Genomic DNA, 72,089 nt, shown 5'->3' with positions numbered 1-72,089 from the left:
AACAAGGTCTGTAATAAAAAGCGCATGTTTCCGATGCTGTTTCATACATTGGTGTCTAGAGGCTGGAAGTGGTCCTGTCTAATACTGCTCCATCCAGGATTCATCTTAATGCTTAATTAGTTTTCTGGTGAGGTTGCACGGGTATGCCAGGTCATGTAGGGAAACTGGGAAAGATAAGACACGTGTAAAGCAGAGCCTGAAGAGGGATAATTTGACCGTGCCGCTTTCCCGTGCGTACAGGAACTGACATGCAGTTAGTGCTTCACCAAGGGATTAATCTCCTGCCCATCATATCAGCTGACCTGTATTTTAATGTAAATATTAAAAACAGTTAGAACGAGGTGTTGCATAAAAGGCCACGTCTTATGTTCTCACTGTTGTATCTCTTTGTCCTCCAGCGTAGCTCCGTTGTCTACCTCTGGCACTCGCGTGTCGGCAGTAGCTTCGGCTGGAATCGCTTCAGTTTGGGCAAAAGTCAGTCATTTATCAAACTCTCCTCACACTCGAAGTGCGACTCAAACTGACAAACACCAGTGGGCAGAGCGGATGAGGGCGGCCTCAGGGCGGTTTGCATGGGCTGGTTGGAGGAAGCTGTTAGAGAAAGTAAAGCACGGGCAGAACTATGGGAGGCTTGTTCAAGAACATAGAGGTTACCATTTCATATCAATAATGGGTATCGCGTCAAGAAGATGCCATATGCCTCACTGAATATCTGATAGACATAGGAGACTTTGAACAGAAAGAGTTTTTGAGCCAATGACTTATCAAAGGCTGTCAGAATAATCATTTTTTCCCTGATTTCAGTCAATTGCTGTCTGACAATTGAAAAGCAAGCCTATTCAGAGAGCGTTCACCCACGCTGGTGCCTGATCCTCAGTGCTCTGCAGCCATATACTTGGAAGCAAAAAGGAAAAGTACACATACGAAGCACCAAATGGAGGTTGTTAAACACGAACCATATGTGTTATTTAGCTTTGGAACATAGTGAGGTTATGAAAACCATTCTTGGAAAAGAAGACAAATACATTTCCTGTACATCAAAATCATTTGTAACAAATAGATGCATGAAAAGCTTGCTGAAAGATGGGGCACAGTGAAGATGAGAGAGCCCTGAAATTCAGCTTACAACTGGAGCCTATTCGTGCTGCGATAATGAAGTTCAGGCAGTTGTCTAGGAATGTGATTAAACATGGGGCATGATAATGATTGGTAAAGGATTTTAATTTATTTTTGATGGACTTGGTAGTCTCCCGAGTATGAATTGGAAACATACTTCCAGTTCTCACCAGTGTTATTGAATCTGAACTCAGTATTACTCAGTAATAATACTGAACTCTGTATTCATCGGTGTCAAATCTGAACTTAGAATTAAATTGAAGTATCATGGTTTAGGCTTACCTGTCCATGTAATTCTCAAAACTTACGTTGGAACTCTGTATGCAACATTAATTCATTTTTTTATTTTATGCGAGTGGGGAAAAGAGGATGCCAAAGGCTACCCACAAACCAAATATTGTACAGTGCATAGTCAAATGAAATTTGAACATCAGTGATTACATTTTTAGTAGGATGAGTGTTCTGACTGAAATGCAGCAATCTGTCACTTGGCCTTTCTGTGACATTCAGTGTATTGAAATTACCAGGGAGATTAGTTTTTGACATGCTAAATTAACTAAGTTAGAAATTTGAGTTTTATCATCTCTGCTGATTGTTACAGGGAGAGGGAAGAGTTGTTTGTCTTTTATTTTCGAAGCAGGCTATTCAGGCAGCAATTAATAAAAAAAAATTAAAATAAAAATATTCTCTAAAAAGGTCATCTTTGGAAGTAATAGAATTGGTTGATTAAGAGAAACAACTTTTCATGTGAGCTGCAGCAGTGCAGTGTTTGTACTGAACGCTTTCCCTTAAAGTCCAACATAACCATAATTAGTGTTTATCCGCATGACACTTGTCGTTGTGCAAGTCACCACATTGCATCGGGGCATTGAGTCTCTCCTGGTCAGACTGGGGTTGCTCATGTCCACCCTGCAGTGGCTTCTGGTGCAAACCAATATTTACTTTCTTTTCAGGGTAAAGGCATTAATTTTGGATCAGGAAACATTTTTGTTACCACTAGTTTGTTTTCTTTTTGCAGTGGTTGAAGACAAGGTCAAATTAATTGCTGATGTAGAAGGCAATCTTTCATTGAGAGAGAAGGAAGATGTGGCACCTACATTAGTAGGTGAAGAATACACTATTTAGAAGAACCTTTTAGGTATCTAGCAATTTATGTTCTTGCCCATGAATGACCATGTCTCACTCCTGTTTTTTTTTTTTCTTGCTGTGATGTCTTCAGAGATGTAAAAAACCACATGACCTAAAGACAAATGATGCTTCTTCTAAGACTGTGCAAAATCTGCTGCAATCACAACCCTTACATTTTATTAAAAATTGAACAATGAAATGCTGTTTGTAATTTTATTTCCTTTAGGATGGGCAACATTTTTGTTTTCTTTCTACTTATTTTTCAAAATGTAATTTTTGTTTCTGATAGGTAAATTATAAATCCATGTAAATTGTGCCAGGCGATGGTACTGGGACCCTCTCTGTAAAATCGAATGTTTCAGATCTGAAATTCTGTTTACTCAAGCAGTCGTTATCTCTGAATGTCAACAAATCCATTTATTTTTAGCTCTCAGGCAAATGTGAGTCCTGGACAAATGTGTAAATGACATTTCTGGAAACTTGTAATTGGTAATTAAGTATCTACATCACTGGCCTTGTCATGAAAGATAGATTTCACTGGTGTTTATCAATTATCTGAGAGTTCTCCAACCTTGGCTTCCTATTCCTAGGTGTTAGGTATGAATCTGTAGGCCTTATGCTAAGCAAATATTTAGAGAAATACTTGGCTAATCTGTGTGGGAGAGTAGAGGGACTTCAGGAGTAATAGAATGAAATTAAGGAAGGATTCCTGTCCGTGAGGTCTCTTAGACCAACTTTCATTTCTCCTGAAGCACAAAGAGCTCCAAAGTATGTGAGATAGAAGGGCAGATTAGATGATCCTAAACATTTATTTTTAGTAGAGATTTCAGGATAAAGTAATGAAATTTAAAGCTGTTCTTGAAAATGGATGTTTATGTATATACACACAGAGTTATTTTGGCACTATCCAGCACTAGGTGAACAGCGTGGGCAAAGCCGTAATTGCAGCCGTGCATGTGTAATTGTTAATAGAAAATTCTGTGGGCAGCTTGACTTATTGCCAGGCAAATTTAGATGAATGGAAGCATCATCTACATCATTTTTGACAGTATAGAAGTGCGTGAATTAGAGAAGGCTTCTTTGCTCATTCATTCCACTCTTGGGTTTTGGAAGGCAGTTTCAGGTAGCAATGGCAGTTTGTCATCAGTTTATGAAATTTCGATTTATGATGTGTTGCCTACACTGGGAGTGTGGTGAGGCCAGTTGCATTGCCAGGACTTCAGCACGCTCATGCTCCCTCCGGTAGTCCCATCCTGAGAGCACATGCTGAATTAATGGAAACAGATGAAGATTAAAGGAAGGTAAAATATAGCATGTGATTTGTGTGCATATGTATATACCTACAGGCATACATAAATCTGCTTGGTTCCCTGTTTGCATCCAGGAAGAGTTTGCAAATAACTCTTACTCAGGATGAAACCACAGGAATTCAATGTGATGGTGTGAGCAGCATCCTCTCCCAAACGATGTGGTCAAGGATGGGCAGCGTTACGAAAGCTTCCTGCAAAGCTCACATTGCATCCTGAGACCGGAGTCTAACATGAGAGGTAGAGATTGATGAGATGAGGACAACGTATTTAATGGCTAATTTAGACAGATGAAAAAATATATCTTGTAGGAAACCAAGAGGATGTTTCTTTGTCAAGTCTACTTTTTCCATGTCATGGATGGGGAGAAAAAGAGCACAAAGCACTGACAGCTCGATCCAACCGCTATAATTAAATGTGTGTGTGGGGAGGAAAGGAACCTAGCTGATCTCAGGAAAGCTTTGCTTTCCATTACTTCATGTTTATGCAGTGCTGACTTCACAAGGTGTTTAATTCACATAAACACCTAAATGTCTGGAGACTCGCAGCACTGCTCCTGTGAAGGCATCCTTGGCTTGCCTGAGCTCTGCCCAGAGGTACAAAAGTCCCATTGCCAAGTCCGCTCGCTTTGTGCGTACCAGGGGAAGGCCACAGCGCAAGATTTGTAGATAAGGCAGAGGAGAAGTGCAGGATTTCTTGCTGCTGAACCCAGCTGAAATGCTCTTTCGTTCTTTATTAATTAGAAAATGTAACAGTATGATCAGGCACGGTACAATGCATGCAGCGCATCAGCAAAAAAGTGAAGAGTAAAGCAGTCGTGTCGCTTTATCACAAGGATTCAAGCTGTTCTTTTAATTATAGACCAAGTTAGTTAATAAAAGTAAAGAAAGAAAATGAGACCTCTTCTGAGTAGTATACAGTGTACTGTCAGATCTTTTCCCATTTAATGATAATTAGTAGGTAGAAGAGTGTGGTGCTTCACCATTCTGCCACCCTCCTGTTACACGATACGCGTTTATATACACAGTTTTAAAAATAAGGGAGCAGCGGAATTTGGTGTAGGTGGAAGTTGAGTCTCAGAAGTTTTGTCTTTAAGCTTTTGGATTGTATGGCCTTATGAGCAGTGAGAGGCTGAGGACAGATGTATAATAATGTTCCCTAATATTTTGTCTTACTGTGCGCAGATACCTTCCTAAAGCTAATTGTTAAAGTTTGCAAAACACGTAAAGTTAGGTGAAGCTGCTGTAAAGTAATACGAGGTAGGAGAAACGTTCTTGCGTTTTAATGTTTTAGGAAGACTTCTGACAAGTCGTACATTTACTTCATAATTATTTTCTTTTTCAAAATGCTTCCCCTGTATAACCACCTTCCATTACGGGGGGGCCACTCTGGTTTCTGGGTCTTGCCTTTTCTGGGCTCAGGGCTTTGACATTTGGGAGGGGGATGCCCTCAGACTGGTTCCACAGCTCTGCACCGTGTTGTGTCCATCAGGATTTTGGGATTTTGGTTGAGTGCTGATGATAACCCTGTCCTTCCGTGACTTTTGCCGAACCTTAGCCCTCTGTGTGGTGGCAGATTGCAGGGTCTTCTGCAGTGGAAATGGAACAGGACTGCAGGAAAGCACCGTTATTTAGGTTTTGAATTAAGCATTCGACATCAGGAAGGACCGGATTTAAGGCTGTGCGAACTTCATCCAGCTCCCTTCTCTGCATGCGGTGTGATAGAGTCTGTAATTACACCTTCTCCGCGGGAACCCAGTCATATTCAGTGCACATGACAGCAGCAACGAGGAGAGGATTAAGATACCAAAGCAAGCTCAGTTTGAAGCATTTAAATTTGTGATTTAAATATTTTAAATATTTCTCTATTCATACAAGCTTTGTGCAATTTGGAGTGAAAAATCACCTTGGTCGCTTTAGCACCTATTTGGTAATGAATTACGTCAGTAATGGGGAGGTGGGAGAGATTAAGGCTGTGCGGTTCAAACACTTCTATATGAATACTTAAAAAATAAAGTTATAAATGCAGAGATAGCAGCGCTGAAGCTGCCAGAGATGCTGGAGGCCGAGCAGCGGTGGGAGGCGAAGGGAAGGGAAAGGTGCCGGCCGGCTGCCTGGCGGGGGGGGACAGCAACCTTGGCGGCACAATTTGTGGGGCAAAACATAAAAGTTTTACGCCTCTCATCTCAGATTTCTTGTCTTACTCTTTGCCATACATCGCGTGTGAATGTGATCACTGTTATTATCGCCTTGAACTTGCTTTTTGGACAGAAGTAACGCACCTCACCATTACGATTATTACTATAAACTTTCTCTGCGTTCACTTGTAAATAAGAATAGCATGAAAAATGGGGTTTCTCTCCCCGGCTGGGGATTTCGTCTCTCCATGGCTTTCCTGAAGGCTTGACTGGGCTGATTTGGGGTTTGTGGTGCTGGCCCTGGCCCAGGGGCTGAGCCCCTTGGAGTCACCCAGGCCCTGCAGGCTTGGGCTCGCTTGGCTTTCCCCAACCCTCAACTGGGGAATTTTTGAGGAGATGGCTCCCTCGTGTGGTGGCACCACACCCAAACCTCCTCTGCTGCTTCCCCTCGGAAGAAAACTAAAAATCGTTCTTTTTTTGCCATAGTAGCAGTCTTAACACGACTGCTCGAGAGGCTGAGAAAGAGAAAAAAAATTGCTGAACTCTTGTATTACTCTGTTGGGCTCAAGGCCATCGTGTCATCTACCACTTGCATTTGAGAAAGAGGTGCAAACTTGCTCATGACATTCTTATTAAAGCACAATGAACAAGCTCACTGTATTAAGCTGCTGGGAAGCCTTGCTATTGGGGACTCAATATTCAGAGTGGTTATTACTGTAGTGCTTTACCGATGGGCAGGGGAGTAATTTAGCTGAGCAGGAAAATCATAAATAAAATAGTGGTGGTATTATACAGAAGTCTAGGGAACTTTGAGGGTAAGCAATAGTAAGCATTTCAGCAAAATCTTTTTTGCTGAATGTAAACTCTTCCCGAGGCTCCATGAACGTTTTTGACTTGAGGTTAAGTTGTAGAAAATAGACAGCATGTTATGAGTATGGTGTTATAGGAAAATCAGTATTCCTAGTGAAAATCAGTATGCTCAGAATAGTACAAAATTTTACAATCAACTACGGTTGCTCAGTGAATATTAATTAAATGAAATCAGTATATAGCTTTGGTCTATTTACTATTTAATCTATTAAAAGTTCAGAAGGAAAACTCTGGCTGTTGTTATGCATGTACAACTTCATGGCATGAAAGTTGGATCTAGTCGGTGTGCAGTGCTGCTCCTGCATTGCCTCTGTGAGACTTCCAGGTTCTGCAGTGAAAATTTTTTTCCTTAAAATTCAGGTAGTGATCTTCTCTCTCTTTTGCATTCAGTGGGTATTAGGCCTGTCTTTAAAAACTGAACTTGCTTGCAGGTTAGCCTACACAAGAAACAAAGAGACAAGTGAATTATCATCATCATCTCACTGTTTCAGTGTCATGGGTATGTATGTGTGTGTGTGTGTTTCTTTTTCATATTTCATAGCCAAACTTGTATCATCTATTTTTTTATTGTTGGTCTTTTCTGCTTTTGGGAAAATACTGTTTTCTTTCTCCTAGTTTCACAAAAATTTTAAATTATGTTTACCTTAAAAAAGACTAGACTGGGAGTGTTTAATTAAGATTTTTTTTTTTTAATGCAATATCAGAGGTATTTCACTTACAGATTCAAAGCATCTTTCTTTCTCTCTGTCACCATACCATTAAATATGCAGCTGTAGATACTTAACTCACTTCCTTCTGATCTGATCTTTTTGGGGCATGGTGTTCCAAGCATCGTCTTTCTCGCGTTTTCCAGTAGCATGTTGTAAAATACTCAAAATAAAGGGGCATCTGTCACAAATGCCACCACATTCTGAAAATATTGGCTGGATGAAGCCATGTCTGCTCTTTGGGAGCATGGCTGTGCAAAATGAGACCTTCTATAAGTGGGGAACCACGAGCAGAACTGGTTTTTATCGGCTGCCTTATGGTTTGCAGGTAAATACACTGTATTATAATTATTTTTTCCATCTTGTTTTCCATGTAGTGTTGAAAATTATTCGAGAAGGAAGCTGAGCTTGATATGCTGAGATCAGGACTCTTTTTGTCCTCTCCCCACCTCGACAGGAGAGCGGAGGGAGGTTGGGGAAGCGATACCGGTACGGCTGTGAGATGGGACCCAGCATCCCTTAGTGGAGAAGGGTCCACACGGACCCGTCTGTGCCGTGCCGCCTGGGGCCAGGGATCACTCCCGAGGCAGATGCCTTTCACAGGATAGACGTATGTGTTTCTGGTTCATTAAAAAAAAAAAAAAAAAAAAAGAAGAAAAAAAAGCCACCAAAACTCTTGCAATTTAGACAGCTGGTCTGGCAGTTGGTAATGTGAAGACCTATTAAAATATTTATGCTATTTGTTATTTAACTTCATTTGTTTTTTTTAAAGAATTTGGAAATGGGCTGATTAAATAAAATAGCGTGAGGTCGCTCCGGTTGGGAGTGACATGTATTGGCAGAAATCTGGGGGCACTGGCAGCACAGGGGACTAATATTCTGTCTTTCACTCTCCTATAATCTAGTCATTTTGTTTTCGTTCTGAGCGAGAGGAGGTGCTGATAAATATGCTGAAAATATTTTCACACTTCTGTTGGGTGGAATTTTGATTCAGCAACTGGTACACGAAGGCCTGGCTTCATGAAAGCTTCTGAGTCAGTGACAAGACTCCTTTTGACTCAGCCGTAGCAGTGGAAATCGATGTTAAAAATGACACCCCCACCTTAAGGTTTCAGTGGCTTGTTATTTTAGGTCTTCAGAAAACTCACTGTGCAGATTTTAATGAGGGACCCAACTCTTAAAACTTCTCAACTGTTTAAACCATGATGCCCCAAACACAGTTTGGACAAGTTTCAAGTATCATTTAATTGTTTTCCAAGAGAGAACAGCTCTCTTGGAAAAGCAGAGTGGCTATTTTAATTAGAGAAAAGTAAAAACAATATAATTAAGTCTAGCATCCTCAGGGAGTGACGATACCAAAAACTGACATCACCACTTGTAAATTTACAAAGGGAGATTTTAAAAGCAAGAGGAAGGGAATCCACTCAAGGCAAAAGCTGAACAAATGGGGTCGTTCCCCGTGTGCAGGGGAGCCCGCGTTGGATGTACATGTCTTTGTGCCATACAGGGGAGGGGGCACTGCACACACGGTGGGGGGAAAGCGAAAAATTAACGGTGGCAGGGCAGTCAAAAAGGCATTTTCACAATAATAAAACCCCCAAAGAAATGGTCACCAATGATGGCCAACTTTGCAAACAAAGAAAGAGTAATGGAAAGGACAGAAGAGAGAGAGGGAGGGAAAAAGGCAGGAGAAAGAAGTCTTCAAACTCCTCCTTTTCCAGTGCCCCACTGGAAGGACAAACTTCCTTGAAAATCTATGCAAATTTGTATTAAACAAAAATACAACTAGCTAATCAATCTGCAGTTCAGCTAGATATTTAGCTAAGTCCCGATACTGGCTTCACTGGGTTATGTTCAACTCTTTTGACTTTTGATAGCTCTGAGTGTTGCGAAAGCTTTAGAACAGAGACCAAGAGGTCAATTGTAATCTATGTTCAGAGATGGTGATACAGCATGAATAAATGGTGCTAGACATATGGAGATCAAATTAGTAAAGCTTGGTTTCATGTTAACCATAGATAATACGGTGTGAAATTATTTAATTAGTAAAAATCCCTAGATATTCTGGGAAACAAAAAGGAGCAGATTGGAAGAGAAGCAATGTCGAAGTGGTCAAGGAGATGAGTGAGGAAGTCTCCATGGCTTCATATTGTTACTAAAGGAGTGAGAAAAAGGGCAAATGTTGTTCTCCGGTGAGCTGGAGTCTTGTTAGCTCTGTTGTACGTGCATGGTGGGGAATTGGCACGCAGGTGCAGCGGCATGTCTGTACAGATGGGTGTCCGTGCGCACGGCAGCCGCATCTCCAGTGCTGGACCAGGACCTCAGCCCTTCCCAACGTCTCCCTTTCCTTAGCATCTTGCGTTATTTCTGTGTTATTCCTGTGCTTTAAGGTTGTTATTTGCAATTTTATAATTTTTGAAGTGTTACTCATTTTGGAGAGCTGCTGTTTAGAGGCTGATCTTTATTAGGGCTTTTACAGATAATGGTATGGTAAGTTGTTGATGAACACTCAATTTTTATTTTTTTTTTAAGCTTGAGAGTTTCTAACTTGTCCTCACAGCAACCTGTCGCTCAGGCTTATATGTATTTCCCCTCAGAATACATGTAGAAGCTGTTTTGGGTGCTCAGCTGATTAGTGTTTTGCTCTACCAGCCACCTGGATGGGTTGGTTAGACCATATTTGACATTAATATTTGGGTCAAGTTCTAGCAGCAGGGAAAGCTCTTCCTTCTTGCTCTTTTCTTCCTCTATTATTTTTAAACTTTAATATACAACTCTGCACTGTTATTTCAGTCTTTTCATGACCTGGACTGTGAGGAAGGAAAGGTGATTAGATAGCTCGAGTTGGTCACCTTATTTAAATTCTCTCTGGCTGATTTGCCAGGTAACTGCTTTTATTTTCCATATTCTTGTGGTTGCAATAGCAAATGAAAGAGGAGATAGAGTCACAATACATACAAATCTTATTTCAATGCTTATGGTTTTGCTTTTAATTGAGCTACATCAAGTTACTTAAAGTTAAAATATGCATCTTATTTTTTTTGTACCTATATTAAATGCAGTGGTTGATACATTTGATTGTGTTTCTTCTAATATGCTATAGGATTTGCTCATCGTGTAAAGATACTTTACAGAATTGTTACACTTTACAGTCAAAATCTGGACGTGACTGGGTTACGTTTCATTGCTTTTTCCTAAACTATGATTGCTGCAGGACAGTTTATCTAAAACTTAAGCTTGTGGTTATTGTTAAAAGGATTTTTCAAAACAATCATCTTTCCCCCTGTTTCTTTTTGTTTTATCTTCAGTACAGCATCACAGGGGAAATTTGGGTTCATAACCTTGCAACTACTTAGAATTAAAGATCTGAAAATAATTTGGAGAGAAGGCACTCAGATAGGAAGTGGCAATCTTTACTTTTAAGGGATTATAGAGGAGCTGTATCTCCTACCTCTTCCCCACTTTCATTCCTGCTATGTATGTGAAGTTCAGAAAAGCAATTTACAGCCTGAAGACCTCTGAGCATTTTTAGTGGTTCTGTTGAATCTTATATTCTTTCTTTCTTAACTAATTGGTATAACTAACAGGGGGCAGAGTAGAAGCAAATCCATTACTTGGCTTGTAATTTTTTGTATCCTAATAGATAGTATTTGGTTTCTTGCTTATGTTCCTAATTGCCTTTAGGAATATTTTGCTTTAAAATATTAAGACTATTTTTATATTTTCTTTTTATATATACAGAAAGGAAGAATTGGGAAGGCTGATGGCTAAGATAGCTGGTTAGAGAAAGAGTTGCACTTTTTCTTGTGACTTGAAAGAAAACCCTCTGAGCAGCTCAGCGAGCTCTGTATCTTTTCAATTATGGCGGTTAAACTGATGTTTGCATTTTGCCAAATGACTGAAGAGAACAGTGGCACGAAATGGTGTTGATTTTGTTAAAAAAGTGAACAGAAAATATGCCTGTGCGTGGCCCTGACAATGCTTGTCTGTGTAAAGCAGCATTATATGTGTCAGCAATTCCTCTTCAAATTAGCCAATATAAAAGCTTAAAAATTCTCTTCTGATACCATGTGCTGCATAATTCAGTTTAGGATCTAAAAATAAAGCGCGGTTCTTTACAATACTGTGCACACGCAGAAGTGAAGTAAACACGTGTTAAATCTGTTCAGAGTTGTCTGATTAAAATAATCTTAGTGTGAAGGAAGAAGGCAGGAGGGCCGCAGACAGGCATTTCTGGGAGCAGAGAGGTGTTGCAATGCTCTTCAGAATTAAAGCTGTGAGAGACTGTGTACATATACAGCATCTTAAAATTATTAGGGTTCATATGGGTGCAAAGATGTTGGCAACTTGAACTTGAAATTTCTTTATGCATGGCATTAGATAAATTCATATTAAATCAGCAACAGGAGGTGAAACTCTGATGAAATTGTCTGACCAATTGCTTTTAAGTCTGGAATTTTGTTTTCCAAACATAATACTGTGGATAGGGAAACAACAAGTGAAAATGAACTGCAAGTTATTTTACTGTTCAGGGAGACAACAGGCTCTTTATAGTTCTGCTCTATAGCTTAATTTTTAGGGCCTGTATAAATAGAATTCAATCCACCAACTGATTCGGAGAGGATAATCCATCAATATTTAATTTGGTAAGAAAGAAAAGGCTTTAAAATAATGTAATGTAGTTCATGAATCAGATGCACTGTTGGATTCCATTATTAAATGTAGATGTATAATATCGGTGGCCTTGTGTTTGTTATTTTAATAATTCTAATTAACTTTTGGTAATTGTAGTGGATCTGCTGCCAACTACCCCGGCTATGATCATTATTCAGGGTTATTATTTTCAGTAGACAGTCAGCCAGTGAATATAGGAAGTTTTATGGCAAACTAAGCTTAAATAGCACAAGAAGGTTTTCTTGTTGAAGAAAAATGCCTCTTGGTGAACTTCATCATGATCTGTCTGTGTTTAAGAGCTTCTGAGAGATTCAGGCAATCTTTATGATAATGTAGTAATTTACAAAAAACCCTATAAACAGTATTTCACTCTTTCCCTCTGATTATTGATTAGTGAGATTTGCGTGAAGAAGTACAAGCTTTCTCCCTTACAATTACCCTGGTCCTCTCTTGGCTGTCTTTTTATGGTCCCACACTCCATTTTTTATACCATGGTGGTGGTTGTAATAGTGATAAACCGAGACACTCCAGCCTGAGCAGCTGCAAACATCCTAGCAATAGAGAACGAAGCCATTTACGCATGCAAGGACGAATTCTTCACTTACGCTGAATGACACTTCATTGCCCAAGAAATCCACTGAAGTAAGGAGCTGCCGGTGAAGATGGCTCTGAGAAATGAGCTTGTGGTCTTTGTCTTTCCCCTTGGTAGGCCGTGAGACTTCTCTCACATTGGAGATGGCACTCTGGAGCTCGTCAGCAGTTTTGCCTGTCTGGAGTAGGTCTTTGTACAGCTGCAAAAATGCTATCCCATTTCAGCTGGTAAAGAGTGATGGGCTGCAGTTTCTCATCAAAGATGTGTGCTCAGTGCAGGAAAGAAAAGCTGCTGTCACTAGCATCGCATTGCTGAGAAGCAGTTTTAAAAACAGTAGATTAAAAAAAAAAACCCAAACCCAAACAACCCCAACAACCACCACAAACTGTTATGATACCCAAAACTCTATTTCCAATTTATTGGAGGTGTGGCTATCTAGAAAAGTTGGAAAGATTTCTTTTTCTGCCACAGCAGCTTGTCCATGGGAAGGAACAGTTGCAAGCCCAGAAGGTTATGTAACCTGACTTTATTTCATTGAAAAATAAAGAAACTCGTTGGAATTTGAGTTATTGTAATTTGAAAAAGAGATTTGTAAGGGTAAATTTACAATGGTCCTCAGGGTAAATGAGTAGAGTGAATGAAATGCCTTGCAGCACCAATTCCTCCTAGACCTGTTCTCGTTCTTGAATTTACCACATTTCTTTTAAAAGGAAGGTAGCTACTCTCCAAAATGTTACTGTCATCTCTTTAGCTTAACAAGTGAAGGTAGGGCTCATGGAAAAATGTGTTAGAGGTAGAGCAGAGCAGCTGAGATTTCTGGGAGCAATCAAGCCCATATGACAAAACCTTGTCAAAGACTTGAGGAGAATTTGAACACTGCAATCATCTTCTGTTAAGACCTGAAATACAGTGCTGGGAAAAGTAACAAGCACTTTCCTAACAGTTTAATGTGTGAGTAGATTTAAAGAAGATATATTGTGTATTTTTAATTTGGAAATAGAAAATTTTGTAAGTAAATTGAATTAATCCCCAAAGAGTGTTTGGGATGTAATTTAAGACTCTCAAATAAAAAGGAAACTCAGAATGAATTTACAGATTGCAGCTATTGAGGAAGATGCGTATACGACACCCTACGAGTACAAAGTCAGACTGTCATCTGATGAAGTTATTAGCACTGAGAGATAGTACCCATTAAAATAACTGCTAATTTCTTATGCTGCCGAGCTAGCTGACTGCTCTTTCTTCAAAGCATATTGTGTTGCTGAGAGAGTTATTGAACTTTTTCTAAGCCGCTAGACAATGCTCATCTTCAATTTGCCCATCAGAACATCCATACAATTATTTGGGGCATCTTCAAAGTGTTTCATTGCTTTTGGGTAGATCATTGAGATAATGCACTCTCGTTTGATAGTGGCATGCCTCCTGGATGACAATGTCAGAAAATGAAGCCCCCACCTCACAGTGATCTTTTCCTTTCTTCCTACACATCACACAAATGCAAACTCTGAGTTCATATATAACCTATAGATTCCTCAAAAGAAATTAATCCTAACTGTTTTTATCTCATTTTCTGTGTATTGCCTACTGCAATTTGGTCTCTTAATTTGTTTTTGCAAATGATGAATTTGATTTCCTGCTATCAATGAGTGTCTGCCTTTCGGTAGGCTCCAAGCATGACTGGCATAATGAAAAGTCTTCCTTGCATTGGAGTTGTAAGTTTTTACATTACGAACTTCTCTCTCTCTAATGACTAAGATCAGATGGCAGATCTTCCTATTTCTTCACTTCAAGTTGTTGCTAATCTTTATCATCAAAGTGAATGCGAATAATACTTATGAGGGTACAGCAAAAGTAGAAAAAAAATGTGGTAGTAAATGGCAAATCCCAGCACTTTTCTTCTGTTGACTCTCTATAAGATCCAGGCCTTTAAAATGCTGTAGCTAAAGAAACATTTGTGATCTATTAGGGGTTTCTTTTCATTGTTGGGAATAGGTGCGGGTGTATCTTGAGCTTTTTTTTCATCTTGAAATAGAAATCTTTTTTGTTGTTGTTTAGAAAGTGTTCCTATCAGAACTGTAATAGTATCCTGTTTTTATTTGGCAGGGACGACACCAAATAAAACATTAGACCCTCAATTGCTATCAGGCAAGTGGGAGAGCTGTTCTAAGTGGACGTGTAGATCCCTGATGTCCAGGTAAAATTGGTTTTGGTCTCAGGGTCTGTGCAACAAAATTGTGCTGCTCTCTCCCAGCATGGTAAGTAGCACCCTTGCCTCTGGGGTCTGTACTTGGCCCTTGTATCGAAAAACATCGCTACCCAGCGAACTTCTATTCAAGTTTTTGTTTGCTGACAGATGGGAAGCATTCAAAGAATGTGGCTCGAACCAATGAGGTTCTCAAATTTACAGCAGTTTTCACTCGACAGTTTATTTTTTATTTTTTATCTACATCTCAATTACATAGTAAGATGTTCTTTTTAAAAACTTGTTTGTTATTAAGATATAAATCTACTTATTTTAGTCATGTAGTGCATGCCAGTGTAATGCAATACAAGAAGATTACAAGCTGATGGTTAGATGTTAATAACAGTAACACAAAACATTAAGGCAAGTGACATTTACATAAGTATCTTGATCTTAATACATGTAATTTACATATGAAAATTTAATCACCATAGAGATAAACAGCTGCAATGTTTAATTAAACTCTCCACACAAAATCAGCCTGCAAGAAGTAGTTTGTCACTGCTAATTTATCACAATTCTCATAAGTATTCTTTAAAATAAAAATGCAAAATAAATGACTCTTATTGATAATTTAACTTCTGGTTACTTTATCGTATTCTCAACAGGCTTTGATGATACAATTACAATATGAAGATTCTAGGCTCATTTTCTCACAATTTAGAAGACAAAACATAAATATATGGAGAACAAATGTATTTGTTTACAGACTTAAGGGTCAGCAGTATGGCAGCACTAGAGTACAATTTAGGCAAATTTAATGCCATGATAAGTTATGTGTAATGAAGGGATGCGAGTCTCTCTCTGTGGGGCTGTTTAAGGAGGAAACAATTATAAGTGAAAATTAATGCCGGCATTATCGCGGAGTTGGAACAGGCTCCTCGCTCACAATATCACTGACTAAAACACACATTTTAGAAATCAGAGATGTGCTGACATTCAGAAGTTATTGAAGCCTAGGCTTTGCTTCTAGTGATGTATTTTAAAGCAAAACAAAGCGCTCAGTATCTTAAAAGAAACAATTTACATATCTTTCCGGGGATTCTTCAAGAAAATTAAAATTAGAAGGTTGACTGAATCCTCTTCACAGCACTAAGATAGCAATTACAGCAAAAAAAGGGAAGTTTTTTGTAACTTCAGGGTAGGTAGGAACAGAGAACAGATATTTAACAGTTAGTACCTTAAAGTACCTATTTTTAGGTGTGAAATTATATTATATCCCAAGTAGAACAAACTGTATAACAAGGCTGTGAACCATGATGAGGGTATCAGATGTGCCTTCTGCATATGCTAAGAATTGCCTGTTTATATATAGATCTACTGAATTTCCTATACCATGGTAACCCCAGAACACGGGGAAACCTTGGTTTGCTTGTGGCAAATTCACTTACTCGTATGGACCCATTGAAAAGATGACTCTTGGAAAATACTGGTTTTACCTGGGGTTTGGATTTTGTTCTATTTATTGATATTGATATTGATTTATGTTATTTAGGTGACATGCCTAAAGATGATACCCAGCTCACAGAGATCAAATGGGGTTATTTGGTCCTGGGTTCAAAAATCCTTGTTCTCAATTATATAACAATTTAATTAAAGTAAAAGCTGCGTTAAATTCAGCTTTATATTTATAAATGGACCTTGTAAGATAACTAGATGTGAGTAAAAAAAACCCTTAATAAGTAGGAATTAGGTCTCACTATAATGCTAAATCCGTAACATGCTGCAAAACCCAAAATCAGAATTCGATTTTAAAGCTATGCGACTTTTTTGTTTGTTTTATTCTGAATTCCAAATTTTGCAACACAGGTGGAATTAAAAATGAAGAAACCTGAAGTGCCATAACTTTCTGCAATTCTCATGCATCTAAGTAGCCACATCATCGTTGAGGAAAGGAGGTAAGGTCTTATTCTTAAAATATTATCCCACATGTATAATGCTAATTTGTTACTTTTTTTTTAACATTGACTCTAGAGAGTGTTTTTTTCCAGTTCTTCAGTGAAAAAGTATTCCTCAAGATTTATTGCATTTAGGGCTCAATTTGGCCGTTTCGGTTGCCCTTGGGTGCTCTGGCTGGTCCCCAGCTGCCATGGCAGGAGCGAGCAGATCCTGTGCTCTCTCTGCTAGTCCCATGCGCGCGCCTCAGATACCCTAAAGAAGTGGCATGTGGTGCCTATGCTTAAGCAATTGGGTCAAGCTCTTGTACTCCAGAAATCAAGAAAAAGGTTTTAAGTGGATACATTAGCAACCATAAAAAATCATACCTGGGAGAGTTTCCCAATAAGGGATGTTCCACTTCACAAGAACTGTGGAAGGAATAACCTCTGTGCCAACTTAAATAGGAAATATTCTCATTACCAGGCAAATACTGTTTCAACTTTGATTTTGGTGTGGTTATAATGTGTCGGCAGGCAGCTGATCCTAAGTGGCAATTTCCTGGATATGCTGCTATTAATTGCTTTGTGTTATAATACATATGGTCATGATTTGAACTAGAACGTAGCATATTAGGCACAGTTCCCTAGCAATTAAAATATTTGTATTCAACAAAACAGAAGAAGCGGAATGAAGATTACCAGAAGTAAGTAATTCTGTAATTCCAGCATGTTAAATTATAGATTAGGACTGCTTGCTGAGATCCATGAGACCTGTACGTGCAGAATCTCTCAGTGCTAAGAGAAGAGGTGCTAAGCAGAAATGCAGCTTTGGAAATGTATATAATTACAGCCAGAAAAAAAAGCGCAAATCTTTACAAAAATAAAATTTTAGAATATTGTTGCTTTGCAGTCAATATAAGTGAATATGTTTCATGTTATCACCTAGGCGTGTTCCTGAAAGGCGCTTAATTCAGTCATTTGGGATGTCATTAGTTTACTACTGTGAAGAGAGAGTTATGTAAAATTAAGTACACTGTCTTCCTCTGTAGAGTTATTTTTTTAGCTCATAGCCCTCCAAAATTCAGAAAAATGAATAGAGATCCGCTCTGTAAGATCTGCTTGCTTGAAGGGCAGCATCTATTACAGTAGAAAAAAATGTCCGGTTCTAAATAGAATTCAACTCTAATATTCCCCCCACTCTAAAATTATTTGTTTAAGTAATTACTTTTTTTTACATGTTTTTTTTTAACATGCTATGATCTCTTGTCTGGATACGTATTTCTTCAAAATTGTCTGTCAGTGCAGGGCAAATCACACTGTTAAGGCAGGAATGTCTATTTTTCCATTCGGTACAGGTGATTTTGAAAGACTGCAATGTGAGGTTCTTCTGCACTTTAACTGTCGTCAAGCTCTATTGTAATTATATTTTGTATACCCTTTTTTGGATACAAGGTATCCTTATACATTCAAGCTAACCTGGTTATTCGGAAAGCCTTTATTTAGATGGTTGATGGTGGTGGAGTAGTTACACACATACAGTGCCTAATTGGGGTAAGGCAGGTTTTTCCATATGGGGGGGACGACATGTATCCTCCTGATGGTCGATGGATGTATAGAGACACGTGGACACTGGGCATTCAGCTCACACGTAGTCATTAGGGATTTAGGGCATTCACCATCCTGCAAAATCAGGTCCGGTTGCACAAATCCATCAGTCCATAGGCTAGTGATGACCAAGGAATAATTTTTTTTTTTAATTATAATTTTTGGTTGAGGTAATTGCCTCACGGCCATGCAACACAATACTGAGCTGGTCTTGAGGATGCTGTAAAAAACGCCAGTGTGTGTTATTGCCGGCGGTGAGTGAGGTGCGTCCTTAGCACGCTGCCGGAGGGAACATCGTCTGGCTCGCCAAATGGGTTGGTTTTGTTAAACTGGTGCCTGTACGATACGCTGTAGAAAGACTACACGGGTAGGCTGCCTGTTTCCAAATATAAAATATATCTCCATGGAAAGTGATGCAGGGTTTGAAGGGTTGTTTTTTGGGGGTGTGAGGGACCTGCCCACCTCTTCCTTGTTAGCAAGTGCCTTCTATTAGTATGAATGAGCTGTGTGACGCTCCCCATCCACGCCATGCGCTGGAAATACCCCTGCAGCTACAGCACTCCAGGCTGTGATCTCCTGAGATCACACATACAGCAGGGTCTAGGCTGGACTGACAGACAGCCAGACAAACCACCGCTGCTCCTGAGCAGACCCCGGGGACTTCAGCAGCACCAACGCAGCCTGTTGCCCTTCCCTTCTCCCTTGGCGCTCGGGCAGGGTGCGGGAAAACGCATCGCTTTGGGAAACCTTTTGTATTCCATGGGCTAGGTTTGACCATCTCTTATCCCTGCAGATCCCATGTTATCTCCTTGAAATTCAGGTATAGAATCCCACAGCCCCTGGCCAGCATCCTTAGCTCTGCTCTGCAGACCCCACGCTGATGTGGGTGACCCCCCCCGCAATCTGCGCTGTCCTTTTGGTACCATGGCACGCTGATAAAGAGGCATCTATATCCCGCTTAAGAGGAGGCTTTATGTTGGCTGTAGATGAATTAACTGCTGTGTTGATTAGATTTACAAAATCTTTGGGGATAAAAGTATTAAGTAAATACAAAATGATTAAAATCCAACTCTACGCGAAAAACACAGCGTCCCTTGTATTTCCTCTTCTGGCTGGGAAACCAATGACGTTGGTAAAACTGTGGGCTAGGAGTCAGTAAAAAGATGATTTTTCTTATGTTTCTTAAGTGACCAAGTACGACAACTGGACAAGGTCTGAAATGAGCGGGCTATCAAGGACTGACTCCTTTAACTGCGATCTCCATCACACTGAAAATAAATCACTGTTGCCAACGGTAGAAACATGTATTTCAGCACTAATTAAAATTAATGCAAGAACACTTTATTTATTTGCAAAATACACGTAACCTCCCGTTATAAGTGTAGTTTTTCTCCTGTGAGAAGTGATCGGTCCCTGGGGACATCTTTTCTCCCTATCCCTTGATGATGTCAGTGAGTCGTTGATTAGCTGCTGACATATGAAATTATGGGGGATCAGCAAGGTTAATGAAAGGCTTCTCTATATAGCCATGCCCATACACTGTCTCCCTCTGTCCTCCTCGGCTTTGGGTTGGATGGTGACCTCGGTGACAAAGTCAAGAGAGAAAATATACACTATGATATCAGTACAGTCTAATCAGTGGTTCTCTGTTAATATCTAATTATTTAATAAAGGGGCGATGAATTATTTGCGGCCCAGAGTTTTTACAAACCAGGGCTGATCTCCGTGGAAGTGCTGTTCAACTGTCTCCGCAGTATTGTCATTGATTAGCTCTGTCATGTTGAATATATTTTTGCAGGTGTGACTTGCATGGGAAATTCTGTTTTCAGCCCGGTGGTGAAGGCAGACAGAGTTTGTCATTGCTGGGAAGACAGTGGGGTTGTGCTGGAACCGGGAGGACGGATTGACTTGTGCAAGTCAAGTGGGTTTGTGCCCTTAGTGATGGTGGCTGGAAGTCAACTAGGCGAGCTGTCCTCGCCATCTGGCTCTAATGGTAATGTTTAATCGCTATAACTCCTCTGTGCTCTTCCTAAATATACTGTGAGAGAGTACTATCTGACACGGAACTACCGATTTTACAGTTCCCCATCTACATCCTTGTGTCGAGAGACAGGACTTTGACGGAGCAGCCTTTCTGTTGCCCTTCTCGAGAGGGTGCTGGCGGGTCAGGCTGTACTTTGGGCAATCTGCTCTCCTCTCCTTTGGCCTGTGCCCGTAATTGCGGTCGCTGTTGTGCAGCCCGGGTAGCTGAGGGTATTTGTACCTATTAATTGAAATCATCCTCCTTTAAGGATTCAGCTTAGAAAAGATTTTCTGAGTTGGAATGACCTTAACATATGTCACGCTTTCTGCAGAGTGGGTGAAGATTATTTCCATATTAATTACTGTTACAAAGTTTTTCCTTCCCAGCTGCACACAATTCCCGTCTGTTCCTTCCTCTTTGGCTTTTCCTTTTTATCGCACTCTTTCCCTTTTGAGGTTATTCATCTTACTGTGGGAAAAAAAGGAATGGCTGAGAATTTGTTTTACTGAAAGTATTGTTCTTAATATACATTTATTTAAAAATGTGTATGCATATATACATTCCTTTCCCCCACCCCAGCTGGGGACGTGGAGTGTGACTGCGTGGGCTTTTCGTTCCTCGAATTTCCCGTAAGGACAGCACTGTCGGTCTCAGTCTAACGAGGTGTGTGCTGAAATGTAAGCATTTGTGTAGTCTCATCAAATTTAATGTGGCCTCCGTTTTGAAATGAGGAGCATGCAAATAAATGGACTGCGTTGTGTAAAGCGGCTGACTTGCGAGCCCCGAGGGACAAAGCGGATCCCTGGGGAATGAAGGGGCCGAGGTGATGGCTCTGGAAAGGTGAAAACACGAAGGGAGGGGAGTAACGCAAACAGGGGAAGAGATGTCATTTCAAAAGCCGTTGGAGAGATGTTTTTGCCAGACCTTTCCAGGGAAAGGAGAAGGGAAGGGACCTGCTGGGAGGTGGTGAAGCATCAAAGTAGCAGTGAAGAATGCTGGGGTTTTAGAGGAGCCTGAAGGGGAGAGTGAAAACACGTGGGAGCTGCTGCTTGACTCCTGGAGGGCATTTGGGAATCTGGGCTTGTACCTCGTTTCAAGATGAGCTCGGGTTACAGACTTAAGGTTTAGTTTTGAACATTTTTAAAGGTCTCGGCCTTTAGAGTGAAACCCCATGGGTAAGGGGGGAGGAGGACGGGAAGGCAGCTATGGGAAGACTGGCAGAAAGTCTGCTTTCAATTTTGGGAGATAAAATTAGACGGGTTTTAGTGTCTCGGGAGAGAAACATCTGCTGGCTGGCTGCTTTGCTACTTGCATGTGTCTCTGGAGCATGCTGACCCCAGGGTGCTGCCTGGGCTGGTTGGGGAGTGAGTCCCGAGAGACGCTCCAGAGCTGAGGTTCCCTTTTATCCCTGCTGCAAAGTGTGAGACAGGGGCTCCAGCAGCAACGTGCCTGTGTGGCTGAACAAAGGGAATTGTTTTACAGGCAAGGACGTGGGAATAATTCACCCAGGCTGAATAAAAACTTTATTATGCAATTCTGAGTGTTAAATGTGTGGGTGACGAAGGATGCTAATGTCAGTGTCACAAGTCTCCATTTTGGGGTGCAAGTGATTCAGAGTAAGCTATAGATATTTGTTGGGACCAAAGCAGTTATACAAATGGAACGGCTTCTGTTTATCTTTGCTTTTGATTTTGCCTGTATTTGTTTTAAAACCAGTGTTTAGCAGCTTCAAAAGCATTTGCCTATATTTGTATGTGTAATTAAAATGGGCCAGATCCATGGTCCTGCTTAGCTCCTGATAAAGACAGTTGTTTTGGCTCAGAGAGAAGATGTATCATCGCTTTCTTATTTCTAAATCCATTGCAAAGGCACACTTTGGCTTAGCCGAAGTGCCAGGGGCATGCACATGCAACCTGGTTTAATCTTTTTATAGGAGGGATAATTTATAGAGTGGAGAAAATGCTTCCTGCAGTTTATCTGCAGGCAGGACCTCGTACCATGGAGCAGCCCTACAGACATGCCACCTGGCAAGCAGGACCGTGGGATGTTAAAAACTATTTGCCTGTGTGCTTTTTGGCTCACCACTTGCTTCCACGGTACCTTAGTACATGTGTGAGCTTAATTAGTTTGCAAGTTAAGAATAGATTTAACTGGTTACATACATGCTCTAATCAAGTAAAGTCCCAGCAAGCTAGGAGCAAACTTTTTTTTGTTTGTCATTTATGATAGATCCATAAAAGCAGATTTTTTTTTTTTTTCCAAAGTAAAAAGCCCATGGATAGTCAATTAATGGAGGTTTTTAAAATTATCCGGCTTTAGCATCAGCACACTGTGCATTTGTGTCAGCCCCAGGTACTGGGGAATAGGAGAGCACGCTTTTGTTTAGCTGACTTATCAGTGTCTCCTCTGTAACCCACATTTTTCTGTTTAGCTCCGACAGACTGACCTCTTACCTTTCTCCGTGGTGCTGCCACGTCCCACAGCAGAGCTCCCTGCCACAGGGCAGCGCTCGGCTCCCGAAACCCCAAACCACATCTCAGCCCTTCCTCCATCTCTTGGCTTGTCTCGGGTGGGATGGAGGTGCCGGTGCAGGGTCTCTTTGAGGTTGCCATAGATAAAGTGCTTTTCCCTTGTGCTGTTTTGGTCACGCTTATGGCCCCCAAGTAACAGTCACAAATAACAAGTCCATGTTTCAAACATCTTGTTGGTTTTATACCGTTCGGTGGTTGACTGGAACAATGTGAGATGGCCCTTTCTTAATACTGTGTTTTTTCACGGTACCCTGAATTAAGCACAGGAGGTGATTTAGGCTTGAAGCTTCTAGGAAAGAGATAATTGTTCTTTTATTATTATAATAGATCAAAATAAAATCAGCTTGCGCTTCTGAAATTGAGAGTTTTTTAGCTGGAGAAGTGTACAGTAATTCTTTTACAGTGTTATCAAATGGCATAATAAAAAAGCAAAAAGCATCTCATTTTCTAGGCTGTTTATTTTACATATCCTCTTTGAATTGATAAATATTTATATTCAAATCTGGGATTCTGTTTGGAGCATCAGCCACAGAAATGATCCAGTAAGTATCGCTTGATCTTAAAAGAGCTAATTTTTACGTGTGCAAAAGTGTACAAATTATTTCATGCCTATATTTACACAAACAGTTAACTTACAACTGTGGATGCAAAACAAATATTAATGCATGCTAATGGCAGTTAAGCATCTGAAGTGCCATTTCTGTATGCAAATACCAGAATAATGATGTTAAGAGAGTTACTAGCATTTACTTAGTACCTGTGGTATCTGGCATACAGCTGAAATAATTGCATGTAAGCCTAAGTAATTCCCCACACATTTTAATAAAAAATACTTCTTTGCTCTGCTGTATTGTTCTAAGAAAAACTTATAAAACTTGATATTATCAGAAATCTTTCAGATTATTCTAAAATCCTGTGTTGCTTCCCCCCCCCCCCCCCCCCACTTTTAGCATTCTTTAATAGCTGATTGAAACCAGAGCTAAAATACCAGGTTCAGGCTTCTTGAGTGTAGGCAGTACAAAATTACAGATGCACAAAGTTTGCAGAGCAGATCCAGGAGAGCTGAGCATCATCCGGGGTTTGCCAGGCCCTGAGAAATTCCCCCTCGAGCACCCGCCCGGCTCTGTCCGTTGCATGATGAAATGCAGAATTTTGAACCCAGGCATGTGAAGCAGTTAAGAAAACACCCCAAAACTTCTGCCTTCATATAGGTAACTTTTAATAGTACTTTTTCCACTCTCTGTTCAGGCGTTTGAAGAGCAGGGCAGATCAGCCCCCCCTCCTGTTTCAGTGCCCGCTTGCCATTCCTAGAATGGTGGTTAACTTAAAAAAAAAAAAAAAAAAAAATTTACACAGATTTTGTGCCCCAATTAGCACTGCTAATTGGGGCACACAAGTAAATCGCACTCTACCCTGTGGAGATTGCCAGCCAGTCAACCAGATCACTGAGTCACCAAGAGCATGACTCTAACCCTGAGTTACTATTTAATCAGGTGCAAAATCTGAGGTCCCTCCGGGAAGGACACAGTCCTGCTACTGGGTATCAATGAGAGAAGCTCCTTGGGGCTTTTTTTCTTTTCTTTTAATTTTTTTTTTTCCTTTTTCTAATTTTTTTTTTAAAGGCCAGAGTTTAAAACAAAACCCTCAATAGTTGGGAAGGAGACTGCTGGTAATTCAGCATCAAACCAGGGTTTGCTGGGTGCAGTTAGCTCCTTTACAGCGATATTTTGGTTAAAGAAATACCGTTTCATCTGCAAGCCAGGAGCAAGCCCGGCTGAGCATGGTGACAGATAAGCGTGCTGGGGGACCCTCCTGGCGTTAGGTCCAGTGCTGGAGAAAGGGACGTGGGCATCATACCTGTGATGTTGCCTTCAAATATTAGAAAGCAGCAAGATAAACATAAGTTTGAGACGAAACCTCCAGTGTCTTGGCAAGGGCGTAAAATTTCGTTTCTGCATCTGAGTGCTTCATAAACTGAGTGATCAGAGTTTCCCAGACTGGGGGAGGGTGGGGAAAGCCACAAGTGGCTGCAGGGCACGGTGACATTTCTGCTCACTGCTTGAAAATGTGCTGTTTGCAAAGAGGGAGAAGACAAGCAAATTTTACTGATGTGGAGCAATGCTAAAAATCGTTTAGGAATGCTGAAGAAGCCATATATTTGTATAATGACACCTGTGCAGCTATGTATACAGCAATATACAGCAGTTGTGGATGTAGATCATTGACCACATCACAGGCATGGTGATTAATATATTATTTCTTTCCAGGTGGGTGAGCAAAGGCTCGGTGAGCCTGTAACCTGGCTGGGGCTGAGAAATGAATATCATGATGCAGAATTAAAAATAATGGATTAGTTAATTGGACAATACATTTATGTGCTTGAGAGAAAAACACCACATCAGTAACTGAACCACTCAATGTTATTTTGGAAGCTTTTTTATAAAACCACATACTCCTAAGAAGGCAAATATCAGTTTCAGGGAAGCAGTAGGAGTGGCTGGCAGTGTTGGAGAAGCGTGGTGGTGGTGAAAGTACAGATACACCTTCTGACACTAAAAGAATAATTTTTCTTGGAGCACCAATACATTTTGCTCAGAAGAAGCAAAAATTTTGAAACAAGAAGCATTTTTAGAAAAGCGTCAGTAGTGTCAGTCTCACCCAAGGGGCTTAGAGGAGAACAAACCTCCCCAGTAAAACCCACCTTGAAGAAGGCTGGAAGCAAATCTTAAATTAATTTGTTTTTGCGGGTTTTGGTGCAGTTCTTGACCTGTCAGGTATCACAAAAGGCCGGGGCTGGTGTTGTGAGAGGGGAGCGCGGGTGCTGCTGCCCAGCCCTTTCCTGGGGGAAGAGGTCTGAGAAGTGCGGGGACCATTCGGTTCTCCGGGTGTAAAATACTGCTCCGTACTTTGTGGTGTCGTGGAAGCCACGGGAGACAATTTAGGTCCATTCTGCGACATGTGGAGGAAAAAAAAAGTAGCTTTCTATACCTGCCAAACTATTATTTATTTTTTAAATACAATGGAGTTGGTCAAGCTTTTTATGCTTTTGTTATCTGCATTTCCCCTGTCCTCCTACAGTGCACATGACCGCTGTGATGGTGAACTCCTTATACCCTGATACTTGTGAATGATGGAGATATTTTCTCCGGTATGCAGATAAGGGAATATAATCTAGAAGTCCTGTCTCAAAAATCATATCGGGACTCTATAGCACAAGCAGGAGCCAGATCCTCATCACTAAACCCAGCACGGAAACCCCACTCCTCTTTCCCACCTCCAAGTAGTGGACAGCGGTGTCCATTTGAAAAGTCTTTCTGTGGGGTGGGAATCTGTTTTGATATGATGGGGGGAAATTTGTCATTCATCAGTGTTTCTTTTTTTCCCTCTATCAAAAAAGAAAATAAAAATCCTGAAGATGTGTTTTAGCTGTGGACATTTTTTGCTGATTGGAGGAAGAAGGGAGACAGTCATTTTGAAAGGCAGAGCATCACCGATGCACGTTTTAAATTCTCTCTGCTTTGGCAGGGCGTGATTTTAATGCTCTTTTTCTGCAGGTGCCTGGGCTGAAGATCTTTGTGCAGAAGTAAATACCGAACATTCCCCACTTAGGACCATGAAACTGCCTTTTTCCCCCCGGAGCTGGCAGCGGCACCGTGGGAGCTGGCGATGGGCTCCAGCAGAACTGCCCAGGGATGCATGCTGGGGGCTGATAAAAACACCCGTAGAGTAATAGCTGTTGTGCTAGTTCAACAACTGAGAATATAGCCGTAAACTTCTGAAAAACTCCATCAGTGCTTCAGAGGGGGAAATAATTTATATTTCAGGCTCTTTTGTGAGAATCACTGGTTAATTGCTGTTCATGTTTTAAGATCTGGAGTAGTATTCTGACCCCAAAGCTCTTTAAATGTTATAAAAATAACTGTAAGCTCAATTATGGCCCATATTCCATGTCACTTTTTTTTTTTTTTAATTTTAAGCACTTGGAGTCTGTTTTCTCTATTTTTAATGAAGTGGTGGTGTTGTATTACAGGATGCAACACACAGAAATAAACACAATGTGATAACTAATGCCATATTTTCCATAAAACGGATAAATTCCATATATATGACAGGTTAAATATTTTTTGTCTCTCTTCTTTGAGATTACTGTGGCTTGCTGTAAGTAATTAGATCCACTAGATGGTGGTAAAGACCATCGACTGTATTCTCCTGTATCGAGAAAAAAAAGAAGAGGAAAAAGTTAAGAATATAGTAAAAAAAACCAAACCCAAACCCAAGCCCCTAACTAAATAAACATACATACCTCTCCATTGCATATATTGAAACCAATTGCAAGCATGAGAAAGCAGTGATGCTTTTGGGCAGCATTATTGTACTATGATGAGGTCTCCGAATTAAATAGATTTGTCAGGATAAATATTGAGTAAAATGATTATGAATCATTGTGGCAAGTTTTAATACAGATCAGAAACTAAATTAATCCCACTCTAACTCATGGATCGTGGCTCTCTTTTTCTTCAGATACAAATGAATAGTAAACAATATTTTGGCAATTTTTAGGTTAATCATGTAGAACTGATTACTCAAGAAGAATGCTATTAACATTTAGTCAATTTATACCCTACTATGTGACAAATGAAAATTAATGTTGCTGTTTTTAAGATATCAAATGGGTCATGATTTTAAGAAAAATGATTACCCCTAAAGATAACTGATAATGATGGCAAAAGGCAAGGAGCACCGAGCAACTTAGCAACGTTCATAATTCCCTAAATAAATTCTGTGAAAAAGCAAATACAGCTTTGTCTGTCTGGTGGCTAAATAGGCAGCATTTTAGGTATTATTTGTTGGGTCTTTTTATTGTTGTTTTAAGTGTAACATTCTGTTTTAATTATTTGTTAGTCATTTCTCATGAAAAAAGGCATGATTAATGGTGTCCCAACATTTAAGAACAACAAGCAGATTTCTGCAGTTGAATATTCTGTGCTTTTGGTGAAGATGTAATCGTTTATCTTCCAGAATTAGTTATTATTGTTGGTAAAGTGTTACTGAGTCTGTCTCTCTGCTGCTTCAGTGCTGTGTATTGATGAAGGAATGTTTTGCTATGATCAGTAGAGGTGATGCAATGAAAATTGCTACAGGCATTTGCAACAAGTGGGGGATGAGGAAAGCAAACAAAACAAGCAGGGGACAAAGGTTCTTAAGGAAAAGAAAATGTTCTTCATTCTAGAAAGATGCGGTTTATATCATGGGACTGTCATGGAATTAGACTATACAAAGGAGTTTTGAACAGATGTTAAACAGGTTTGACTTTATCTCCTATCGTCTCCTATTCCGTTATGGGGAGAACTGGTACCCGTGTGCCACGGTGCAATCCTGAAGTCACTAAAGGGCTCTGACTTACTGCTTGCATCTCTCGATGCGTGCATGTGAAGCGTTGCTGTACTTTCCCCGTAAAATAATTTTAAAAGGTCTTGACCTTTTGCAGAACCAGAAAAAAACCTTGCCAGCCTAGTGCTTCATCCGTAGCTCGCCCGTCTTCAGGAGTGATTAATGGGTGCTTTCGAATCAGTGTGCACCAGCTTTCTAATGGAGGCAGTGCATTAAGGGGAACATTTCCAGTTTGTTTTAAATCACTTTTCACATTTTAAAAAATTACATTGCGTATTGTAGTTTTATCATAAGCTATATACCTATGATCAGAACAAAACTTTATTGATTTTAACAACTTTTTAAACCATAGACATTTAAAGGAGGTTTTAGGGGGGATTTTTATGGTACTTATGGCTCTTTTAGGATGGAAGACAAACACTCGACTCCTGACTTTCCTGTGTAACAATATACCCGGTATTTTTGTGTGTGTAGAGTGATCGCTTTGCTTCTCCGTTGCTCCATCGGCAGCAGTCCAAACCCAATCTGGATGACATATAGGGCCCATTTCAGCCTTACAAGAGTGCAGCCATCACCAAGTGGAATATATCAGTAACCATGCTGGAGCCGACCTTTGCAACCTAAGACGTCGGTGATTTGTGGAGGCTTGTTAAAGTTGGTAATCTACATTTCTCATTGCTTACAGCGGCATTTTCACTTTCTTTTTTTTTTTCTTGGGGGAGGTTGCGTGCTGACCAGCTCTGGTATCCGAGTTTGGCAGTTAGAAAGATTAAGATTTTTAAAAGGCTGTAAAGGAGCACTCATGTTGAGAGCAGCGCCGAGATGCCGGTTTCTTTGGAGGATTGTTCCCAGCAGAGTTTCCTTTACAAGTTACTCAGGGATGGAAGAGCCGTAGCTACATCTTGGCTCCCTCCCAGGGAGAGGCTGACAATGACTTGAACTTCCCTGAAAATTCCTCACGTGAAATTTTGCTGTCAACTCAAATAAATAAAAAAACCCCTAAATTCCCCCCCCCCCCCCAAATGTTTCTTGAACATATGGCCTACATTGCACCAGGGTTACCTCTCCTGGAAGAGGGTTTTTCTGGATTTGAGGGAAACTGCCCAGGTACTAGTGGGCTGCTTGAGTCTGAGCCAAGAGATGGTTTCCCACCCAGCTCAAAGCAGTGAGTGAAGCTTCTGTCTGCCAGAAACAAGGGCTCATTTTGCGTGAAAGTATGTTTCTGAGATGTTCAAGATCAATTAAATCATTTGAGGGGAGGATCCATGAACCCCGATCACTTAAAAAATGGTTCTTTGCTTGTAGGCAGGAGCGGGCTGGCAGACACCTTGATACAGAGGAGGCCATAAATGGTCCGTTGTTATAGGATCAGCAAAAAATTATACTCATTGCTAGGTACATGGGCTTCAGGGAATGCATTCGTCATTGCTGCTGATTTACAGTTTTGGAGTTGGGTTAGAGGTGAGGGTGCAAGCAGCAGGTGGTTTTCATAGATTTGATGTTGGTTTTGAACCAGGTTGCGTCCCTGATGCAGAAAACTAAGTTTTGAGTCCTCTGTTTTGTTAGGAATCTTTGAAAAGCATCTTCCAGAAGGTGTATTATTCTGCTGCTTCATAAACGGAGTGTTCTTTTTCAACATTCAGCCCCATTTGTTGATTCTGTTTCATGTACTGAAGTTGTGTTAATGGCAATGAAGAAAAAGCAACTTGGTGAATGAGGAAATAGTTGGTCATAATGGTTGTCAGGAAAATTCTGATATAGTTTCATTTGTTCCTAAATTGCCACAGGGAACAAGCCAGAACAGTAAAGGGATTTCAAAACAAAAGTAATGTCAAATTTCATTGTCAAATTCTTGCTTTGGAGAATTAAACTCTTCTGTGCTGTAATCATGTGGACTCCTCACCAAGACTTGAGATCAGGGAGGAATGGCTTAGTATCTTGAAAGAAAAGCTAGACATGTTACCTGCCTTAAACTATCACAACAGTCCAGTGAAACCTCCAGTTCAGATACAATAACCGCACTTTGAATGATGGGGTTTTTTTCCCAGCCTAATATTGGACTTTGGTCTGTAACAGTGTTTAAAAATGAAAATTCCCAGAAACCGAAGTCATCAGAGTGATGGGAAGACAGATAGATGAAAGGCAGGAGAGCAAATGTCTGAGTTTATTATTTACAAACAAGAGAGAAATAAGGTGAAAGGGTTGCAATTAAGAATTCTCAGAGGCAAAATAAACCCGGCAGACGTGTTGCTGCTCGGGGAGGGCAGAGGGTGTCACCACCAGCCGGAGGAGGGACAGGGGACTCCCAGCCCAGCGTCCACCAGCACCCAAGTGGGGTGAGACGAGTCCCGGAGCCACAGCAGAAGCAAGGCAGGAGGTCAGGTTTTGCCCAGCAAAGGGCTATGACACTGCAAAACAGTTGAAAAATGAGCAGAAAAATAGATAGAAATATATGAAGATAGAAGTGAGATGACAGAGGTGACAGAAAGCTGCTTTGCACAGGCGGTCGAGTGCTGTGAAGGCTGTCTGAGACTGCTGGGCAATAAAACACTTAAAGACCTCTCATTAGTCCTGTATATGCTGTAAGACAAAGAGTTCTCTATGGTCTTTTTAGCACAGGGATTTTAAAATAAAATATGGGGGATGTGCACTAAAAGCCAAATCCCATTTAATGTGGCAAATCCTGTAATTTTTTTTTCATATAAACCCCATCAGATCAGAGTCAGCATTTAAAATAAAAGGTGTTTTTATTAGTGTGTGTTTTTTGGTAGTGTTGCAATGCCACATTTTTCCAGACGTATGAACAAGAAATAGTTTCCTGAAGTATTTTCTCTTCTTATATTGCATACATATTTCAGAAGCATGGTTACTCCTAAAAGCAGCGTCTGGTCTTCCGATCCTTACAATGCCTTGAGAAATGACTTGCGTTTTCCTCTTCCGAGAGATTTTTACAAGTTCCAGTTAATCTACCAAACTTAAGTTGATCACAATTTCTAGAACGTCTTACTTCTGAGTTGCTACTGAAAGTGGAAAGTGGCTCCTAAGCCCAGAGATTTTCAAAAGGAGTTTTTGAAAACATACCCTGAGATTAATTTACTAAGCCAGTCTGTCTTTAGAGACTTACTCTGCTCTTAAATATGGCAATAGGAGCCTTGCTTGTATAACTTAACCAGCAAGTACAGATTTTAGTTAGCACTGAACCAGTTAAAAGAAAAAAAAAAGTATTTTTTTAACCAACTCTAACTCTACTCAGGCCTAAATTATTATTTTTTCTTCAGAAACGGGCATTTGAATGTGTCACTTTTCAGTTCCAGCTCAATAAACAACCATTTATTTACAATTTTAAAGCAATCTTCAGCCTAGTCAGGTAAGAATTATTTCAAAAGAATAAAACCATTTTCATTTCCCATCACTGCCAAAAATGAAAAGAACATGAGTTATGAGTCTTGCTATGTTGTCTTAAGTTGATTACTATGGAATGATTAAAAAACTAGCTGTGCTGTCATAGCAGAAGAGTACATTATAAGTGTAATAACAGCTTAGGGATACAATCCATCAATGCCGTACTTGGAAGAAGAAAAAAAGTTGATCTATTTCTTTGGTCATCATTTTCAGCATATTAGATGACAAATAATTGTACATTCATCAATAACAATAGATTAAAGTTGAAATGATTTATTGCTATTACACTGCTGGTATGATGGAGCGCTAGGTCACTCAAGCATTGATGGGGTCTGTATTTAATTTTCACGGGTCTCTTAGCAGAAATAATAGACAGAGGGGAAACCACCTGAAACAAGGTAGATCAAAGTTGGTGACAAGTGATTTGTAGGTTTGTTCTTTGGGACTGCTGGGCTGGAGGTGGCAACTCTTCTGCTTGGCGCTCTGAACCGCTAAATCAGGCGGCCCCTCACAGCCTTGCTCAGCCAAGCAGCCTCAGAAGAAAACCTCGAATGCCATTTCGGAGGCTCAGGCTATTTAATAAGGAGAAAATTAACGTGAAACATTTTTGATGTGAAAATCCATCTCTGAAGCATTTCTATTTACTCTTAAAAAAACATGGAAGGGAAAAGAGCTCCATTTTTCAAAGGTGTGAGTAGTACTCCCGTTAAAAACCAGAGGACATTGATTTGGAGTGGGCCAATACCAGCTTTTAAACTCAAACTTAGTTATTTTTCTGAAGACTTTCTCCAAAGAAACTTTGTGGACCAATCTGGCAATAACTGTGTCATATCCTCTCCTGCACAGAGTATCTACCAGAGTAGACCTGGTTAAAAGGTTTCTGCTGAAACATGTTCTGAAATGGAGTTCGCCATTTCATCAGCATCCACGTAGGAATGGTTGGGGTTTGATGGCTATGATTCCATAGTCATCATGATTTTCATCATGATTTTATAGTCCCTGATTTCCTGCCTGCTACTGTGTCTGTTTTTCTGGAGTTACTGGCTCAAAAGTGGGCAAACATCTCACTTGCCTCTTATTGAAGACCTCAGGGCTTCCAGCATCCATTGCTCCAAGGAAATATGTAGAGCATAATTTATTCCTGGATACCCCTCAGCTGCAGTTTTTACAACAAAATAATGAGATTTCAGTTGAGAAAAAATTTTTAAGCTCTTAGATATTGATGTAATTTTCATGAAACTGAAACTCTGCCTAGGAGAAGATGGTTATAAAGTCAGCTTAAGTTTAAAATCCTTTCTGCTACTATATTGGTTTTATGAGGAAGCAGCTTTCGTTGTTAAGATTGGCATTAAAGATGTTTAGGAACTTTCTCTGCATTTATGGTATGGAAGCCACCATCAAGCATAATGGTGAGAGAAGGGACTGCTAAGAGTCCAGATCTCTCTTTCTCATTAGTCAATAATGAAAAAACCCTGCTTTGATAACATTTATAATTATGGAATTCCAAAATAATCACTGACGTACCATTTAAACATCTCAATGAAATGAGAAAGAAGACAGAGAGACCGTCTCTCAGTCTGATACTGAAATGTTATCACAGCTGGGAAGAACTCAGGAGTCCTCTGTGTATGCTGTGCTGCCTAAGACTTTAGGATAGGTATTAAAAATGCTCACCAAATTGAAGTGCATTATAATTTCCTTAATTAGAATGTCTCTAAAAGGCTCTAGGATGTTTTTTATTTATTTTTGACAACATTTATAGGCTCATCTTAGTACTGTCAATATTTTTATACATAACAGAGCTGAATTCAGCATTGGATGGCTCAGAAATAATTTAATAATAATAAATGATAACAATAATCATAATTATTATCATCATTGTTATTGAATGTACTAAGATAGTTACCTTAACTTTGGAAAATTCATTGACTGTCTAAATAATCTGTCTTGTGGTGTTCGTCATTTGTAAAGCAGCTTCAATACATGGCAATGTACTAATGACCTGGGATAGTAGAGGTAATCACTTTATTTTAAAGTAGCAATTGAATCTACACGATTTTTCTAGCTAAAACTCTGTGGACATGAATTTCCACTCTGTCCCTCTGGGAGGCACAGGCAGAATCTGCATATGCTAATGCCATTAAAAGTTAGAGCGAGTTGTATAGGTTCTTTAAACTACAGAAATATCTGGATTCACACTACTTGGAAAAGCCATACCTGCCAATAAGTTGCCAAAAGTAAGTGACACGAATAGCAAAACAGTTTTAATTTTCTGTCCAGTCAAATCTTAGTATTTCACACTCAATTTTCCTTCCTCAGTAATCTAAATAATTTCCCACCTTGCTCATGATGAATGTCTTGCCAGTTCGTACTCAGTCCTTCCACTTTACACAACCTAATTAAAGAAAACATTCCATGATTGCCTATTTTTCCTCATGCATGACAACCTATTATTTTTTCTACCACCTGATTAGGGCTTTATTATCCTTGGATTTAGATTGATTTGCTGGGCACTTTAATAAAACACTACTTAGTTTGATTTAAAGGGCTACAGGTTTCAGTCATTCATAGAATTACTCTTACAAGTAACTCACATACCGAGTACTGTATAGTCTTCGTGGAAGGGATTCGAGGGTGCCATGACATTAGCCTAAAGAAATGAGAATCACAGGTGGTGTTCCAGTTGTGTGTGTTGTTAATATTTCTGTTGTAAGCAGTCAGGAGAGGACATTTTGCAATATAATTTGTCAAGGGTGATAAATCTGTTTCATCATTTCTGTCAAGAATGGATCCTGTGTATTAAAATTACTATAAATATTTTTTCAAGATAAACCAAAACTTTCATATGATTAAATAATAATACATTTATGATGACAAATTACATTTACTATGTGTTATCTGAAATGCGAGACAAAATTAGGTAGTTAAAGTTCAAATGGATGGAGATCAGTTTTGATTTAAAATCAAAGGAATTTTATTAAGCAAATGAGATTTTCATCATTATTTTGTTATATCTAAGATTCTCTTCTTTCAGAAATATTACTTGTGAGCCTAGATGACGATTTTTAAAAAAAACCAAGTGAGCTTATATTATAGCAAAACCTAGTCCAGTGAAAAAGTTCAGGAGTAGTTAAATGCCATGGTTATCCCTGTTACCCTCGTTGATGGCTTTGAGGATGAGGAAGACTGTTTCCTACAGCTCTTCCTCGAGACATGGGTGTGGAGAAACTTGGAGAGCACAGCAGGGCTTTGCTGCATCCCATCGACAGGCTTAGTTCCATAAAACAGATGGTAGTAGATGAATATTGGCATATCAAAGTTTGCTTTTGGAAAATGTAGTTGTTTCAGCTTTTGCTACTCTATGCTTTTGTCAGGAAATTTTTCAGCATCCTTGAATGGAATGAAACATTCTTACCTAAAAATGTCTGCAAGGTAGCAGGCACCAAATATTCACATTTTAGGGCTTGCATCAGCTTGCAGGAGATGTACACTGTCTGACACTTCGGCTTATGAGCCTGGTCCACTTGATGATGTATTTAAACTTAAGCATGCCTTTGTATCTTGCTCCATAGGAACTTGTATGCTTGACACGTGAGGTTTATTTATTATGAAAGTAAACTTTTGCTGGCAAACTGGGTACCAAACGGATATATGTGTGTAGTTGCGGCAGGCTGCATATCAGCGTGGGCTGCAAAGTTAATCTGTACCTAGCTCGGATGTGTTACACCAGCAGTGCCAACACACCTATAGATGGACAACAACAATAACTACTTAAGATATGGAAAATCTTGGATCCAGTGCAGCATTTAGAAACAAAGGGAATCATGTGAAAAAGTCATATTGTACCCACATGCTGTGAAATTGCTTCATCCTCCTGGTGTGGGATAGCTCCAGCAATGGAACAGCATCCATTTCTTGCTGGAAAATGGGACAAAAGAAACTCTAGTCTTCTCTCATTCCCTGATGCGTAAAATACATAGTCTGCTGTTTCTCATAATTTCTTCTTGAAGAAAAGTGCTTTCTGTGCTAAAGGAGCCAGGCATGTGTGGATGCACCTTACACTCCTGATCGTCCCAGTAAATCTGTTAATATAATTACTCACATGCTTAAATTTAATCACTTTTGCAGCTGGAGAATAGAAAGAGCTTCCTTGAAGGGGAAACAATTTTATTTTGTGGTTGGTTTACTAATTTGCCTGGTTTTGGGGCACTTTAAGAAGTGGAGAAGAAGGGGTTTGTGTTTGCATGAAGGCAGGCTGCAGAGACTATTATAGAGAAAATAAACAAAAGGATCATATAAAAGCCAAGTTGTAGTGCTAAAGAGGCTTAATAGCTATAAACTGGTAGCTATTAGCTTCTAATTACTCTCAAATAATTACTGAATAGAATAGTAAATGTTATTAGCTTACTTTAATATTGAACATAAAACATTGCTTCCAACAATAATTTACTGTTTGTTCAGCTTTAATATATACACATGTAAAACTGGGCTACTTCGTAAACATTCTTAATAAATCAAATTCTTGTCAGAGTTCTGTGGAGGAGACCTATATGCTGCATGCCCATACTCCGCTTGCATTGAAGTTAAACTACTAGTCCCTTCACTGTGGAAGCAAACTTAAATACTGAAAAAGAAAAAACCCCAACCAACCCACCCCCAAGCAGGAGGAGAATAGGAGTTCGATGTGTAAGTGTGGTTCTGATTTCCAGAATTTGGGAGCACAGTGATAGCTCAGGTGTTGCACCTGCGGTCTGCAGAGCTGTGATTTCACTCTCTGTTGGTGATTTTGACTTAGTGGCAGGTAGATATATGTTATCAGAAGGAGCTAATTAGTTTGTCCTGACTTAGTGGCCTAATTTATATAGCATCATCGTCTTTGGAGAGTTTGTACAAATCTCTGCTCCCTACAACTGACTTGAGACCTCATTTTTTTCCTGAAGGAAAAGGGTTTGGGTTTTGATGTATCAAGAATAAAAACCTGCTATAGCTTTAGGGCATCATGTAATATCCAGAAAAATTTGTAAACCTTCAAAGTCCCCAAAGCGGGGGCTCTATTTATAACAAATATATACTTTCCCTCAAATGTCCAGTTGTGATATTCATTTTCTTTATTTTTGCTTCAGAACCATGGAATAGCAATTCTATGGTGCCATAACCATCAAATAATGGAGCATAAAATAATGATAACTTTTTTTTATGCTGCATTTCTTCTTATGCTGCTTACCTTTTTAGAGCCTTTTAATTCACTCCATTTTGTGGGTTAAGTTTTTAAATTTCCATTCCTATACACTTCATTCAGTCCATTTCTGGGCTGCTTTGAGTTTCTCTTAAACATTGAGATTTCCACTAGGACAGCATTTCCAACCGTTTCTCGGTTTGCCAGCTGCCTCTAAAAGGTAAATTTCTAATATATTGCTGAATTCTCCCTGTGTATAACTTGGTTATATTCCTCAGTCTTTACAGTAACAGCCTCTTTCTCTGTGTTTTCTGTTTTCACTTTCAACTAAAAGCATTGAGTCTCGTTTGATGGATCTGTTGTGCCAACGTGGAGTGGTGTGGATGAAGGAGGATGGAGCACTGTAGCTTTATTGTATTAGTGGAATAGACAGGGGCAATTCAGAAAAGATTTCTTTCTCCTCCTCCGCTGTCATCCAAGCCCTGGTCCTTCACCTTGTTGTCATGTTGTGGAAGTATATGCCTTCAGCTTACGGCCTTCCTGTTAGTCGGGAATTTACATTTTATTCCTTTGCTATGAGTATTTTGCTCCAGATGAAAAGATGCTTTTATAAATCCTGATTGACCTTCTTAGCCCAACTGGGAGAGGCTGACACCCAATTTGTGTAGGGAAAAAGGGATCCGTCGGGCTTCTTCGCATGCAGGTGCATTTGTATCTGTTGCATGCTGAGTTACCCACCTCCAGTTCCCAAATTCTGCTTTTTATTCACGTCGGAGGATGCCCACTCCGGGGCTGAAGGGGAGGGAAAAGGGGAGAGAGAAAAAGGGGTACTGGAGCTCATTGCCAGCTCTTCTAAATGTAGCCCTTTATGCATTTAGCATGCATTAATCTTGTTTTCTTTGATTCTGCCTGAGAGTGAGAATGGATAACTTTTTGCTTTTCTATTTGTAATAATGAAGCTTTCCTGATGTGGACAATTAACGACTTTTTGTTCTTTGGAAATTATCTAGGTGCGTCACTCAGCAGTCTGCACAGCTGCAGCACCAGCCAGCTCCGTGCCAAAGGCGCCTCGGCTAATTCGTGAAAAGAATCAACAAGGCCTGTACTTAGCAGGGCTTTATTTAATTTCACATTTCTTTCTATCTGTTTGTGGTTTTTTTTCCCGTAATTTCAACTTGCTCACAAAAGTGTGTGCCGAGCAAGAGACAGATAGGCAGAGCGAGAGGGCAATCACGCCGCGAGACGATGAGATGAGGATCTTCAGTTCTCTTGGAGCCCAGGATGCTGCTATTCCTTTTAACATCCCGAGATTTATCACGGGATTCAGTTTTTTTACAAGTATTGTTTGTCATTGAAAGAACTCCAAAGAACCCTTTTTTTGAAAGGTTCTTGCAGCAGACAGATCTTGGCCTCTAAAGCTATTTTAAAAGTGGGCTCTCAGACCAAAATCTACATTTAAACTTCATATAATATTGTATATTCATAACCCCATCTTTCCTTCTGTCAGCACTGGATAAATACACTGTTTCAGTGCTCTACCATTTTTAAACTTCATCGTTGGAGATAATCACCCAAGTACATAATAACAACATCATACAAGTACAAGAAAATATGTTTGAAATTTCCTTTTTATTGTAACATAAGATAGTGCTTCCAAAATCCCAAACTGAATTGCTTTTCAGTAGATAAGCATCAAAAAATACATTTCCTGCTTTCGGTGAAGGTGCAATAAGGTGCTATATCAGTGTAATAGTTCAGAATGATATGCTCTAGTAGTATTTTGATGAATTACATGATTATAGCTAAAATGAACACTTTCATCATGCCTGAATTAATAATGGTGGTATGATTTGGCAAGTACTCCTGCAGTGTTCTTTAACTCATCACTTCAGAAGACAGAGTTTTAGAGCCCATCCTTTGTCTCGGCGAAACACAGGGATCCTTTACAGTTTAAAAACACAAGAAGCAGGAGAAATGTGACAGCTTTAAAAGGGAGAAAGAAACTAATGCATGCATACCTTCTCAAGCTCATCATGACTTAATTGGTTTAGTTTTCACTGCCTTATTCCAATGTCTAAGGCACCTATGACTGTATCGAAAAGAAAAAGATCAGTATTTTTTCGTGTGAGAATAGATTTGGTGTATTTTATTGCAAACGCTGTGTTTCCAAATGATTCTGAAGACCTTATAAGGATATCATTTTCTCTTAAACCACTGGCTTTACTTTAGAACTCGGGTAACCAGTATGTTCATTCTGTGTCTTCCACATTAGTTACAATATGACCGAGCCCAGAGCAGTACTTCAGCTATCTTGAGTGAAGCTGTGTATTGGTGTGCCCATTTCGGGGCTCCTCTGGGTGGTCCAACCACGTGCATTAAAATTTCCCACACCGGGGGCTTCCATAATATTGTGAGTATGTGTGTTGGTGCAACGCTGAGAAAAACCTGCACTGCTGATGCCATTGTAATATTATTTGTCTGGTAATAAATGAAGGCTCTCGGTCTTTATGGCTGTCATCTAGTACCTTTAATGAGAATTAATTTTACTTGAAATAGTAAGAATAATAATCATCAATCTGCTGTAGATAAGAAATGCAAACTTTTGCGGGCTATTGTGAAAAATGGTGATGCACAATGCATCAAAAACATTTGGAACAGATGTTTCTGTAATTATGATACACTTGATGATTATGCTGTGTTCATTGGCCTTCGCTGGTACCCTGGAAGCTGGGTGGTGTTATGAGCTTGTGCTGGTGCACTGAACTGGAAGAGAGGGCATACTGTCTGGGGCAAGACCTGTCCTCTCTGTTTTCCTAAGTGCTTTCTGTCCATCGAATTTTGGCTCTTGGTTAATTATTATCTTCTCTGTTTGTATCAAATAGTAATTTTATGCCATGAAATTTCTCAAGTCTGCTGATGCAGAAAGTCAAGCAAACATAAGCACACTATTTTGTGAACCCAAGCTATAGGAAAAGTCATATTTACAAATGAGATTATAGGACAATCTTGTGGGGTTTAGTATAGTTATGTATATTATGATCTACGATATGGTTTATGCAGGAGTACTTGACTTTGTACCTTTCTTTTAAAAGAATCTTATAGTTGAGGGTAAAAATGTATGAAAGACTTAAGAGATCTGAGGAGGTCAGCTCAGATGAGAGCAGAGGAAGATGAGCTGAAGAATGCTTTATATACCCTTCAGCTAGTGCTGTTAGAAATCTCGGTATAACCCCTCTGTTGGGCCGTGGTTGGCAGTGACAAGCGCCAGGTTTCTAGTCACCAGTAAATATCTGTCCAAACTTTAAGCAGAAACTCGGCAGAATAAAATTGAGCCATGGGGATGCTTAGTGAGACGTAGCACCTTGCTCACAATTACACGTTCAGAAGGTTTACCAAAACAGGACTAATGTTTTAAAACATTAAATGGGTCAGCTAAGAGGGTGATAGCCAATAATCAAGCACCTCTTTCCCTCACTACAATAAAAAATATTTAGCAAGCTTTTGGATTTCATGGTAGGCCAACAGCTAAGGCAGGCAGATGTGTTTGCTCCCTACAATTACACCCCTTTGTGGCTTCTGCTCTTTACCCTGGGGTGGGTAGAGGAACGTCGTGCAAACTGCCTGATCACGTTTGTGGTCCATAGAAGCAAAATGACTTAACTGTGGCGTTTTTGTAGGTTTTGATGCAGGATATATTAATTTTTGGCACTCTAATAGTGTAAAATCTGTTAATAGTTTGCATATAGAGGCACAGCCCCCATTTGGCTCCTGTTATAATGAAACAAATTGTGATTCTTAATTGACTTCTCCTATAGAAATACCAGCAATGTAAATTAGAGTGTCACTAGAATAAGAGGGGGGAGGAAGGCCCTTTTTACAAGCCTCAGGATGATAATTTATAAATAAAAGAAAACTAAGAAGCCTTAACAAAAAATCCCTATGGAATCCAACATTAATAGCCTTTACTTTTAATCTGATACAATAAATCTTGCAGCTATGTATCCACAACAGAAATAACAGAAACCAGGCCAACCCGGAATAGGTATGGGGGAGTTGAAGAGAAACATGCCCTTTCTTTAATTAAAAGTATATGGTGATTTTCTGGTATTCCAAAGTCAACAAGTCATTGCTGCCAATTTGCTGCCAATCAGTTTGCTCTGAAGAAGGGTTTTTTGGTTGGACTCTTCGCCTAAAAGCAATGCAGCATTGCCAGAGCTTCAAAATCCACATGGTCTTTGGAATTTTCAGTATTCATTTTGGGAGCTGGTCTTCAGTCCCCAGTGCTGGAATTATATGAGAATCTCAGATTTCTAGCTGTCTTGTGAACTGCAGTGGTTTAAAAGGAAATCTGAAAGGCCAGTATTAATTATTTTTATAATATGAATTTTTGAGAGGTTTTTTGAATGGGAGCAAGGATGCTGGCAAAAATTTGTCCAGATAGAGGACATAGTGAGTTTCTGCAGTGTAAATGATGACCAGGAGGAGAGTGCGAGATGTGGTGTCCTGTGGTACGTGATGGCTGGAGGGCAGGATAAGATGTGAACAGGTCCTTAACTGTGTGCATAGGGGCTAGCAGAATGAAGAAATTTAATCTACTACATATGTCGCACACCAATAATGGGAACTAGGGGTTTTCATGGCTCATCATATTGCTGGCACCCTACATTCAAAGAGCTTTAGCTAGAAATGAGGAAAATCATGGAATCATCTTAAAATTGTGATAAAAATCAGCACATATTGGCATCTTTATTTGTCTACATTAAGGATGGTCCTAAGACTATTGAGATTCAGGCTGATTTTCTCAACAGTGTTCAGGGCCTGGACTTCAGATGTATTTTTTCAGCAATACTAGCATTTTGTATAACCTTGTTTTTTTAAGTCTCGCTAAGGTAAGAAAGAATTAACTTTGTGGTTTTCCCACCATCATGATGAGGAGCACTGATAAATCTACTACAGGCTCTGTATTTCTATACTGGTCTTTGTCAGCCTAGAAGGGTTTGGATGGCAACACATAGGTTTTTGCTGCAGATCTGGTTTTACTTTTTTTTTTTTTGTCCTGGGGTGAAAAGCCTTGTTCTATCTACAAGATGGATGAGTTGAAAATGACAGTTGCTCCTTCAAGAACATGCAAACAGAAAGCCCCAAATTTAAGCCAGACTCTTCACTTGTCTCATGAATGGTGGCTTAGATTAAGAAAGCTGCCTATCCCTTTAAACACTTCTGTGAGATAGAAACCAATATCCTGTATATGCAGAGGGTTTCCAGTACTTAGTGGGTTAAACAGAAGGTAATTTTCAAAATTAAGGCCAACACCAAAATGATGTAAATGTATTAAATTTATAGGACCAATGAACATAGTTATTCCTCAAAGCAGAAGGAGTCATCATGACTTAGATTTGATAAACATTTATATATATTGAAATTTGAATTTATTTGGCAAACTCTGGGACTGGGCAGATAAATACATGTATCTGATTCAGTCCCCCAACAGTGACTTAAAGATAAGACTTTGAACAAAGCTGTAGAGCCAAGACGTTCCTACCACGAACTTCAGAGGGAGCTGAACATAGATATTTAAGGTAGAATGTGTCCTGTTACTTGCATGTGAAATTTCTCTTCAGACAAACCACAGGCCTATGTGTATTTTTTCTCAGTTTAGAGTGCTATTTTCCCCCTGATTGCTTGGGGTCATGCAGCTGGTTTGTATTGTATCTGATGACACGCACTTCAAAATAACCCTGGAAAAGAAAAACTTTAGAAAAGAGAATTCTTACCTTCCTTTTGGATGTTTTCTGCATTGTAAATGGTATGCACATGTATGGATTATGTACAGATCTCCAGTGTCAGACTTAGTGCCACTCGCTTTTAAAGATCTTTACCGGGGGAGTTATGCCAAGGCTTTTTTTGTGCATAATTTTTAATAACAGTAACAGAAAAGTGGCAGAGTCTCAAGTCCCTTCTGAAACCAGAGCAAACTGAGAAACCCACGAAGTCAGCGGCTGGGTTGACTTGTGCTTTCTGGAATGTGAAAACATCTGACCAAAATTGTATTAACGGAAGACTAAGTGCAAAAAATGAAATTTCACCCTTTTCCCGAGCGCAGCCCTGCCAGGAGCAAGCATTACTCCATTGTCATGCACTCGGCTGTAATTGCCCATCTGACGGCGAGCTCGGAGATTAACATCACAGTTCTTAAACCATAGGCTACATATGCCAGACCGCGGCGCGCGTTGTGTCAAGCCACTTAGGCATGAACCGTCAGCGTACGGAGTGTTGCTAAACACTCGTATTTTTAGGTCACACAGATGCAGATCATCCTGAATATTTCTCTGGACAAATTGCTAATCGCTACCTTGTTCAAAATCTGTTGGACATTTCCTGTGTGCTGCATCTGATTGTGATTTTTTTTTAAAAGCGATACAAGCAATAATATGAAGCTCACTTATGAGGCCTGCATAAAATGGTGTATAACAACCAAGTACAGTAAATTAAACATGATACTCATTACATAAATACAATTATATTTATCAGCCTTTTATAACCACACAAAGCATTTACCAGTAAGAGTTATTTTGGAGTAGATAATTCCCAATTAACTTTTACTACTTTATTTTTGCTAATTTAGTTAGATTTAATTTTTCAAATAAAAAAAAAAAAGCTGTATCAAATGGCATCTCTAACTATTACACTGGAGATGAGATATAATTAAAATGTTATGTATATGGAATTGCAACTGATGGGAACCTCAGCTTAAACTCTTATTTTTGTCTTTATTTGATTGTTGCCTGCACTACACAGATAACATGATTGAATTGCAAGATGGCTGTGTGCCCACAGTGCCAGCACCAGCAGCTTGGAGAAGAGAAGGGAGGGAAGAGCTTGAAAGAAAAATTACCTGGAAAATCAAACAGGTCAAGGTCTGGCCTTAAATGTGCTGAGGAATCCTTTGAGAAGTCCTTCTCCAACCATACCCTTTTCTTCTGCAAAGCTGGTTGTGACTGTGGGGTTGAGCATGAGGATTCGTGGACTTGCAGGGGTCCAAGGTGAGAGCGGACTCGAAGCGACTCACGCATGAATTGTTCACCAGCCTGTTAATAAAACTTGCGATTCCACTGTCCAGTTTGCTACCAAACCTGAGCATCACACAAAGCTTGGGGCCGTTTGCTCTCCACCAGGAAATGTTGCCGTGTCTCGACCTGGCGGATAGTGCAGCGCACTGGGCGATGAAGATTCCATCTAAAATTGCTACCAAAAGACAAAGTTCAAGCCAAGCTGGCTCACTTGGGTGAGGTATCCTTCCCAGTGGTTTGAGTTTTTCAGGCTTTTCTCAGCTCCTTGTTTTCTCAAGGGTACTGGTGAGAGAAAGTCTCTCTTGGGATGAGGAATACACAGGGAATCCATTGACATTGTAGTTTTGTTGTACTTTTTAAGGAAATCCTTCAAAGTAAAAAGTAGGGCAATTCTGAAAAGGCTTCCCACCTACTTTTTGCTTTTCTGGTTTTTACTTTGTCCTGAGATGTAGGGCTTAAAATCTGTAGTGGAAACTGAGAGTATTGGATTTAGCCATGGAAATCCTACTACAGACCCACTGGGTCTCTGTTTCCCCATCTCTAAAACAAGAATAATCTAACTGGTCTCCCAAAGAATCCCTCTCACGGCCAGGTTAAATGTTCTGACGGCTGTTTGCCACCGGGGTGGCTTTACAGATTTTGGTTCAGGACGTGGCTCGGGGTCCAGGGGGTCTCCGCACCCCGGGATGTTGGGTAGACACGCTCAGTGATTTTTCACAGTGGAAGGTGTGGTGGAAATGCGTGGTATTATTAAACTGAACCTCTCTTAATTTCATCTGTCACTAATAATTAAAATGTAAATGCAGTGTTGCTAATTGTGTTTCAGACAATATGATTTTAAAATAAAATAAATGTGAGCTCCAAGTGTTCAACACCGCTCTAAGACAAGAATTAATGTGTTTCACCAGGGAAAAGGGGCTTTGGTGATGGTAAATATCAGAGCTATCTTTCTAAAGGCGAGGACAGTTACAGACCCACTGTTCATTACTTTGGATGTGTCACATTTGCTAGTATGACAAGATGTATTATGGACGAGGAATTTTACAGACGGCGAGAAATATCCATGTAAGTTGTTTATTTGATTTTTTCCAATATTTTTTCTTTTCTGTACTACCCTGTCCAACCTTGGGATAATGGAATTATTTTATGCCTTCTGCACTATCATCAGGCTTTGGATGGCTGCACAAAGGCCACTGGCAACAGAATAAGATGGCTGTAAAAAAATGCAAAAAATTGGGATAGAAAAAAAAAGGTACAACCAATAACTTGCCCTTAAATTTAAAAGGAACTAAATGAGGAACTTCTGGACAATTTATCTTGCTGTTTACAGATAACAAGTCACTTTGTTTTTATGTGCTCAGTCTAGTATTCCATAATTTATTTGAAAGAAGATGAGAAATAATGTAGATAAATGATGAAGTGTCAGGGTCTGACGCTCTTAAATGAAGCTATTATGGTCAAAGAGAAAACGTAAAACCTGCGGCTCATTATGAGAGCGTTCTACTTGTCAGTTAAGTGAAAAGGCCTGGAATGATTTCCAGTTTATTTGTCATTGCAGTTATTAAAGCTGTCTTTTTGGTGCCATGAAAATGAATTGAAGACTTTATTCGAAGTAAATTTGTACTAAAGCTTTCAGATGTATCTTATGTGAGTTCAGTGAGGCAAGAAAACAGCTTAAAAGCTGAAATATTACAAGAAGGCAACTACTGAAGTCCTGAAACACACAAGAATATAAAGTCTGAGGAAGTTGCACAAATAAATGAAGTATTTCATCTCTTGGGAAATAAAGCTTAGTTTTACTATATTGTACACTTAGACAAAGAAATCAACCCTTGTTAGTGGCAGCAAAATATTGTCTTTCACGGACTTGTGCCTGGTGCTTACTTTTATATCAAGCTATTAATTTTAGGACAAGTTTATCAGAGAAGTGGGGCTTCTCTGTTCCAGTCTGCAGGGAGCATCTTTAGAAATCCCATCTCCAAGTCAAAGAGCCCGTGTTGTTATCAGTGGCAAGATTAGGCTTTTTATGGTCATCATGACTAATGTGGTTCAACAGCAGGACATAAACGATGCGTGGGAGATAACGGGGTTGGTGAGACCAGCCCAGGAGGATCCGTTTCCCTAATTGAATGACCGGGCTCCAAAGCAGCGCGTCTGACTACAGGGAATGGGAGACTTTATTGACATTTTTATCCCTCTTGAAACAGGCTTAAAATACTTCATGAACCTCGCGTAGCTTGGAGGTTAGAGCAAAATTTTAGCTCGCCGCCAACTGAAATCAAGTTAGCCCTGCTGCTGAGGTGGTCGTTGACACTCGCTTTATTGCAATCCCTTCTTAAGATTATTTCTACTGAACTGTAAATCTCGAATTTATGTAGAGACGATTGATAGGCTTATTTTATTCTGTTTTGTCTATTGCTCTGGATTTCTTTTCCAGTAGTCATGTTCCCCACTACTGCTTCATATTTGCCAAGACAAATTAGTGTAGTTATACTAGGTTTGGACTGTCCAAAAGGAAATTAAGAGTCTTTTTTATTTTAAATTGAAAGCTGTAGGAGCACTAAACTGAATGCTTAACTCCAAGCTCCAGCAGTCTTACAGCAGTATAGTTGACACTTTATTGCAGATATTACAAATGTTATGACATGTCTTCAGGGTCAAGTTAAAAACAAAAAGGGTTCCACATTCTCATCAGAAGTAATCTGTCAGTTTTGTCATCAGATATTATAGCAGCCCTCAGTAGCAGTGTCACAGTCAAGGGTTTATCAGGCTCTGTAGTATATGTATACATACTCTGATTTCCAGGGGTTTATATCTGCAATAAAAATTCCCTCTGGGCTAAAACTTGGCATTCATAGCCCAAAGGGATTTTTTTAATTAAAAAAAAGTATCAGTGAAGGTTTTCTTGAATGATAAGGGCACAAAAAAAATCTATTCTGCATTTTTAAAATACTTTAAATCTTTTAAACTGGCAGACTTCAAATATTTAAGCGGCCAACTCTCTTTACATAAGAGACCATTAAAAAGGACAACCCGGGAAGGGGATAGGTGGCGGAGTAGACAAGTGCTTTGTGCTCATCGTGAGTATAAGTGTTGAGCATTTGATGAGATGTATAATTAGCCACACATTTCTAAAGCTCTTGGTGTCTCTTTCTATTGAAACTGTGCATGAGGGAATTAGGATGTCTGATGCACAAATATAAATCATTTCTTCCTCGCCACCCTCTGGCATGGTCCTGCAGAACGGGGCTGATATGGTGTAAGCTGCTTCGCTCAAGGCAGCCCTTCTGATACACACGTTGCATCTGCTCTGTGTAGAAACGGAGGACTTCTTCGTTCCCTACAGCTGCCTGTCTGGGACTTTTTTCCTCCTGTTTTCATTACGGTAGCAACCAAAATATGCAAAGCACGGCAGGGGCATTTAGAGGGAATAGTGGAAAAGAAAATAAAACAAAGAAATGCCCGTGCAAATGGTGGTTATGGAAGGGATGGAAGTACTGACGGGCATAGTGCTGGTTAAGACCGTTAACCCTGAACACTCATTTATTGCTGGGTGAGGTTGTAGGGTTGGTCTTGAATAGTTGGTGAGGAAATTAGGAGCAACATATTAGATACAGAGATGTTTGCACTAAAAAGTGGTGAAAGACTAACTACCTCTTATCACTTTAAAAATTCCATACTTAAGCCTTCGCTTGGATGCCAAAACCAGACTGGATGAGTATTTGCAAATGCTTTGTGTAACAGTGTGCTATACATACTGCAGGTACCACCTGCTACTATTTATAGTCTGTGGCTCAGGGACAGCGATAACAAACAGGGCATATTAAAGAGTCACCAGGGTTCTCCATAAAATCCTGGTGAACCAGCAGAAAACAGGCCCTGCTGTGTAACAGAAATGGGGGAAACACGACTGTGGTGTATGTTTGCAGGTTATTATATTGTAGTTCATTGGACTTCCTAAGGGGAAAATAAAATAATGTGACTAAAGAAAAGCAGCCTCGGGAGGGTTCCCTGCCATGTCCAGGGGGAAATCGTTCTCAAACAAACCTGCACGTGCTCCTTTACTGCTCCCGCAGAGGCCAACCTGTTCAGTCAAGGGGAAAGCACAGCTAAGGCCTCCCGTTGGAAGAATATAAAGGGGCTCTTCAAAGATGCTTCCTCTTCTCCATCTCTGAATTCTCCATATCTGAATTCAGTCTCGAGTTAACACCATCCCTTTGCCAGCAGGAGCGGCTTCTAAGAGTCGTCAAAAGACTGCTAGGAAATGAGACTGGTGCCAAGGATATTCCAACTTTGTGGTGTTTTATTTAAGTTTGTTTTTTTGGGTTTTTTTTTTTGCTTGTGCCTGATGAATCTTTTATTTATTATCGAGAACGTAACTCTTTATTTTGCTGGAACACAACTTCTTTTCACTTTTGACTTCTCTCTAGTGGTCCATGTGAACTTAGAGAGCTCTGACCAGTCCAAGGCAGATGTGTTCACACAGGCAACCAACCCATACAGAAAAGTGTTGCAGAACATCCCAGACAAGGCCAGCTTGGAGATCTCAGAAATAGATGTTTTTTCCTTGCCAGTCTGCACGAGTTATGAGCTGGTAGTGCCAAGATCCAAAATAAAGGAGTTACTTGGGAGTCACTCAGTTGCTGTCTGGTGAGGGGCAATGTTGGGGAGAAAAGAACAAGCACTGGGTAAACCTCTTTATCACAAATAGCCAGATTTTTCAGTTTTTGTGTTAAGAATATTTTTCTTGAAATTAAACTTTATAAACCCAACATTATAGACCCACAGTGCCCACAGTATGGTTATTTTTTACATCTGCTTTTACATTTCTAGAAAATGTCCTATTCTTAGTACCTGTGTTCTGGAAGTCTGTAGAAATCTGGTGAGAAGAGACCCATCAGCCACCAACCTCTTCCACAAAATTGGTTCCTCCACCCGTACAGAATCTCAGTAGCATTTGTGGGCACTGGATGTGAGTGAGCATGGTTAGGTATACTGTTTTCACTGACCTCCGAAACCTGTTTCCTACCTGTCCGGTGGCACAAATTCCCCTAGTTTTGGGTGACAGCCGCCTACTGTCTACCATTAGATCTCTGGAAACGTCTAATTTTCCCTAAGTCTTCCTGAGAAGTTCAGTGTAAAGGATGCTATTGGAAGAAGATGGGGACTATCTGAGTCGCAGGCATTCTCGTATTTAAAATCTGCATTGCTTTTCTTTTTGCTGTAGCAAATGTACAGATTAGTACCATTCTGTGACATTTTAACAAACTTCCAGTTTCTGCATCCAGCAGGCTAAGACTGATAGTGACAAGTTTGCTGCCCTGTACTGGGGCATAAGACTGATGAGATGGAAGAAGAAAGGACTGTCTCGAGGGAAGAAAATGGTTTCAGTAAAGGCCCATAAAGGCGAATCTAAAAGTACTCTTTTTGGTAATGCTGGTCTATTATTACAGCCTAAAGGAAGTTCATTTAATTAATAATTAAGCTCCTCATCTTCAAGTTGCTCTCAGTATGAACTTTAGCATCAGAAATGGCTAGAAATTTATTTTATGATGCAGAGGCAAGTCAGAAAAAACAGCATCATCAAAAAAGCCAAAACTGTTGACAAAAACAGATGCCTATTTTGTAAAGTTTCATTAGGTCCAATATGCTGATTAAAGCCAGAGAGGAAGAGAGCAAAATCCACATTAGAAGAACTGGTATCAAATAGCCACCACAATTACTCTTAGCTTTAATGAGACAGCATAGAGGTGATAATTATATTTCAGACACATTCCCTGGGCACCAAACTACTTATTGCTCAGGGTGATCTTTGGCAGGCTCTCCAACTGCACATGCTGTCATGTGAAGAAAAAAAACCTGTGCCCAGGTCCCAGTGGGTGCCACCCCGGGAGCGTTTTGGACCAGCGCTGAGATCAGCATCCCAAGCAGCACCGGAGCCCAGCCGGGGCACTGCCTCCCTTTGCAGCTTTGGGTTTTCCTGTGCTCTGGGCACGTTGTTTTTTTCCCTTTCTGCTCCATTTTCCAGTCCGCAAAACTGTTGTGGTAATGGTCGACTCGCTGGGATTTTGGAGATCATAACCCACAGAAGCATCAATAAAGTGCTTTGGATGTTCCGTATGGAAGCTGCTACAGAAATGCAAAATACAGTTGATTTTTATCTTTTTTTCCCCCTGCAATTTCTGTTAACATTTAACAATTTAGGTGGTTAGGAACTGATTTTGTGTTGTGCTCTGTTTTAGCCATGCTCCTATTTTCTTCTATGATGTTATCTATTGTGTTGTGCTTCACGAGCTTATTCAGTTTTCTCTTTAATCCCTGATTTTACTTGACTCAAAACCTCTCTGGATAGTTTACTCCATGTGGCAGCTGTATGCCAACAGAGCAGTTCTGTCTCACATCTCTGTGTAGGGGTAAACACTTCTGTCTTCAGAGTGCAGAAAAGGAAAAGATACTAGTTTCTGAGGCTCGGTGGTTGCTACCCACTCAGCTGGGTGAATATTTTGGACTGTAAATCTAACACCATTGGTGAGGAAAAGTATTCGCATACTATAATTCACAATAGTTAATAAATTATAATGTACTTTTATTGCTGTTATACAGATAAGCTCTTAAAGACACATATACTTTGTGATTTTCAGGCTTTTCTGCTGGATGGGGCACTGAAAATCTGTGTTTGGGGAGCAAGAAAGGAGCACTCAGCACCAGCCCTTGCTGCTGTGCTCCTGGTTTGATCCAGTGCCCAGAGATGGAAAGATTTGCATTGACTTTGTGTGCTGTGAGATTGTGAGCAGGCTGACTGCACAATATTAACAACCCAGATGCTGAGGATCAGGGTCAAGAAGAATTTTTTATTTTGTCCAATGATGTCATCAGAAATGGGACATAACAAGTTGGTTTTGTTTTTTTTGTAGCTCATGCAGATGAATAAAAGCCAATAGAAGCAGACATCTCATTGTAGGAGAGGAAAATGATCCAATAGTTCATAGTAAAGGAATAATAACATGGGTGGCCTGTGAAAATGTTATGCTAGAAAATGGAGATAAAATTATGTTGCTGATCATCTGCCTTTGCTGACATTATTTTACAAACTTCACTAGAAAAAAAAATGATTGTTATTCTGCAAAATTTTTAACTGAATGGATTAAATTCAGCTGTGATTGTCCCTTAAAAGGACAGAGGGATTCATGGTCAGCCTCGGTAGGTAAAGTAACGTTCCGGGAGTCTAAGAAATTGTGAAAGCATAATTTTGATTTTTTTTCTACCAAACTATCCAGGGGCAATACATTCTGGATGGAGCCTGGCAGCCTACTCTCTGGCATATATTACTTAGTGGAGGCTTGTTTTGCGTGCTTTGGCCAGCTTTGAACACCACGGTGTGGCTTTTTGGGTGAACAGGGTGAGGAAGCTGCTCTTTCCCAAGACAGTCTCTCCTGCCTCTCCGGCGTCTGGTCTTTCTTAGACCTGCCTTCTGGTCCAGCCTTTCACACCAATTAGATTGCTTGTGTACACAGGTATCATTAAAAAAAGAAGTGAAAATGCTATTTGAGAATTTCTTACCTTTGAAAGCTTGAAAGTTCCTGTCCCATGACTTTTTTTAGCATTGAAATATTAATTAGTAAAATAGGTAGCATAGTCTTGATGCATCTGTGTCCCTGTAAAGTATTTGTATAATTTAAAAATGCAGTAATTTTTCGAAAGTCTGGAAAGCTCTAAGACAAAATTTAAAGTTAATTTGACAGGCAAAGTTTCAAGATAGAACGCATCTAAAATTTCATTTTCTCACGACAGCCTTTCCATGTAGAAGGGGATTTGCATCATGATAATGTGCAGATAACCTTGTGAAGTAGGTAAATGGTCTCATTAGTGATTTCCTGTAAAAACTCATTGTTATTTCAACGCACTGAGTAGGGCTCCAGTGGTGCTCGCTGCCCTAAAATATGCAAAATTAATGGGGTGAACATCAGTAAAAACAGTTCCAGAGACATCCAACCTACAAAGACAGAAATGAGTTAAAGATAAAAATCTGTGACATTTGACTGTTCTTTTTCCCTGCCTGATTTATCTATAATTCAGACTGCTTAACTTAACTTAAATACAGATACCATAGTCAGAGTATTTGTTAAAGCACTAAGCTGACAAGTACAGAGCACCGGCCATTATTTCTGTTTGAGAGTCAGAGGTTTGAGCTATTCATTTTGTAGCCCGACACTCAGCACCACAATTCCTTGAATTCCCAAAGCTTTTCATACGGCTTCCTCAAGGACAGCTATCATGTCTTAGCTGCTGCAGTGACAGATGGGATACAACGTGTCATGTGATGGATAACGCTGGAGCCACAGTACTTAATCCTTCTAATACTAATAGCGGCATTATCATAGAGATTTATGAGAATGTCAGTTCCAAGTTCCCAGTTCCATTCATGGGTTTTTAAAACTTCAGCTGCAAAAAACATGCATCCATCCCATTAATTCTAATTATCATGGTTCATCTTCTCAGCAGTTTTGTACTCCGGAACCTTTCAGTGCAAATTAACGTACCAAAAAAGTGTATTAATTAATATTTGTAGCTTTTAATTTCTGCAAGAGTGTTGTCTGGAAGCAGCTGGCAGTACAGGGCCGCTGCTATTGAATCTTTGCCAAACAAGTGCAGATGTAATTTTGTTATCTCTTGCTTAGTCATTTACGCAAATTAATTTGAACAATTAGCCTTTTACTGGTCCTTCATGAATCATGCAAAAGGGATCTGCCAAAAAATTGCTAGTTGACAGAAAAGAATTGGTTAACATTGTAAATCTTACAAAAAGGTATTACTATGTTTGGGATAAAGTACAACTTCAGGAAAAATCGTAGTGTGGTGGGGTTTTTTTTGTGTGTGTGTGCCTTATCTATTCCACTTTATATTGTTGCAGAAAAAAAATCTAAAAGAAGAGTAAGCAGTAGAGATTTTGGAACTTTGTTTTGGTTGAATACCAAAAAAGCTATGTTTCTTGCCTAAACGTTGTCTTGTCTTCGCTGCTTGCAAAGCTGTGGTGGGTTTCGTTTGGGAGGAGGTCCGTGGTGAGGTCAGGCACTCCAAAGGAGCAGATTTGCTCATCATTTGAAAAAAACACCCATATCCTTAGTTTCTTTGGACATCATTCTAAAGGGAGTCTGTTATCTTACCCAAATGTCGCTCCTCTTAGTAAAACAGGCTTCCACATATACACTGCAGCCTTGTCCTAAAGAGATGCTGGGGTTTGTCTTCAGGTACCTCACAACACGCGTATGAGCTAAAACTTGTACTTAATTAATGTTGAGAATGCCAACTCATATGTGAAGGCTAGGTTTGAATGACAGTAAACTCGGATGTTTCAAAGAACTGTATCATTGCCCTTTTCTTAAATATCAATCTTATTTTTAGGCAGGTAAGCCAGATAATCAAGCTTGCCAGCAGACGGTGCCATCCGGAGGCTTTGAATAATGCTGGGAATCAAAATGTATCTCATTTGCTGTTATTGTAGAGATATACTCTCTTAATTGTTTTTCTCAAAAATTTGATATATCCTTTTGGTTTAAATTGTGTTCCATAAATCTGAGCTTTGTGATGGATATTGCTAAATGTAACTCTCAGGTGGCTTTTAAGATACGACCATGGCGTCACGACCAAGTTAATTGTTACCGGTCCCTTCGATTTCACTGCTGAGACAGTTCTTGCAATTTTGCAATGGTCAGTTGCGTTCAGAACCGAGTGCATTGGAATGATCTTACTGCTATATTTAAGTAAAAACTCACAATTTTGTCTAGCCACTTCTCCTCCTCACCCGTCTCGACACGATGCCGGTGTGCTGTCGCCGCTGCCACGCAGCAGGTCAGTCCTGCAGAACAGGTAAAGCTTTTGGAGCTTGCTGGGAGACTAACAGGACCTCCAATGTTTTTTTTTTGCCAGAGGCTTTCCTGAAGTGTTGACTGTAGCTGGGGAAATAACTTCAGAATTAAATCTTTGTTTTGTGGAAATCACACTCAAGCTCAAACAAATGCTGACTCTTTCTTTGTTAGCTGAGCCAGACAGTCCTGTGCAAATTCCATCACTCTGGCAGGGTAAGGTATGGGTCCCTTTCCCTCTAATTGTTTTTTACAAGCTGCGATTTCACAGTCTGTATTGTTATTTCCATTTGTCCATTTGATTGCGGAGAGAAGAGACCAGATGTTGTGTGACAAATCATAGCTATTTGCAATCTGTTGGAATTCTTATAAATTGTACTGGGGATCATTTTCTGATAACTGATCCTGCAATCACTTATGCACGTGCATCACTTAGAGCATGAGATGTCCTATTGAAGACTGTGGATCCATTCATATGCTTAAATTAAGCACGCATCATGCGCATTTGTGTAAATGTTTGTGTTGTGAAATATGCTGATATTTAGAACTCGCCTGTTAGATTCACCATTGCATTAATTTACATTCAATCAAATCACATATTATTATTACACTGTAAAACTTGAAATCAGTTAATGTTTTTTATTATAATGGCGTATGTATGGCTCAAAATTTGGCTGGAGTTTATCCTACAGCAGAGAGATCCAATTCTGTTTACCGATTTGTAATTCGCAACAAATAGTTCCTTCAGTAAAGTGCATCAAACCCAGCCCTGTTATCCATCTGTTTTTAGGGTCTGTGGCTAATCAAGAAAGTGGTCTCTCACTGACACACTGAGAAGAATGAAGTTAGTTCCTCCGTAATTGAAAGTATCAGTAGTAAACTTGGCTGGAGCTTGATTAATGGTATATTAAAATCAGAGTCTTCATGGTGAGTGCTAGATAAGGAGTTTTGGGCAAATTACTTGGTTACTGGGAAACCTTTAAATTTTAATCATGGAGACACTTCAGCATCATTAGGAACTGAAAAAGACAATGGGCACTGGGAGGAAGTTATGTGAATTGATGTGCTTTTCAATCTCGTCTTCCGTGGTGATATTGAGTGATGCATGGGCGGCAATCGAGAATCCTCTTGCTCCCCATGCCTTTGATTGCTGTTGTTATAATTTAATATTATACAGTTCTTTATGATCATAGAAATCAGATGAGTTAGTTGCAAAAGATGGAAGGTTTTAGTGTAAGAAAAATTAGTTTAACATCCTGGTTTCTCTGTGCTGTTTGGCTGGATAGCAAAATGGAGGGACTCTGTAACTTGTATTTTGAACTAGTGGAAATAGAGAAACAAGATCTTTTACACACATGTTTATTGTTTCATGTGATAATAACAGTATGAATCTCAAACATACGCTTACCTGTCATTTTGAAGTCCCTTCTTGTATAGTGAGCATGTGCATATCTGTAACCTATATGGGTGCAGGTATGTACTATCTATGATGCATCTATATTGACCGAGATGTGAAGTGCTATAATAGCACTTTATGAGGATACATATGGAACGTAGACGTCTGTCCTGGGTGACAGATCCAATTCAAACAAGTGCTAATAAAACCGATACACTCAACTCCTGCAGTCGCAACTTTTGTTTCTGCCTGGGATTTTCAAGCAGCTCTAAGGATGTCAGGCTTTTGGCTCCAACGTCATTGAATAGACTAGAAATACTCAACATATTTGAAGTGACAGCATGGGCTGTCAAATTCAGTCCCCAGCTTTTCCAGGCAAGTATACGATGGAATTGGGTTCATAAAGTGACCACTCTAATTTAGAGTCAGGTCATTTGTTTGCCTCCACTACTACTATGGGAGAACCTCTCTTGTGTCTGAAGATGTCATTTAGACATATTCTTCTAATAGTCCAAATTTATCTGTAGCCAGTGAATGCCTGTTCATATTTGCGCCAACATTGTCTAGTGATTTAAAATAGTTTTAACCCCAGCCTTCATTCATTTTGCTGAGCTAAATAAAGCACTTTTTGTTTTGTTCTCATCACTAAAGAGAAGTTGGACTTTCGCCTGAGTATCCCTTTTCCATATTTTGATGGCTTTTCCTCCTGTGTGTGAACAATCTGAAGCACCAGGTAATTCCAACATGGTCTTGTACAACAGTATGAATATTTTCCTATTTGTAATGAGAACGCTATTCCTTCCCTATCCTACCACGTACCTACCCTGAATGTTCATGGGTGCATTCCCATGGTGGCTTATAGTCAGCATATTGTGAAATCTTAGCTTTCCTCTTCCATTTCCAAGCAATAAGTTCAAACTGTCAGCAAAAATACTGATTATTCACCCCTAAATTCCTGAACTTGCAGTTTTGTATTGCTAAATGTTATCCTACTGCTGTCATTGCAGTCCCCAGAGCATTTAATTTACCTGTAGTCCGATATTCCTCTGGGTTGGGAATGCCTTCCAAATTCATGTCATGAAAAAATGTAATTGGTATACTAGCATTCTCTGTCAAATTAATTATCAAAACTGTTAAATAAGATCAGTTCTGACACCTAGGCAATATGGGATTGAAAGCGATTTGTCCAAAGTCACATTGGAGTGCTGGGAAGAAGATGGTCGAAATCCCAGTGTGTTCTCTATATTAGAGAAACATTCATTTTCTTTCTAAAGGAAAATTTATTGAGAAACATGTACTAGAAATCTGTAAGCTAGGAAAAAGTTTCTTCCTAGCAAAGACAGAACTTGCTGCAACAAAATTATTTGCAGAAAAAAAAACTTCTTTTTTGCAATATATGCATCAGTTATTATAGGAGAAGCTTGTTGGGTTTAAGCTGGAGTTTCAGCTCACACCAAAGGAAACTCTCAGCCTGCTTTGCTGGCCAAAAATTCAGTGCGTAAGGTGTTCATACAGGATGCAGGAGTTGTAAATCCAAGCTGTTGGCCTTAAGAAGGCATAGTAACAATCTACAAGGAGGTCTTTCCCTGTGACTATCCTATTCACCCATTCACTTGGTTTCTTACTGATGCAGATTAGAAACATTTTTAAAATGAAGAAAGTTTTCATGGAGCAGGAAACCATTTTCCATCCAAAATAGCCACGGGCTGGAGGCTGAATTCTGGCCACAGAAGAGAAAATGCCAGACCAGAAAGAGAGAGGAAGAAACATATCCTGGCAGGGTGAGTTGTGCTTTTTTTTTTTGCTTTTTTTTTTTTTCCTTTGAATAGATGATGTGTACTTAGGAATTGAGAATATTAGAACAAGTCCTAGGGGGATATGGATTTAATGGAAGGGGATGAAATTGTTGTGGAAACATATTGTTTATTAAATTTTCTCATTCAGATGTTTATTATATGATTTATGATGACTTAAGCTTATTATATGCCCCTTTTTAATTTGTCACATAATGATTGTGCATATGTATACAGCCATGCTGCGGGTGAATTCATATATTCAGAACAGATAAAATGTTAGAAAAAGCCACTCTGTTCAACTGATCTACCTTTGTTTACAGTGTGACCCTTTAATTTCAACCAGTATCAGGTCACTCCATATAGATATATTGCCAGAGAATATAGATATATTCCATATGCAGCACATATTTCAGAAACCTTCTTGATGTACAGGATTTTAAAAAGTAGCACTGTATAGTATTACATAGATTTGTGTGTGTACCTATGGCCAAATATAAATAGGGACGCATTCCCCGTGGCGTCGAACGTCCTGTGATTTCAGACACCTCATTTTGTGTTTACGCAGTCTAATTGTGAGCTTAAAACTGGAGAAAAAAATCTGAGGCCTATAAAAATGTAATGCTTGTCTAATGTCGTTTAGATTTGCCTTATCAGCCTGGCTGAAGAGTAGTCTATAAGTGATAGGCTTGGATTATTTATTAGGCTCAGACTGTTAATACAGGAAGATGGACGAAAAGTTGAAACGGGAGTCTGTATTGCATTCCAAATGCGCGGCAAAGAGTCGGCGTGCTTTTAATTGCCTTTGCAGCCCTCTGCACGGCTGAGCCCGGAGGACGCGTGGAGATCACGGAGCCATCTGAGCACTGACGTGGGCTTGGCAGCTCCGTCCCGAAGCCTCCCAGCCCGTGTCCCACCCCGGCGGGTCCCTGAGCCGCGTCCGACTCCGGGCTGGCACGGGGGACCCTGCGAGGGATTTTTTTGGGGCACCGAGGGCCCAGCTGGCTCATGGTCGAGGGATGCTCGGCAGCCACGGGTGGGCTCTGAGCTTCTGCCTGGTGGGAAGGGGCCGGTCCATGGCATTACACCAATTCACTTCCTAAAACCATGTCTTTTTTATAGTTGTGGCACTTCCTAGCTCATTTTTTCATTTCTCTCTGCTTTGTTTTGCTTTGCTTTGCTTTTTCTATGCTTTTTGTTGCTTCTCTTCTCTTCTCTTCTCTTCTCTTCTCTTCTCTTCTCTTCTCTTCTCTTCTCTTCTCTTCTCTTCTCTTCTCTTCTCTTCTCTTCTCTTCTCTCCTCTCCTCTCCTCTCCTCTCCTCTCCTCTCCTCTCCTCTCCTCTCCTCTCCTCTCCTCTCCTCTCCTCTCCTCTCCTCTCCTCTTCTTCATTTCTCTCTTTCTCTCTCACTTTTTAAATCTCTGTTGCTCTCAATTTCTTTCTCTTTCTTTGTCACCACATCACTGGGAGAGGAGAAGAATCAGGAAAAGATTCTGATTAAAGATCCATCATAAATTAATGAACAAAAGTGCAGTCCTAGCACTTCATGCTAGAGTGGAACATTTTAAAAAATCATGAAGTGAAACATAAGAACACTAGAAAAGTTTGGATTGGGGTATAGAAATTATTTGGAAGACTGTGTGCTAATCAACAGCAAATGTAAGAATCAGGTTGAGAATCAGTTAGGTTGATAGGGCAGTGAATGACTTGTATTTTTTATATTGGAGTTTTTCAATCAGCATTTTATGAACATGGTTTCTCATTATGATAATGATGATGGGATTAATTATCACCATGAGAACGAGTGATAATGGTACTTTGAACTGTATTTGTCACCGTATGACACAGACTATTACTTGTTTTTACATTCTCCAGGACGTGTGTGCGTTGAGAGGTGCTGACTTTCTCACCAAACATCGGGCTAGCTGGTGAGGAGGTGGCGAAGGAGGACAGGGTGGCTGTCCTTTCACAGAGCCATTACCTGGCTGCATTAAGATATCACCAGGAAAATCACTGAAATCAGTCCTTGGGATTAACGTTCAGCTGCAGTAAGTACTCTAAACATGATGTCTAAGTGAAATGATGGGATTACCTTCTAAGTAATAATATTCGTACATAAGCCAAATTTCCAAAAGGCCATTTGCAAAACTATTACCAAATTAAGAAATTTAATTTTAGCCCATGCTGGAGAGGGAACATAAACCAGAGTGGTGGGCGAAGCGAGGCAAGCTAATGTGACTACAGCGAGCAAGTGCACTTCTCACCTCTGGGAATAAATCCATGAGTCTCTGACTGCTTCCCTGCTCCAGAAGCAGTGTGGGGTGGCAGGTTAAACGCTGACAATATTGGGTTTTTCTATTGGTGAGCTGTGTCCAATGAATATTTTAGAGAAACATTTAGAAAGAAAGTGAAAATATGTAGAGATATAGTAGGCCACTAAGAGTTATTGGGAATTAGAAATTCATGATGTGATCCTGCCCTCACATTGGATATCCAGCTTTGCAACTGAACTGTTCTTAAGTCACAGTCATAACATCTGGATAATTCTGAAAAAATCTAACTTCTGATACTCCTGTACATGCCTGATAACTTTGCTGGAAAAAAAAAAAAAAATCACTTGAAATTTGTTCTATATACACTTTTATCATGTATCTACAACTTATGTGAATTCCAGAAGCCATTTTTTGTCTGAAGAACCTTACTATTTGCTACAATTTGTTTTTCATACGAATGGTTACCCATATAGAAGAATGTGCTCCTGAACTTCTTTCCTTGTAATTAAATTTATTCAAGGGATGTGTGAAGAGCTTCTAGTGCTATTTAGTATCTCTTACTACACTAACTAATTAACGTATAACTGACATACACATACTCAGCTTTCATAATGTTATCCGATTAATAAGCAATAACTACCTCAGTAAATCAAAATTAAATGCCTACGTACGACAGTAAGTTTAGAACCCTCCTGCTTAGAGACTTTACATTGATTGGTTCATTAAATATTGCATTGTCATACGAAGAGCAGTGGAAAAAACCTTGTGAGCAGCTTTGCCTTTTGTTTTATGTGTAAAGTTTTACACCAACAGTTCGCTGAAGAAGTAAAAGCTCTAGACGGTGTCTTGGGTGGGCACTGCCCACATCAGGTGCCTGCCAGGAGCGTGCGTGGCGCAGGGGTGGGCTGTCCTCCAGATAGGGCTGGAGAGGGGAAGAGGGATGTCAGAGCAATATATCACTTCTGGAATTTATGAGCCCATTTTGCAGATAATTAATGCCCCTGCTGGAACTATCCAAAATGCTGCTGGTGATTTCATAAAAGGTACTGGAAGCTTGATTAAGGGTGAAGAAATAAAATGTCTCCACGGGGTTGGAAGAAAAGAAAGGCAGCCTTCTTTTGCAAAGGCAAATGCCTCTGGAGGAGAAATTTAAGCACTAATTCTCAAGAAGGTTCATGAAGTCCTGCTTTTCCCGTGGACCTCCCAGCGGGCAATGTCGGAATGATAGGACAACCCTCAATTTTAGGTCACAGATGAAAGTTCAATAGAAGAAGCAGTTTTCAAACTATTCCTTTTAGTGTGAAGCCTTCTGTTCCAGCTATACTAGACTATTTTGGCTACCTTCCTGATGCTTAATAAAAAATGTACTTGTTATTTATATTTAACAAATATGTAGTTTTCAAGTGCAATGAAACCACTCTCTAGAGAGATATATGTATTCAGTATTATATTATTTTTTTAGAACTACATTGCTCCCAAACTTCCAGATGTACAGCCAGCTTCACCACATAAGCATTAACTTTGGTAGCTATTCCACTATTTCTCATATGTTCCGCTTCACATTTTTGCCATTTTATACTCATTAAACTCTAGCAGACGTTTCACAGAGTGCTGATTACACGAAGATACCTTGAACAGTGAAGGCCAACTTTACAGGGTGATTAGTTCATGGAGTTGTAGGTGGGTAAGTGAAGGAATGTGAGGGACTGGGAAGGCAGATGGTTAGTATAATATCTTACTTCAGTAATATAAATGGGTTTATGTAGAAAATGAGAAAGAATTACAGTCTTAGAGCTATAGTTCTTTACCTTTCAAATGTAACACGTTAGACAATCTTTAAATATTTTTTATTGCTCTGGTTTCTAATGTTTCTTTGGCTTAGCATTTATTTACAGTCTACTTTCTATCTTTAGTTTTTTTGTCTGGTGTTGAAGGCTATTCACTGTGAAATAGAATAAAACCAGTGAAATACAATATGTAAGTTGCGTTTCAGGTCCTGGTGAGCCTCTGCTTATGGTAAACTTTTGTATAGTAAAATGTGTTTGCCCTGAGCTTACTTCTACATTAAGAAGGTTTTGGCTGTAAAAAAAGCTATACTAAGGACAAGAATCTAACACAATGATTATTTTTTTGCTTTACTGGGAAACTACTTTTTTGTCACTGCGCTAACCTGAAAAAGATAAAGATATATCTTCGTTTTCCTTTAAACTTTTCCCAGTCATTCCTTTTTAACTCATTCCTATAATAGTCTGTTTTAAGCAACAACTCTGACAGCAAAACCTATGAGGGTTTTCAAATTCAATAACCAAGACTGGAAAGAAGGCATCCCTCATCTCAACTTTAGCTGAGTAACTGCAGATCCTTAACATTACCCTCTACACTGGAGGTCTTCAAAGTCATCAATCTGTTGGAAATATGCTGACAGCTTAGAGTGGTTCTGTAGTGTCTAAAATGTGCTGTGCCGCTCAAAGAGTGTAGTGTTCTCAGATCACTTTGAGAGAGATGACTTATGAGGCAAAAGGTTGAGCTTTCTGTTCCTGCAGCACCTGACGTGTGTGTTTGTGTCCACGGTCCCGATGCGCTGTGCACAGCAAACCTGTGCCCCAATGGAAACGGCACGATTCTGGTCCATCTCTCCAAAGGTGGGAAATGCTAGAGGGAAAGTTGAAAGTGCAAGTGCACTGGTCACCAGTAGGAAAATGGAAATAATTTTTAAGAATTTCTAGAATATAAACCTAGCTGCAAACCTGTGCATCCTCTTCCTCATCCTCCTACACCCCCCAAAACACTTTCAGCGTTCTCATTTTCCTGATGTGGAACTATTTTGAGATGGTTTGAAACAATTGCTATGTGGATTGTCTCTGGGTCTCGTACTGCCCAAGACTGAGCTGCGTGTCTTCAGCATTACCATTTCTCTGCCAGATCTGCCTTTCCCTTCCTCCTGAGCAGGTTTTTGCTAAACTCACAGACCACTTGCAAAGGTACAAGGATTACTTTGGAATAAAGTTTCTGTATTTTTCAGCTGGAACAGCCTCTCGTTTGCTGTTTTGCTAAAATAGTTTTTAACAATGCTCTTAATTACAATAATTTCTTCATATAATACCACTATTTTTAGCTATGCCAAAGGAAGTCGTGTACAGGTGCTCACGGTAGAAGATTATATGAATATATTGTGATTGCTGATCTTCATATGCGGGTGAATTAAAAAGGTAGCAGGATGTGTTCTGTAAAAATTTATATACCTCTTATTCCTTTGTGTCTCTAGCATATGGTGTCAGTCATTTCAGGGTAATAGGAAAAGGTGTTCACTCAAAGCTTATCCTTTTACACATAGCAAAATATTTAATTTGTTTTCAGTTCCCCTCCTAGAGGAATGTACTAATGATTCTTATTAGTGCACCCAGCTATAAAAAAATTAGTTATGTATACACACAAGATTTTTTTAGTTTGTTTGTTCCACTGTTTTTTTCTGTGGTAGGTTTCAAACTAAGGTGCCAGTTGTTTCACCAGTAACAGCAGAAGACCTCCAGGTACTTTCATTCCTGGTGTGAGACGCTTTCTTTTTTTTATATATGTGTGTGCGTGCAAATTTGGGTAAAGACAATATTGCCTCTTCTTCAAAGATTATTTGCTATAAGAGAGAATAGACTGGTCATTTTTTTCATGAAATAAAGTCTGACACTTGGTATTCCTTCCATGGAAAAGGTCGGTGTCCTGCATCTGCCGGGAGGAGCATCCTTTGGTGGTCTCCTGATGGGGATGGAGCTGGTGGCAACAGAAAGAACACACCTGCATGAACTTGCTGTCCATGATTCTTCCAGGTCAACACAGTTGCCAGCTTTATGAGTCGATCCCATGTCAGAATTGATTGCTGGGTTGAAATGGAGGTGGGTGAAACAGGGCTTCTATCCTGCAGCAATGTTTTGGCTCAAGGAGAAATGTTTCTGCCTAAAGTTCACGTCTTCTATCTGTCATGGTAGAAGGCCACACACTGAGGCTTTTGCATAAGAAATGCTGGGAGATATTTGAAGCTGCTACAGAGCTGTTTCCCTAAGCAGAAAGCAAATGAGCTGTGTTAGCTGCTCCTTACCTCTACAGAAAGATAAAAGCCTCATGACCAGGGCAGGAACCAGAAACACAGTTCCAGCTCTTGAGAGACTTGGGACCACTAAGAGCATCTCAGGGGCCCAGAGCTACTGTCCACTGGCACTGGACACCCAACCATGGAGAAACTGGCACAGTAAGGAGACATTCCCATAGAGAATTATATGGGTATGTTGGGAAAAGGGCTAAAGAGATGCTGATGAAATTACCATGGAGAAAGTTTTGCTTTCATTCACTAAGATCCACTTCCAATGGGTTCCTTTTCTCCTAACATGGTTTTGTCTGCTGTGTTCGTAGTCTTAGTGCATGCGTGCTTTTTGCATGTTGCCTATTAATGTTCTGCAGGTTTTCCAGGGAACGTGTTGATTCTGGATAAGACTTTGAGATTAGTTTCCAGAGGAACCTCTGGCTATTTGAGCCTGCTTCTTTCTCCTGTCAGTATTACCCAGCACAGGGGTTGTGCACACAGTTGGCAGCTGATCTTCATTAATGTCACCTTCATTACATCTCTTCAGATTATTTGCATGTGAATTTTTAGGCCTCAGAATGTCACCAGCTAATTGTCAGTTTTAAAGGAATGTTAAGATTCTTCATAAAAGCGATGGTAAACAGGATTGCAATATTCTTTTCATGTGAAAATTCAAACATATATTAGGACTTAGCATAAAAATGCCTTTAGAAGGCAAGACGAAGATTCAACATGCAAATTTAAGGTTGTTCCCTTCTGAATATTGCGCTCACCATCTTGATCTGCACTGTAGTACAGGATCACCTGCTCCTTTTCTGTCAACATTATTTAATGATATTCACACTTAATTGCATCCATTTTTAGTTTGAAAAACAATGGGTTCTTCTATACTTTAAAAAGATCACAGGGGTAGAAAAAGTAATGTAGAATAAACATTATCAGTCTCAAAGTCCATTTAGTCCTGGAGCTGATTAATGTTTCCCTTGCAAATATTTGAAGGGGATGAGTTCTGATGTGTCTCACATTAAAGACTAAAGTCAGGAGTCTAAAGCTGTGTAAGTCAGTTAGATACCCAAGCAGCATCAAAATGTAGTGGGAATTGGGTCTTTAAACCCCTTCAACTACATTTCAGACTTCTGCCTGATGAATTCCACCACATACCAATAATTTCTGCCAAATAGGAATACTTCTTAGGTTCAAGACTTAGACTTTTTTTTTCTTTCCTTTTTTTGTTGTCTCCTTTCCCTTTGATTTCTTTGTCTTTAGTTTGTCTTTGGTCATCAAATATAATTTTATTTCAAGTGGCTTTGTACCTGTGCCCTGCTCCAGCAAACCCACATATGCATTTTGGGCCCAATCCTGATTGCCTTGGGTTTAAAGTCAGTTAGATTTCCTATGCGTAAGACAAGTACGATTTTATGTCCTCTGTATAAGGTCATATGGAAGATGAGTGGTTCTGATATGTTAATACTATTCTCCAGATCAGTGGAGCTTCTCCACCAGAAGCTACAATGTGTAAGTGACACACTTGCACTGCAGGAATACTGGTTCTGACCCCCAGTCTCCAGTATATTAGTTGCTTTGCTGCAATACCTTTGGGCAAAGCCATTCAACCGTATCGCAAACAACTTGCTTTAAGACTGGAGCACATACTGTTTACTGTATAATCCTCTCTAATGCTCTATTTTTTTTTTTCTTGAGAAAAGATTAAAAGACCAGAATTACATTGGAACTGGTGGAGGCATGATCCATGCCCCCTTGATTATATGGAAACATTAAAATATCATCAGCATGTTAATTTTATCAACTGAACTGTATGAGATTTATTCATATCTCTTATCTATTACATTAGTCTGGAAATACAATTTATTCTGATGGTGGGAATGTCAGACAGAGAGACCAAAAACATCTGGACTTCTTAATATGAAACAAATTTTCTAGGATGTAGATTGCCACTTTAAAATTAATTCTGCTAATAAGGAGGCGAAATTTCATAGCCTATTGATCTTTCAAAATAGGGCCCTGGCCCTTTATTGGGGTAAAACAGGTAGATGCAAGGACGGTTCCTTTGAGGACTCATAGTTCACATGTCTTCTGTTACATATTTGGATATCAAATACAGTAGATTATTTTAGCATCCTAATATAAAATACACAATAGGAGATAAAACCCAGCCATCGCAAACTACAGGATTAATAAAAATCAATGAAAATTCTCCTAGAAAAACAACATATCTTAAACATTTCCCAGGTCTGAATTGGTGGATTTTCTTTCTAAACATGTAAAATCAATATTAATTAAAACCAACCATAAAAACCTCCTTGCCCATTGAAAGACATTTTTTCATTTAAAAAATATATTGTATTACACAGGCTAAGATTATCACAGAACCTTTTCAGCCATGGAGGAGCGTGAATAACATTTCTCCTCTGATTATGTGATATTTGGGGGTCCTTGTGCTGGGAAGCACATGGAAGCCAAAGACGTACCTGTGGCTCTGTGCCCGCCGGGCACGCTCCCATTCCCATTTTACCGGCAGCACAGAGGAAAAAGCAGAGCAGTGATCTCTAATTCAAAATATCCCTTTCAGACTGCTCTGGGGTGGCTGCATTTATAGGTGGCTTCCCCTGGAAGTTCCAGGCTAGCCCGTAGCAATAACTTGATAATTGTTCTGGGAAGAGACTCAGCACAGCTATCTTATGCACAAGTAAACAGGCTTCTATAAGATTAAGAATTATATGCCAGGGCTTTGACACAACCATCAGTTATGCCAGATGCAAATAATTTATTCTTTGTCAGTTCAAATATACAATCTTGTTTGGATGGCTTAAATTTATACTGGCACCAAAACACAGCAAGCGATATTATTTAAGTGTGGTGTTAAAACCACAGATATGCATCTCAGATGACCCAAAAAGTGCAAGAAAAATGTTCTCTTTTCTGAGAGTAACTCGTCATTGTTACGCAATAATAGCTGGTGACGTAACTTATCCTTGTTGTGCAATAAGATGACATCAAATGTTGGGAGATGTGTCCTCCTTGACATAAACCAGGCATTTTCAGGTGCCATTGCTGTCACTGTGACAGCTCTTAATGGCAAAAGGGTTGCTTCTCCTCTAGCCTGGTTTAAAAGACAAGTCAAATGCCAGTAACTCGGTAGACAGGCACGACTTTCTTCTGTTTTGACTCTACTTCTTTCATTTTGAGGTTTTGGTGACTCTTCCATCAGAGCTTATGGATATTGGGGGTCATAAATCAAAGCGGCATTTACTTCTGAAATGCAAAATATTCAGTTGAGGTTTTCCAAAGAAAAGCAAAGCATGTGGAGAAAAGAGCATGAGAGAAATTAAGGCAGTTGCAGAACGGCAGTTTTGACAAGATGTAGCTGGGTCGGATGCTCAGCTTGCCCAGGATGCGAAGAGGTTGCTCAGATGTTGCCTTAGCTTTGCAGAACAGGGGAACATATAGATTCAGTTCAGCAAAGATGTATGGAACCACTTAACTTTATGCACAGTAAGTAGTCCAGTGTGTAAACTTAAACGTATCTTCAAGATTAAGACCTTCAGCTTTAAATGGTACCATAAACATTTAGTTTACATTTGGTGAGACTGTCAAATAATTTGTTCCTGTGCCATCAGCTGAAAATTCCGCTCATTTTATAGGAGTTCAGCTTACATGGATTTACTGGACAACAGAATAAGTGAAATTTAAGACACACATCTTAAGCTGAGTTCATAACGGCCCACATTTCCAATAACAAAACTAGCAGTGACAGTGATATATGGCTTTTTTTATGAGACCTGATAACTGATGGATATGTGATCTTATAAATGCTTAGACAAACTAATGCACATAATTATATTTTCCATTTGAAGTCTATTGCTAGGCATTCTAATACAATATCATTAGTCGAAATGGCCACAATGATACAGCTTGGGCAGTTTGTCACAGTAATTACGGGGTGATTATTTTTGACTGGAATAAAGATTTCAGTTTTAGTATGGTAGAAAGCATAATCACAAATTAGAAACAGTCTCAGAATAAAAAAATATCAGGGAGAGGGACTTTAAATATGGATTATACTGCAATTCTAAAACAATTTCTTTAAAAAAGTGCACTCATTTGGCTGAATGTGTGACTTTTTTTAGGTTTATACCAAGTTCCTGCCCAAAAGGATGACACTTACCTAATTAACAGTTCCAATGTGTAAGGTTTTTATAAAAGGGAAAATCTGGGCATTGTAAGGAAGGCTTGTCTTATAATTTACATAACTGCTAAAATAGGCTTTCTTTTTTAAATCGACAAAAAAATAGATCATTTGTCTTCACCGTTTTCAGGATGGTTGATTAAAGTAGACAGTGTCCTAACATCTGTATTGAAAACTATATTAATCAATTGATTAATCACGAGGCATTAATCAAAATCTTCCTTAAGTGTTTTAGTTTTGGAGCAGCTCTTAGAATTTTCTATCAGATTCCTTTTAAGGTGTCCATTATAAAGATTAAATTTGGGTGGTAAATATTGAGGGGTTGAAGCACATGTGGCTTTCCACTTGAAGGTCACAGCCATTGCTCATTAGTGTTACTTTTAATGGGATAAGAAGTAAAAGTTTTTAATATGTGACTACATCAATTAATCAAATACACATTTGATTTCCTTTCCAGTAAGCAGTCCATATTTTCAGCATGTGCAAAGAAATTTCTAGTGATCTAAATCCTCGAATACTTCAGGCTATGCTGAAGAATATTCCGTGCATTTAAGGAACTTAAACTGTACATGCAGATAGGATGAGCCGATGCACTAACTATAATCCAGTAAATTATTCTCTGCTGTTTTAAAATACTCTGCTTTACAAAAATTCATTTTAAGGTATCCTGGTCAGTTTACATTAAGGTTATATTTAAATAATCTCACTTTTCCCATACAATGAAAGTAAAATTTCAGACTACTGTCATGAAGTGTTTTAGAATGAGAGAAGTTGTTTTGCATATTTAGTTGATTCAAGTGAACCATAGAGGACCTATGCAATGGAGCTGATCGTCTGAGAATTTAACTCTGTTTGTTTTTGATCATTCCTATTTGTTTTTCCAGTCTGAAACATTAAATACCGGTACTCAAGTAAATGTATTTTTTGAAGCGTCAATTACAGTACAAAAGAAAGCCACTGATTACACATCTCTTCATGTGCATAAAAATGTTTCTTCATCTTGCAATCCCTCTGTAAGTGATTCTTTAAGAAAGATTTACTGAATCCTCATTGTGGCTGCCCTTATGACAGACTAGAAATACCTACATTTCTACAGAATGCTTTTTCCACAGAGGGAAAAAAAAGAAAAAGAGAAGGAAACACCAAACCCAAGCATACGTTATTTGTGTTTATTTGGATTTTACAGTATACCAAAAAATGTGCATCTGGCATTCCCATCACCTTTGGCAAAAGTTTAAAGAAACAAGAAATCAAAGCACAGCAAATTAAATCCTGCAGCCACTTCCCCCCCGCCTGAAGACGCTGCCGTGAAAAAAACGCAAACGCTTTTCTAGGTAGTCCTGTTTTTGCTTCTGCCCATGGAATACCAACTCCTAATTTGATAGCCCTCCCAACTGTTTGTTTCTAAGGTGCTGCATCCAAGTCGAATGAAGTAGGGACAGAGGTCTATTAAATCAACGGCTCCTTAATTTATCTGAATGCCAGTGGTCCCCAATGCCAGGCAGCCTGGGGTCCCCGCACGCCCCCGGGAATCCCGGGAAGCTCGTCCCGACCCGACCCGACCCAGGGATGGGGCGTCCGCGAGAGGAGCGGGACCGGGAACCGGCTTTCGCCCTCTGACTGGAGGCAGAGCGGTTCAAGCGGCACTTCTAATCAGATTAAGGAAGCCAATCGCTGCTGATTTGCACTACCTGATTACGTTATAATTCTTAAAAGCTGCTTTGATGTGTGTTTACCGGTTTCTACATACAGCAGTAGAGTTATTACGTATTTAAAGCCATTAAAATGCACGGAAAATTTTGTACGCCTTTAAAAATGATACCGGACTGCTTGTCATATAATTATGTGAAAAAGAAACATGTGTCTTAAAGTCTTGAAATAATCAACAATACATATTTGAAAATAAAATAAAACCTGCGTTGTTCTTCCACAGCTGAGTTCTGTTTTCATTTTGCTATTGATGGTGAAGGTTGGTTGCCTTCAGCGGGAAAGGAAATGCAATCTGCATAATTCCCATTAGTTCTTCATCGCGCAAATATATACTGATAATAATTCTGTAGTGGGTTAGTTTGTGGCTAATCATCTTTATACTTAGCAGCAGGTGCTGTGGCAGCATTGGAAAAAGTATCATGCATTTTAGAAATTACTGCTGTACAATTTATCTATAATGCACCTTTCTTTTTAATAGAATTATGTTCAACAGTTCATCAGTTTAGTTCATGGAGAATACTACTGTGATATTGGCGTGTAGGCTTTATCAGTATTTCATTACCAAATGCCACTGTTTGGATTTTTTTTGTTTGGTTGGTTTTGGTTTTGTTTTTTAAATGGGAACATGGTCCAGAGAAAGGAACCATTGAAACATGTGAAGAGAGTCAGTAGCACCCACAGGCCATTCTGCATTTTAGATGACAAAGAAAATATAAATGAAACAGTTTCAGACCACTCTGAGTATATGGGGGGATAGAAGTTTGTGGTTTAAAGCCAATACGGTTTGCTTAGAAAAAAATGAGGAGGTGAGTATAGGCTTATTGGGAAATGGACCTGATCACTCAATTGCTGTTGCTTGCAAGAATTTGCAAAAGGGAAGATTAGAGGAATTGTCTTTTCAAAAGCCAGTGGAGAGGTTTAATGAAGTCACAGCAGTTATATGTGAATTTTTTTTTATTTTTTTTTTTAGGTATTCTTATAGTGACTGCAATAACCACTGTGGAGAAAAAAAATTCTGAAGTAGCGCCAAACAACTGAAACTTCTGATGTTGCCTGAATTATGACTAATGCCTTTCCTCCTAACATACATGCTGCCTTCACTTCATCCTTGCTTTCTTCCCCAAGAAGATGGTAAGAGACAAATTGAACTTAACCTGAGCATCAGCATATATGACAAAAGGAAAGAATACAATAGGAAAAGAAAAAGTTTGAGAAGTGAATGGGAAGGTATGGATAAAAACCTTTAAGACACTAGAAAATGGAAATAGACAACAAAATTGAAATAAAAATATGCAAAGATTTTGAGTCATGAATAACAGAGTGTTGGCTAGATGTGAAGAAGTAAGAATACGAAAAAGGAAAAGATAAAAGATGATTAATAAAAAGTTTCAGAAAGAATGAAGGCAAAAGTAATGGACAAAGCATGAGTTTAAAATGATTTTAAGGAAAGCTCTCCACAAAATATTTTTGTAACTCTCATTAAAAAAAGTATTTAATCCTGCTGTACCCATATGCAAGAAAACATGCAGAATCTGCATAAAGCATGCAGCCTTCAAAACTGAGTACCTGGAGTTAAATGGTTCCATTTTTACTGCTGAAAGTTGGACAAATGCAGTTCTATTTAGAAGAATTTGCAAAAAAATCTGAATAGGTTAGAAAAATCTTAGTGAAAGTTGTTTGGTTTTAATCATTCTGAGTAGAAAATTTCAGTTGTAATTAAAATACTGTTTACCTAAATTGAAAAACTCTAACGTGAAAGTAGATAAAAAAGAAATTTTTTTTTTTTTAAGTTTTTTTTTGAATGAGAAAAAATTTTTACAGGAAAGCGATACTCTCTGATCAATCTTTATCTTCAGTAAAATACAGTTTTGCATTGAAAAAAATTATAACAGAAAATTGTGACTGGTAGCTGGGTACATTTTAAAATAATTTGATTTCTGAGGTTCTGTTAGTTGATGCTGCAGGTGCAGGTGGGGTTTTTGGCATTTCTGAAAAAAAAAACAACTAGGTAATTTTGATAATAAAAATGGATAAAGAAACCTAACTTTTGGCCTTGAAATGGAAAATTTAAATTTTCATATAAGTTATAGTTCAATTGGGACCAGTTTTTTATGAGATCTTTCTCTGAAGATTGAAAAAAGATTTCTGTGAGTTTTTAAGAAAATGGAATTTATTTAAAATTTTACCCTGAGTTGAATTTTCATGTTTTGCCATGCATTCTCTTTTCTTTTCTTTTCTTTTCTTTTCTTTTCTTTTCTTTTCTTTTCTTTTCTTTTCTTTTCTTTTCTTTTCTTTTCTTTTCTTTTCTTTTCTCTTTTCTTTTCTTTTCTTTTCTTTTCTTTTCTTTTCTTTTCTTTTCTTTCTGTTCTAACTTAACATGGCTTAAAAATTTCCAGATGATCACATTGCTTTTAAAATATTTTGTCTGCATATGTTTGCAGAAAATTAATAAACGTGCTCCTCACTTTATTTGATATAATTTGGGGGGGGTTTCTGTTAGTCCTTTGCACAAAGCAAGCAATGTGTTTTAGTGTTGAGGGACTGTAACACACTACTGGTTGCCTGTAGCTTGTAATGTCTATCTCTATATGAGTCTTTCAGATTCTTCTCTTGCTCTACAGGTAATAAAGATATGTTCTTCAACTGCAGTAATATTTATTTAAGCTTTTTTTTTCTTTTCTTTTAAGGGAACAGAAACAATATGGGGTGCTTATGGCCGAGCTGGAAAATCTCATTGTAGACTATAATTTATGTCATACAGCTAATTTAGGTGTCTCCCTATTTAGGTCTCCTCTCAATGAAAAGGCAGTAACAGAGGAGGTGGAGATGCTGTTGTATGGTATTGATAGAACGACTGACATTTTGTGGGATAGGTTGTGTGACTGGAATATTAAAATCAATTGCTATTACCCGTTTCATTAAAAGAAA

General features: G+C 39.4%; 2 long non-coding RNA genes across 2 annotated transcripts; both read left to right on the top strand.

The window, feature by feature from the left end:
- Positions 1-14,640: 14,640 nt before the first annotated feature.
- LOC142031478 (uncharacterized) lies at positions 14,641-44,614 on the top strand. The gene is made up of 3 exons (XR_012650538.1): positions 14,641-14,786; positions 16,583-16,671; positions 43,577-44,614. It is a non-coding gene; the product is annotated as an uncharacterized LOC142031478 (long non-coding RNA).
- A 9,885-nt stretch (positions 44,615-54,499) lies between these two features.
- LOC142031479 (uncharacterized) lies at positions 54,500-70,836 on the top strand. The gene is made up of 4 exons (XR_012650539.1): positions 54,500-54,638; positions 55,759-55,840; positions 56,741-56,888; positions 70,132-70,836. It is a non-coding gene; the product is annotated as an uncharacterized LOC142031479 (long non-coding RNA).
- Positions 70,837-72,089: the final 1,253 nt, after the last annotated feature.

This window comes from Buteo buteo, chromosome 5, assembly GCF_964188355.1.
Source record: "Buteo buteo chromosome 5, bButBut1.hap1.1, whole genome shotgun sequence".
NCBI lineage: Eukaryota > Metazoa > Chordata > Aves > Accipitriformes > Accipitridae > Buteo > Buteo buteo.
This window is presented reverse-complemented; position numbering and strand designations above follow the sequence as displayed.